Raw genomic sequence first — 72,089 nt, 5'->3', positions numbered from 1 at the left:
CCCACTATGTCTGCACCTGTCTCTCTCTGTCTCCCACACACACAGCCTGGCTTATTCTGATCACTTTGGTGAAAGGGCCACAATGTCACAGGAAGCCCCTGTGCTGACACTGCCCAAGCACAGTTTTTCTATTTTCTCATTTATGCCTCCTCATTCATCCCTTTCTCTGTAAATGCTTGCTTACAATGTCATCTGTGACTTTCTGGGCCCCTCACATAGCTTCATTTGTTTCCATCAGCAAACATCCAGACATCTTCCTGGTGCCCCCCACCCCCATGCTTTGGCCTGGACCCAGCCTGGCAGAGAAGCCTCAGCTCCTTGGGGGCCAGGTGGGGTCAGGAGCCTGCTGGGCATAGGCAGCAGAGAGGTCTGGCTCCTCCTCACCTCGTAAGGGAGGAGGAGATTACAGCCTCCCCTCAGCTCTTAATGCCCCAGGGCTGCTCCCTTCTGAAGCCAGGAGCCCTTCTAGAAAGGAGAAGAGCGCCCAGGTAAGGCTGCGGAGCTCCCATTAGCATACAGTGTGGAGACCGGATACTGGAGGGGCAATCTGGGTCCTGACTGTAATCCTGGTGACTTCTAGCAAGTCCTGTAATCCCTTGGAGCCTCAGTATTTTTAATCTGTAAAATGGGTATTTTATTTGCTCTACCTATTGCACAAAGGATTTTATGGTCTGAGCTATCACCAAGATGACAGCAGAAAGGATAAAGATGATGCTGATAACAACAACTATCACAGACTGTGCCTTAATGTATAAACCTAATCCTACAACAGCCTCATGAGTAGATACAATTATTGGCTCTGTTTTCAGGTGAGGAAATGAAGGTGCAGAGAGGTTAAGCTACATGTCCAAGGTTGCACAGCTGGTAAACAGCACAGCTGGGATTCAAACCCAGCAGTCTGGCCCAAGACCTCACACCCTTATGATTGTTTTCCCAATGGCCTGGGAAATACCCTCCCCTTTCTATACTTCAATGGCCTGGGAGCACAAAGTTTGTGCCCTGGTACCATATTTACAGGCCTGGCTCTGTGGACAAGTGGCCAGAGGAGGTGATCCAGGCTGCAGAAGCGATTATGAAGGTCCTGAGAGCATGTGGCCATCTCCATGTTGGCCTTCTGAGGGCTATGGGGTCACTGGGAGGAAGGGAAGGGCTGTTTGAGGGATTTAGTAACCATCTCTGTTTTTCAATGAAGTCTCCTCAGGCTTTGTTACCACAGGAGGTTTATTTTGGGAGAATTATTATTCCCAGTTCAGCACACCAGACCTCTTATTTGGCAGCCACATTCTTTCTGGTTTTTGTTTAAATATGTTTTGTGTCAATTTTGTTGCTGTTATTTTTGCCTCCCTTCTAAAAACAGTATTCAAGTGGGAAGCACTGTGTATTCACTCACTGCTTCAACAAACATGACTTCTGTGTACAGGAGACTGTGCCAATTGCCCTGGGGGACATCAAAGGTGAAATTGGTGTGGGCTTTGCCCTCAGGCATCTCACAGCCCACAAGCAACAATAGTAACATGCATAGAGGTTGCTGTAATGGCATGTAGATGCTTGTATGAGCACTGCTACCAGAGTCATGATGGGACTTCAGACAGAGTTCTCAGGAAAGCTTTCCTAGAGGAAACTATAGATAAGTTAAGGTGCAGAGATCCCAAAACACAGTAATCTACATAAGGTCAACCTTAAGATATAATTTTACTTTGCTCACCTATAACTGCACATGTCGGTGGCAGTCTTGGCTGGTGGGACCAGCCTAGCCTGGGTCATCAGCTCCACAGGGTCATTCAGGGACCCAGTTCTGTTCTATCCCTTGTTTTATTCCACTGTCCTGTGGGGGCGTTGCTTTCATCTGTATGGTGAAAGCTTGGTCATTGCTGCATTGACGTTCTAGCTTGTGGGAAGGGAGAAGGGAGGTTGGAGGAACAGGCAACACATGCTTTAAGGTCCAGACTCAGAAAGTGGTGCACATATCCTGTTGGCCAGAACTTGGTCATTTGGCCACATCTAATTACAAAGGATGCTGAGAAATGCAGTCTGAAACCAGTGGCCAAATGTCCAACGAAAAGTTTAATGTGGGAGTACAGCAGGGGGATTATTTTCTCTATCACAGTGACTTGGGCCTTGCTATCTGAATAGGGTATTGTGAGGCAGGAATTTGAGGAGGAGGGCACTCCACCTGGAGAATATGGCGGAGGCGTGGGAAGGTGCATGATGGATAGAGGAGGTGAATATCCAGCATAACTGGAGTGTGAGGTTTATGCAGAGGAGGTTGTGACCCACCTTTGGGTGGAGATGGGGCAGGCTTCATCTCTTGTCACCTGCTATCCAAAAGTAATCTTTAATCAACCACACAGGAAGTGTGCACTGTCAGCTCTACTCAGGAAATCTAATCTTGAACCAATAGCGATCCAGATCCTATCAAGATCTTGTCTCCTCAAGGGTGTGCCACTTTCAATAATGATTTGGTATTAAATGTTGATCACCATGTAATACAAGTTCTATAAAGGACTACATTAGCCTAGTCACCTAGCAAAAGACCTTCACTGTCTTGGATTTTATGTTAAGCCCTTTGGAGAAATGGTTACATGAAGAACACTTTGGTATGTTTCAATAAAACATTAAAGATGTTGCCCACTATTTTGTTCATTATATAATATGGTATTTCTCTTTGTATAAGAATCAACCAGTTATATATAAATTAAGTCTCAATAAAACTGGAAAAAAACTAAAAATAAATTTAAATGTATTCATAGAGATCTTAGGTGCATGTCACAGACCATATTTCGATTCTTTATTAATCTCTTAGCTTGGTTTTTGACTTTGGAATGTATGTATGTTGACTATAATGTTATTGTTCAGCCCACACCTTGTCTTTTTGTCTTGCTTTTCCGAAGGGGCCTTGTCGTCCTCTCTTAAGATGCTGCCTTGTCCTTGGCATTCAACACCTCAACAAGTGTTTATTAAGGCACTGATGATTGCCAGATACTGTGCTGGGTGCTGGGAATCCAGAGAGAAAAGACGGTCCCAAACTTCAAGGAGCTCACAGTCTGGCAGAGGGTGTAGGGTGTGTCGCATGTGGAGTGGACAGATAAGTAATAGGCACTTGTGATATAATTTATAAATGTTGCAAGAGACAGGACGAGATGCTGTGGGATCCTGAGAGGGAAGGTTGAAGAAGTCTTCTGAAGGAACTGAGTCTTGAAGTTTGAATAAGTGTTACTAATATGAGGAATGGATGAAAGAATATTCCCAGTGAAGGGAACAGCTTATGCAAAGGCATGTAGAAAGGAGACAGGTGGGGCAGAGGTGGTTAGGGACTGGTGGGTGGAGCTGCAGGGCTCTGGCTTCGGAGGTGAGGGAGGATGGTGGCAGAGGAAGAACGGGCCTTGCAGCCGCACTGAGGAGTTGGGTCTGTGGCCCACGGGCTCTGTGCAGTCCTGGCACATGGCTACATCTGTGTCTTAGAAATGTCAGCTTTGGCTACATAAACTGGGCAAGGAATAAACTAAGAAGGGAGCTGTTGTATTTCAGGTGAGAAATGGCATGGGTTTAGGTGTGTGAAGACAAGGTAGACATGAAGACAGGGAGGGAGATGTGAGGACTCTGAAGGAAGAAGAACCAGTAGCACCTGGAGACCATGTGGAGTAGAGAGGCACCTGTTAGATGTTTGGGTCGGGTGGTGACTCGCACAGATGAAGATCACAGGAGGACCTGTGGGTGAGGGGCAGGCTATGCTGAGGGTGACCATGGACACAGGGAGATGGGGGAGGCAGTCAGACATGCAGGAGGAGGATGGAGATTGAGCAGTTTCCAAAGAGCAGGGCTGATTAAAGACAGGACAGGAGTGTGTTCAGCCGTGGGGAACATTGAACAGTGCACCTGCTGTGTGGTCAGGCAACTTTATTCAATAAAAAGGAGGCTTACAGCATGCCTCCTGTGGGCCTGGAACCTGCCCACTCAGCCAGCCTCCTGGGGAAGCCTGTGAGGAAGGATTTGTTTATTGATTCCCCACCTGTCTGTAAGTATTATCAGTCTGAGTTTATAGTGCGGTTCAGAGGAGTAAAATGAGCAGCTCGAGGTCAGACCACACAGAAGGTGGCCAAGGGGAACTTGAGCAGGTCTTTTGTGGCTCGTTTTTGTTTTTTTCCGTAAAAACAAACTTTTATTGCTTATGGAATAAAGTCAAAACTCCTTAGCCTATGTGCATTTTGTTAGGCACTTAATAATTATAATGATCATGATTATTAGCTATTTACTACACTCCAGGCAGTAAGGTGAGTTGGGCACACGATTTAATAGAATCTTCATCACAACCCAGTGAGTAAAAACTACTATTATCCCCATTTTATAGATTAGGAATCTGAGATCCCATGAGGTTATCCCACCTGCCTAACTTTACATGTTAAGATGCAGAACTGGGCTTCAACCTCAGGTTGTCTGATGTGTGGCCTGGATTTTACCACAGCATCTTTTCATGATGTGGTGACCTTTGAGCAGGAGACACTTAGGCTGGGATGCAGCTCACAGGGGCTGCATGAGTCAGCAGGGTGAGGGCAACTTGACTATGGTCTGACCTATGTTTACTCACTGGGTTTGGCGTTTGGTACACCCTGGGGGAGGAGACTCAGCCCAGTAATCTGGCAGTATTCAGACAGGGCTGGGCACTCATGTTATTATCCTGGTTGGAGTGAGAGGCTTTCTGCTTTGCTTAGTCCTCCCCATCCCCTGCTGTCCTACCTCTGCTGGATGGGGAGCCTGCAATGAGCCCAAACTCATTGTCTCTGGAAAGAGGAGAGGTCTACCAGCATTAGGTTTGGAAAGGTTTGTGCAAGAGATGGGAGTTAGGGAACAAAGGAGGAAGGGGAAAAGGGGCACTTAATCACTGACCTTTGTTTTGTATAAGGCTACTATGTGTGTTGAATTGTGTCTTCCTCAAAATATGTCTAAGTCCTAAGCCCTGGTACCTGTGAATGTGACCTGATTTGGAAAAGGGGTCTTTGCAGATGTAATTAATAAGCTTGAGAAGAGATCATCCTAGATTTAGGGCTGTACTAAATCCAAGGACTGGTGTTCACAGAAGGGAGAGGGAGATCTGACCCCCAGGGAAAAGGCCAGGTGCAGCTGGATGCAAAGACTGGCACAGTGCTGCCCCCAAAACAAGGAATGCTTGGGGCCCCTGGAAGCTAGAAGAGGCAAGGTAGGATCCTCTGAGAGCATTTGGAGGGGGCCCAGTCCTGCCAACACTTGATTTCGACCCAGTGAGACTAATTTCAGATCTTTGGCCTCCAGAACTCTGAGAAAATAAACTTTTGTTACTGTAGGACATCAAATTTGTGCTCATCCATGGTGGCAGCCCCAGGAAATGATTGTAGCTGGCAAACAAGCAGCAGGTGAGTGGCTCCAGTGCTCAAGGCAGGTATCAGCAACCACCGCCAGCTTTCTTTACTGCAGAACCCACCCGGCCTCCAACTGGCCTGCGGGGCCTGCCAGGCGGCTGGTATCCCATGACTGGACTTGACAAGCTACAGGCATCCTTGATTTAGAGCCTACTGCTGGCATGGCACTGTGAGTCAGGAAGGGGTCTGGCAGGACCACTGTTCTCAACAGGCTCAGGGTCTTGGCCTGTGTGTGGGTATAACTCCGAGGGGGCTGTGGGGTAAGTTCCCAGCCTGTGGCAAATTACCTTTGAAGCCAAAATCAGTCAAAGGGAGAAATAAAATGGGAGAGACCTGTTTATTGCTACAAGCAGTCATCCACTTCTGTTTGCCCATGTCTCTCACAACCCAGCTATAAAAAGGAACTCTGCCAAACCTCTGGTCCAGACATACCCTTGATCCCCCCACCCTCAGCCAGCCAGCTGGGAAAGCCTGTGAGGAAGGATTTGTAATCACCTCCTTCTCTCCACCTGCCTATATGGAGCTGCACTAAGACCAGGTGAGAGATTCTGGAAATGCAATTTTACCCACAGTGGGTGTGGGTGTGTCACCTGTAGCATTTCCAGCTCTTGTTCTCTTTGACATCTGCTCAGGCCCTCCTGGGCTCTGCCCCACAGCTGGGCCTCTGCCAACTCCCTGGCTGTCCAGCTTCAGCTGAAGACAGCAGCCTGGGACTGTGGCTTCATACCCACAAGTGATTAAGTTCCTACAAAGCATTAAACAGTTGAAAACCATCCCTTGAGACAATGTGCTAAAGAAAATGCATAAGTGCCTGGATTAAAGGGCTCTGTGATTCCTGGGGGGGCTGCCTTAACTCTTTCTGGAGCCATGGAGAAAGACAGCACAGAGGAGGTGTGACATGTGAGCTGGGTCTTAGAAGAGGAGTAGACATTATCCAGCTATGGAGGAAGGGACAGAAATCATTAAGGATACAGCCCCACTTCCCTCCATGGGGGGATTTCTCATCCTTCAGCCGAGGGCTGATTGCTCACTCAGGGTGCTTTTTACTCTCCTCTCCTCTTCTCTTCTCTCCTTCCCTCCCCTCAGCTCCCCTCCTGTCCTCTCCTTCCTCCCTTATTTCTTTTTTTCAGCACAGCCCTCCAATTCCATCAGAACCACGGGCTATAGTTATAAAAATGCAGATTCCTGGGCTGCATCACAGACATAATGAGTTAGGACCTAGATATATGCATTGTTAATACCCTCCCCAGATGATTCTGATGCACCACCAACTGGGAATTACTGACCCAAAGGTACTTCTGACACGGCCCACCACTGCCAGACTGGCACACAGTAGGTGTGTGTGCTTTTGGGCAGAGCCCCATTCTCTCCTTGGGAAACTGGTCATGGGATATGGAGGCTCCTTAGATCAGAGCACCCCTGAGCTCTGGGCCAGTTTGGGCAGTGTGAGCTCAGGGATGTAGCCCTCGGTGGCTAGCCTGGGATTCGGAGGGAATGGCTTTGCTACTTATTAGCTGGAGGGTCTTAAGTAAGCTGTTTCAGGCGTCTCAGTTTGCTCATGTGTGAAGAGGGGCTGCTAACAGAGCCAAACTCAAAGGGGTGCTGAGAGGACTGAATGCGGCTGTGTATGCAAAGTGCCCCACCTGCATAGCATAGCTCACTAGGGCAGAGTTTTGTTTGTGTAGTTTGGGTTTTTTGTTTCTAAATAAAGATGATGAAGAAAACTAAGTTCTATCTTATCCAGAAGAGAGAAAACATCATTAAATGAAATCACCATTACAAAGTCCAGTTGAAGCTTAGCTGTCTAGAAGAAATGGTCAAATTGGTGAAAATAGGGTCAAGTATGCCTGAAGGTCAGCAATGGTTCTCAAGAGACTGCACATCAGACCTACTACTGTGCTCAAAAACATGTCTAACTGGATTCTCCACCCCCTACTCTGCCCCATTAAACTGGAATCTCTAGTGAGGAGACATTTGTGTTTAAAAAAGTAAAGACAAAAGAAAGCTTTCTATGGTAAGAATTACCTGGGGACACTTGTAGACACTATCTCTTTCCTGACTCTGGAGATTCTTCTTTAGGGGACTTAGGGAGGGGTTCTGAAATTTGCATTTTTAAACAGGTGCTTTTTTGAGAAGTCAGGAATGCACTGGTTTAAATCAAGTTTGACCTGTGGTAGAGTTTTTGGTGCCATCTGACTAGTCAGAAGCTGCCTCCTTTACTAGCCACAATTCTTTGTGCAATGGCTCTGCCTCAAGCTAAGACTCTGGAAATATTGTTCACAGATGGAGATCTGAGAGTTGTGTTTGAAGATTACAGTGCTTCATTCAGTGTCTGGATGTATTTATACAAACACACACGCACACACACACACACGCATTTCTGAAAACTACCTAAAATAATGGTAGAAAGAAAGAATTGGCTAAAATCATAGAAATGGGGCCAAGACATGCTCAGAGGAATATTATCTCTAAAACTAAACCAAAAGAAAAAAATGAGGGGGTATCCTCATGGACTGATGGGGAAAATTTGGGACTCAGTCCTACTTAACAGTCCCCACTTCTGTCAGCTTCCAAGATGGTGCAGCTTCACGGGCTGCTTCCACCTGGGAATCCCGGGAGCACTAACCTTTGCCCAAGTCCTTTCAAGCCTAGAAAGTGTTAGAACCTGTCCAACTACTTGTGGGATAAAGAGAGGCCTGCTTAGCCAACTTTTGTGAGAGGTGAGTCAGGGGAGGCTGAGGCCCTCTCTCCTCCCACACCCCTCTCTTTCCAAGGACCATTCTCCTCACTGTACACTGTCCTCTGCTCCTCCCTAGGGCTGCGGCCAAGGGGATGGCTTTGCTGCTGAATCCCATGCTGCCACTGCCTTAGCTTTTCTGCATGACATCTGTAACAGGAACCTGCAAATATTTTGAATGGTACCATGTTCAGATGGTCACATACTGAGTCACCATCCATACGAGGCATGTTGAAGTTTGGAATGAACCAGTGCTGGATTAACAGCATTCTTCCAAGACTGGACCAGGAACACCAGATATTGGATGAGCCCTTGGAAAATGATTTCTGGAAACTGAACAACAGTGAGAACAAGCAACTCTGTGAATGCACTAAAACCCATTACGTTGCACACTTCAGCTGGGTGCTCTGTATGGCATGTGAATTTTACCTCAATAAAAATTTTTTCCCTCCCTCCCTCCCCCTCTCCCCAAAAAAGAATTAAATGATGAGAAGTAGATGATTGCCTGGAAACATAGTGTCCCGTTTCAAGACATAAAGACCAACCCCTGTGGGGCTTGGTTTTCTCTCCTGCCCTACCCTGTTCAGAAAGCCAGCATGTGGTCAGCCAGCGGCACCCACCCATCCCCGGCCCACAGACCAGGCCACTATTTAAGAGGGTGAGATTGGACAAATCCCCAGAGCCAAAGAGGCAACCCATCACTTTTCAGGTTTGGATTTGCACGCTGAATCCTGCCCACCATTAATGCTGCTAACTAGCCCATAAGAAAGAGTTACTGCGTGTCAGTCACTGCCGAACCACATTCACCCTGACAAGAACCTTACAAGGTAGTGCTAGTGGTATTTGCAGTTCACACAGGAGAGAACTGAAGCAGTTTGAGGAAATTGCCCGAGGTCACAGAGCTGGTACATGGCTGAGTGTGTTCAAGCTCAGGTTCTAACCTCAGCTGCGCACTGAAAACATTTGGAGAGCTTTACAATCCACTGGGGCCTTGGCCCGCCCCTGGAAATTCTGATTTTATTGATTTGGGGTGTAGCTTGAGCATCGGGCTTTATGTTTTTGTTTTTGTTTTTGTTTTATAGCTTTCTAGGTGATTCTAATAAAACCACTCTCCTGAGTCCAAGGTCCACATGAAAGAGGCTGTTCACTCCCTGCAGGTACCGCTCCTGTGACGTACCTATTGCTGGCAGCCTGGCTAAGTGCGTCCATTTGGGGTTAACAGAGGGAAGAGGACTATGAGTGTCAGGACAGCAGCCATGCCTGCAGGCTTCTGCACAATGTGTCAGGCCGTGTGCGTGTTTTGACCTCTGCTAGCCTCCCCTCCCCTCAGCTGAGAACCATGATCTCACCTCCAAGCCCAGATGCACCCCAGCCCCACCCCTCTGCCCAAGTCTCACCCTGGGTGAGGGTTCCCCGGGCAGCTTCAGCTCGCGTGTGTGTCACCAGCAAGAATTCCTGACTGCTAATCCGCTCCACCCTGTGTTGAACTCCTCTAACCAGCATTTGGACTTCGTCCTGCATGTGCACTGCGAACTGGTTTAGGTAGTGCACGTCTGCCCAGTTCCTCGCTGAAGTCATCAGGAACGCTGTTCCTTTTCTCATGTGTTTCCCCGCAGTTCACTTAGCAAGGGATGAATCTGTTTTCAGCCTTTGATCCCTGTAGCGGCTCCTTTATAATTACAGCCCTAAATTCCAATCCCGCCACCATCCCTGAGTAGGTCTCCCTCCTCCCAGAGCTGCACTGCCTGCCCCTCCGCAGAGACCACACACCGCCCCAGGTTCCCGGTATCCAATGGCCGCTGCCTCCGCACGCTGCTATCAGAGCCTCTCAACGCCAACTTCATCAGCTCCTTCTCTCAATTCCTTTTGCAGCGATTTCACACCCTGATGCTTTCCTCAAGCTCTCCCTACCCCCGAGTAATAACCCTGCTTCCTATTTTTTACAAGAGGGGCCCTCAGATGTGGCTTCCTCCACGTCCTGCCCCACCACTGGAGAGCTTCCTCAGCCCAGCCTTCCCTCCCACCCCCACCTCCAAGCAGGAAGGTCTGCTCACACAGCCAGAGCTGAGCCGGCTACGCACCATCACACTTCTGATATTCTAAGCTTCCCCTCGATCCCTTCAACCTCATCCTCCTCACTGGCTTCTTCCTCCCTGGATGTAGACACGAGGGTCTCTTCCACATTGGGAAAGCCCTCATGCATCTTGCTCCAGCGATTGCCCTAGACGTTCTTGGGCCGCCCAGTTTGTGGGAAAGTTGCCTCCCCTCCCCTTCTCCCCTTCCCCCTCCCTCTGGGCCTCCACCCTTTCCTGCTGTTACCTTTTCCTGGAAACTAGGCTGGAGAGCCCAGCCTGCTGACATGGTCTTTCCAGGCCTCTCTTCGGTGACTCCCCCTGGGCGCTCTCTGCCCCCCTCAGCCTCCCTGGCACCACTCTTTCTCTAGTCACCCCTTCTCTGTCCCCTGTGACAGCTCCTTTTCCTCTGGGTGTTCAGAGAGGAAATTCATATATCCTGCATCGTGGAGGCTGCCCTGGAGGCCCAGCCCACACCACAAATCTAAGCCAGCCTGCCCTGGGGACTGCCTCCTGTCAAGGTGACCTAACCTACAGCACCCACATCCTCCCACCCCGCTTATGCTTAGTATACCCTGGAAGCCAGGACCTGTTGGCCTTAGGAGGAAATCTCCCACCTTCTAGCCCATCTTGCCCTTCTAGAGTTACTGCTTCTAACTCTCCATAAAACCCGGTTTTGCCTAAGCCTCCTTGGGGAGATTGTGCCACAGCTTGGGCGGCACTGTACTCCCCCACCCATGGGTAGTTTTCCCTGGAATAAGGACATCAGACTCCCTACTAAATTGTTCTATTTTCATCATCTGACAGTGTTGGGAATGTTGGGGTCTCCCAGCAGTCCTCCTGGGCCCCCTGCTCATCTCAGGGCCTGTGTCCTCAGTGATCTCTCACATATCAGGGTCTGCACTGCCCCCCACCTCCCAGCAGGGCTCTCTGGTGTGAACTGAAGCTAAATTTGCCCAGTTCTCAGGCATGTCTGGGTATGGCTGGGAGCCCAGAGGCTGGGATTGGCCAAGTCTATTTGTAAGGACTAGATGTCTCCTCCTGGGGAAGAACTGGGCTATTATTTCATTCCCTCAACTAAAATTGATCAACAGATTCACTTCAGCACATATAATGAGTACTCTTCTAGGCACTGGGGCTGGTGGGGGGTGGTCAGCAGGGAATGAAACAAGATCCTGATTGTCTTGGAGGCAGACCATAAACAAGGTAAATAAGTAAGACACATTGTGAGAGGTGCTGAGGAGAAAAATTAAGCAGGGTAAAGGGATAGGAAGGGTGTGTGTGTGTGTGTGTGTAAGGGTGTTCACATTTGACTGGGGTAATCACTGAGATGGTGAACAAGACTCAGGGGTGGCTGTGTGCAGGAGAGTCCAGGGTGGGGGGACAGCAAGTGCCAAGTCCTGAGAGGACAGCAAAAGTCCTTTGTTTGAGGACTAAAGGGAGCAGCGTGAAATCAGGAGAACGGCCGGCCGTGGAGAGAGGCCAGAGCATCATGGGGTGTGTGTGTGTGGGGGGGTGCTAAGCTGATAGCACAGGGCTTGGTGAGGACTTGGGTTTTACTCTGAGGTGGGTGGACAGGGAAGGGTTTGGGGCAGAGGAGTGACATGGTCTGATTAAGGTGTTCACTCAGGCTGCTGTGGTAAGGATAGGTTGAAGGGCAGAGATAGGAAGACCAGCTAGGAGGCTGTTGCAATATTCCAGGCAAGAGATAATGGTGGCTGGCTCTGGGCTGGGAACAGGCAGGTGGTGAGAGCAGGGCCAACAGAATTTGCTCATGGTGGACCCACAGATGATGCTATTTAAGACTGAATGACCAGACTGGGTCCTGACTGCTTCAGCTGTGCCTTCAGGTTGCACCTTGTGGATGGGGTTAGGGATTTTATTCCCTGAAGCAAACTGATGTTCACATCATCAGTCATTGTGGAAAGATGCTAATCCTGGAAGGGAGGCAGGTAGGCTCAGACTGGGCTAGGGTGTCGGTGAGGCCTGAACTGCCAGGTGTCCAGATGGTGGGGACATTGCTGGTGCTGGTGGTCTTCATGTTGGTGGGGGTGGGGAGAGGGAGTTAGCCCTGACCTAGACGGGGTCTGGCCTACTGAGGGACTAGGGTATCATTGGGTTTTGCTGGTTTTCAGGAAACCCACTTCTAATAGTGGTTATACTTGCTTTTTGCCCATTTGTTCCTTTTCAATGCAGACGTGAACACCCCTGATGGTGGGACTGGCCCCAGAGGGTCAGACGGAGCCAGTGTTGCAGCGCTGGGAGTGGACGTCGGGACGCAGGCGTGGTCTGAGCGCACAGCGGTCCGGGTGGTCCGCAGTGAGCAGAGCAGGCGGGGGAAGCCACGGGCGGCGTGGGGCCTGGGGCGCTGTGGTCCAGTTCACGAGGTACGTTCGTGTGGACAGCCAGCTTTCCCTGGGATGTGTTTGAGGGGGCTGGAGTTCCCTGGGAGTGGGAGGAGACCAAGTCAGAGAAAGACCGTCCTGGGTGACTCACTGTTGGGCTATTTTCCACTCCAGGCTCCTGTCGCCTGGGAAATGCGCCCTCTTCTCGCCGGCTGACTCCCAGTCTCCCTCCAGGCTAGCTTTCACTCCTGATATCCACACTTCCTGGCATCTTGCCTTCTGATATCCAAGACCTCAAACCCCACGTCTCGGAGTAGCTCTTCTTCCCCTGCCAACCTCTCTCCTGTTCTGTCTCTAGAGCAACACCAGCACCCAGCCAGCTGCCCAGCCAGAGGCCTGCAGGGAAACTTGACTCCCTCTTTCCTTTTGCCCGTTATACCCAATTAATCATCTGGCCTATGTGCCACCTCCTAAACACCTCTTGATTCCCTCTCCTTTCTTCCCATCCTTGCTGCCCCAGCCAGGATTCTGGGGTTGACCTCTCACAGATCGCCCTCCCAACCACGTCCCCCTCTGCAGCCTCCTCACCCCACAGCTCCCACAGTGATCTTCCCAGCGCCATCACCGTCCCGCCCACCGTTCTCCAGGGGGTCCCCATCACCTTCAGTAGAGGGCTCCCCCACCACACTGCATACAAGGCCCTGTCCGTGTGGCCCAGGTGACCCGCCCAGCACCCTCCCCCAACCCAGCACTTTGGTGGCAGCACTCTGAACACTGCAGGGATGGGGGTGGGGGGCAATTAGTCCCACGGTTTTCTGTTTCTGTAGTCTGGAAGGAATTTCTATAGACTGGAATCCCCAGAGGTAATGCTATGGAATAACAGTGCTCCCCACCCATCCTCCTGGGGGAGGGCTATTTGGTGACTTGGGAGAAGAAACGGCTCTTTCATCTTCCCCTCCTGTCTTGCAGAAAGATGCACTCAGGTCTGTTTTCCAGGGTCCACTGACTGGCATGGGCTTTGCTTCAGGAAGGGGAAGGCCTGAAATTTTGGGTAAGAGGAATTCAGTTTATGGAGGACCCCTTAGGAAGTCTACTTCCTCCGGAGCGCTATTTATTGTTTCTCTAAAGCCCTAGCCAAACTGGCTCACTCAAGCCCTTGTGCTTACTGGAATGTCCTATCCTTCTTCTGGCAAATCTCTTGTGCCTAGTCTCACGCAGGCTCCGCATCAGCCGGAGTGCCAGTGCACCCCCCTCCCCCACCTTGCTCCTGCCACCCTGCGTGTGCTTCCATTCTTCCAAGTACCTGATTCTACTGCAAGGTCTGTGTGGCTAATGCAGCTCGTTGCTTCCCATGCCATCTTTGCAGCCCTGGCTCCGAGCACAAGGCCTAGCACACAGTATTTTGCTTGGAAAAAGTTTCTTGAATAATTTCATTCAACATAATGTATTTAGTGTATGTTCTAGACACTGTGCTAGTAAGCATGGGGTAAGAGTGAATAAGATGGGGGACCCCTGTAGGTGTACAGTCTAGGGCAAAAGGCACACATACTTGCAATTAAATAATTATCGAATAATATGCTAAGTCCTATACTTAATCTATTTAGGAAACAGCTCCTGTGTGGTGAAGAAGTACTGGACCTGGAGTTAGTACCTGGGTTTCAGTCCTAGCTCCATAGCCCAGTAGCCTCTGTTTTCATAGCTGTGAAATGGGAAGAACAGTCACTCAGTAAGTCAAGGATAAAAATGAGATAAAGTATGGAAAGACATCCAGCATGGTCACTGGACACATAATATATGCAGTTAGTATGATACAGGCCCAGTTTAATGCTTGTAGAATTGTCTGTGCTGCATCATATTGGAACCTGAAGCCTTGATTTTGCCTGGGGCCACTGGACAGATTTCAGAGCAGTGACACTGGCATTAGATTTGGAGAGAACTGCGTTTCTGGAGAGAGGTTGCCCAGTGGGGGCTGTAATTGTGTGAAGCTTCAGCCAAAGCAGCTCCCAGAGGAACAGTAGTGAATGCATGGAAACAGCGATGAGATCTGTGTCCCCTGTCTGCCCCAGGAACTGCTGAGGCAGGCCACAGCCCAAAGGGCTCTCTTCTGTGCAGAGGGAGTTTGCGGCTAAAGGACAAGCCTGGTCAGGGCCTGGGTGCTGGGACTCTGTGCCCAGTTGTTTCACAGGAGCAGCTCCGAGACCTGCCCACCCCTCCCAGTCCTCCCATTCCTGTAGGGAGGCCCCAGGGAGCCTCAGCTCAGATTCCTAACATGAATTCCAGCTTGGATACAGAGAAGGGATGTTTTTTTCTGCTTGGGGCTTTGTTTTAGGTTCAGCCCCCAAGCAAGGAATTCCTGCTTCACCAAGCAGGTTTAGGAGTCAGGCAGCCCAGGGTAAAACCCCTCTCTTGTGCTTGTAACCTGGGCAGGTCATCCAACCTCTTTAAGCCTAGTTCCTTCACCTGTTAAATGTGGATAACAAGTCCAATCTCCCAGGGTCATTACCAGAATTAAGGAAAGGTGTGTTTTCTTACCTTCCACAATGAAACCTTCTGTGCCTGGCATTTATTATTCATGGAGACAGAGGCTCACCTCTGACCTAATCAATCAGGGAGTCCTATGGGACCCTGTGCTTCTCAAACTTGCACATCACCCGGTGATCCACAAAAATGCAGATTTGGATGAAGCAGGCCAGGTAGGAGCTGTGAGCAAGCATTTTAACAAGCTCCCAGGTGATGTGGGCGCCTTGTCACGACCACACGAGCTGCACAGCTGCAGGCGTTCACCTCCTCACCTCCACCAGGGTCCCTGGCCCTGTTCTTCTAACTAGTCTGAGGGCGTCCAGCCTTCTCGTTCGTGCAGCACTTGCTGTGGTCAAACAAACTGAAGTGGAGGAGAAAATTCTGAGGTACAGCCACGAACGATGGCAGGAGCTGCTGCTCTCGTGAGACGGGGAGGAAGGGCATGGTTGTCTCAGGAGCGGATGGCCTTTTATTTAGCAAGCCACCTCAGATGTGGCTTGGGGTGCAGGAGGTGAGGCACCCAGGGCTTGTCTTTTAAGAGACCTAAAGTGGCATGAGGCTTAGCAAGAAAGGTGACTGTTGTGGGGGACAGACGCCATAAGGCTGTTTGCTGGCATTCAGTTTCTCTGTTGGGAAGGGGCATGGGAGTGCCTGGCATCCCCCGCCAATCGGCAGTAAGGAGCACCTGCTCCAGGAAGGAGGCTAGATGGAGGAGAGCCTTCCTTTCTGCCCCACCTCCACTCAGCTGCGTCTGGGGGAGCAGGAGAGAGGGTTGGTTCAACCACCCAACCTTTTAGGAACCATGGTCACACAGACATTCAGACAGATCCAGTCCTGCTTTGGGAAGCGGGCAGCTCTCTCCACAGTGCAATGGGATTTACTCTGGAGAAGAGGAAGACGGGCAGACAGGTGCTGAGGCCTGGGGCTGCTGTCCCAGCTGAGGGGCTCCCGGCACTGCTGGCACCTGGATCCTGCCCAGGCCTGCTCCTCAGCTGGGAGGACTTCCCCAGTGTTCTGATAGCCCTAGTGTCAGCAAACAAGAAGCTCTGTGCTGGCTTCACATAGGTCTAATGTCAAGAAACATAAAATTAGGATTTACTAAATTGTGCAGAAAGGAAGGAGGAGCTGTACACTGGGGGCATCTGGAATTGTAGCTGGAGATTCTGCTGCCAGGGATTAAAATGGTTGATCACTTTGGTCAGGTTCTAAAAGTAGATCCAGAGGAGCATAGTTTTCAAGGTGAGGAATGAGAAAATGCATGTGGTAATTACTGCACATAAACCACTTTTGAAAGGACAATGCCCCCCCCCCCCCCCCCCCCCGCCACCATGAGACTATCCACTTTTTGGTCTTCTTGCATAAAAGAGATGATTGGTGTGAGACTGGCTGGTCTGTTAGTCAGACACAGATGTGTGCTTGCGGCTGCAGTCACGCTTGTCAGGCTGTCAGGAGGAAACTGTGTTGTGCATTAATGGGCAACTGATTAAATAGAGGAAGCTGGCTGTCCACCACTGGTGGCTCTGATTCCGCTGTGACAGCATAGACATAAGAAAGGGCTTTAAACATGGGAGGGTCTGGAGTTGATCTACAGCAAATCATCTTAAACCTATGGTGGCTCTGTGGAATTAAAAAAAAACACCTTCATAATATTCTTTCATGAATTATTAGCCTATTTCCAGAATGTAATGGGAGCAACTCATAATTAAAAACACATACATAAACTGGAAACCTTAAATACAAGCCAGAAAGATCAGAAAACGTAGAGGAAGGGGGAAGAAAATACTGCCCAGAACCTAAGATAAGACGTTCTAGGCATTAAATGTAGTTTTGACCCTCTGTCATCTTGATTTTTTCACCTTGCTGTATTTATGACCCTGAAGAGGTTACATTTTTTCATACATCCCACCCCCTCATCCCCACCCCCAAAAAGAGGTTATAAAAAATATCCCCAGGAGTTTAAAGCTGGCATCTGGGTCATTTTCAGCAGCTTTTGGAACCCAGAGATAGTGCTCAGAACCATTATTTTTGGTCCTGTGGCCCCCTGCTCTGCTGCCCTGTCCTTGCCTTGGGAGGTCAGTGCTCACCCACCATGACCCCGTGAAACTCCCCGTTCTGGCCTTTGTTCACACAGTGGGCATCTAGTGGAGAGTCAGCCATGGTGAGGGCAGGAGGCCAGGTGCTGTGCCTGAGAGCAGTTTCTGAGGACAGGCCCTCAGCTGGTGCCTGCTCCTGGCCCAGTCCCCTTCTGAATGCCCCTCTGAAATGGGGGACAGCAGTGCAGGGAAAAGTTAAGGGTGGGAGAAGTTAACAGGAGGCTGGAGAAGGGACAGGGCCTTGAAGGTAATGTTGAACATGGGACTCTGTGTTTTAAGCAGGAAGTCACCTGGTCAGATCTGACCCTCATCTCACTGTAGTACTGGGTCCCCAGCTACCATGCCAGGTGACATGCCTGACTCTGCCCAGCAAGGAATCCATTACACGTGGAGCTAAGCAGTGGACTCTGGCTTGGGTTAAATGTGGCAGGCCCATCTTTTGGGCTCCTTTTCTGCCTGAGCTGCTCACCTGTCATTCCCCCTGGCCTCCATTGCTCCCCACACCTGCTTTCTGAGCTCCAGGCATAACATGGACCTTAAAGTTCCTTGCAAGAGCTTCATCTTTCCTGCTTCTGGGACTTCCTGTGACAGTTTCCCTTCCCATGAATAAGAATCTACAAGCCTCACTTGGCTGATGCCTGCTCCTTTCTTGGTGAACAGGTCTGTGGTGTTCCTTCCTGGGCCAGGCCCCACAGGGCACCCTGCAGTTCCCCTTTGAAATAGGCACCTCATTTGTAATGACATGAATGGTGTGAATATTCCCTATTTTTGTGGCCAGCGGCTGTTTTGTGTAGAATGGCTACAGTATCCTTGTTTTATTTTGGGGGTACCACCTCTCCTTCACTCTCAACCTATGTGCTCTGGGCAAGGTTGAGTCCCACTCCTGGGTGCTGAGAGCAGAGCATGTGACCTAGGCTGGACCAGTCAGTACAGTCCATCCCCTTGCTTCAGTGATTCGTTTAGGAATGGGCTGGATATTTGAGTTCTTGAGATTACTGACTGACTTTCACCGGCCTAAGGTGATGCTATGAACCTGAGGTTGTCTAGGCAACCACAAGTAACTGCAGAATTGAACCACCCCAGAAGGAGCAGTTCTGAGATGGAGCCTGTTGACATCATTCAAGCTTTGAATCAAGCTGTACCTAAAACCAGTGCTATCTTTGCATGTTTCAGTTATGCAAGACAATCAATTCCCTTTTTAACATGGACTTATTTGGGTTTGATTTGCTGTCAGTGGCAATTGAAATAATTTAAATGATATGGTAGCCTTGGTCTATGTTGTCTCCCTTTTGCCACGAGTGCAGGGACTATGTGTGTCCCATGACCTGGTCTGGCTCAGTGCCTGGCCCATGGGAATGTTCAGCAAATGAATGAACACATTAACGAATGAAGAGAAGGGTCTCAGAGCTTCTCCAATCCCACTACTTCTTTTCAGACCTGTTAATGAGGCAGTGGATAATGGTTTTTTTCTGGGTGGTGATCTTGTTACAGAGTCCCATTGGAACCAGTTTTCTTTAGAGCAGGGAACTTCAAGAAGTCATGACAGAAGGGGCCCTGACAATAAGACCTGTTGCTCAATGAGATTTTCAGAGCAACTTAAGTCCTACTGTTAGCAGAATTCCTTTAGCTTACAGTTCTGAGAATTCTTCACAATTATCTGTAAATAGACATCTGGATCTGCTCATGAGTATAAAAAATCTCTGAAAAGATGCACAAGAAACCAATAAAACTTGCAGAGTTGGGATGGGAATTGGCTGAATGGGAAGGCAGGCAGGTGTAGGAATGAGAATTTTCATATTGTTGGAATTTTAAGCCATAAGAATGTATTGCCTTTTCAAAAATTAAGTGAAAAAAGACTATCCATGAGAGTGCAGAACCATGAGGAGCCATTATCAGCTCTTAGTGGCTGGGGCAGGGGACATTTATTTATCAGCTTTTTTTTCAACTGGGGGAGCTGGTTTCAGTGGGGCGGCCCTGATAGACCGGACAGTAATGGTTTGTCTTGGTCGAGGGAGGGGAGATAGGGCCCTCCTAATGCAGGGCTCCCTCACCGGCCGGTGGACTTCGGCAGAGCTGAAATCCTGTGCCAGTAGCTGTGACCCTAGAAAGGCGGCTGCTCTCACCTGAGACACCTGGGAGTGGGGCAGGCCTTCACCCTAGGAGCTCAGTGGTGGCAGTTGCTGTGGTTGTTATCAGTGGTCAGGGAGCAGCAAAACAGGGCCGGCAGCATTTGGGGATGACTAGAAGAACATAGCCCTGGTGTTAGGTGATGGTGGAGCACCTGGCTCATCTGGGGCTGGAAGACAGGTGTGGACTGTTGGACACAGTGTCTGTTGAGTAGCAGGAAAATGGAAGGCCCACTGGGAACATTCGCCAAGGGCTCAGGTTTAGATTTTGGTATCGCAAGTGAAGACAATAAATACAGGCACAGAGATACAGTGGCAGGATTGAAAGGGGTTCATCACATCACTTAAAACTGTCATCTCCTGGCATCCAGCTCCTATGGTAGGGCAGGGTTGCTCACAGCTGGGAGAACAGACAGGGGTAAAGATACCATTCAAGTCCTGTAGAACATACCACCTGTAACACACAGAAAAGGTAAAAGAAAAAATATATAACATTTATTTGTTACACATGATCCATGTTGTATGTAATTTAGATTCTGTGATTATCTTACTATATGGCTTGTGCTTTTGTGTTACTATATGCAGTCAATGTTATAATTTTAGATTTTTTGTGACCTTGTTTTGAGTTTTCATTTCTGACTGCAGGTCACAGTGCAAGGAGGCAGACCAGGCTCTTCCCCAGGAAGCTCTGTGCGGCTACAGCTGGCCCCAGAGAGCTCTCTGAGTGGTGAGCTTGTGCTTGCCTAGGCAGCCAAGAGGGAGTTGGAAAAGGCACTTGAACAGCCGACTCAGCTGTCTCTGATATTCTGAGCGCAGGACTTTGGTACCCATCCCTTTACCTCTATCACCTGTCGTAGGTGAGTAAAGTACCACTGGATGTACCTTTCCATGCTGGAGGCTTCTGTACTGGTAACTCCATGTCCCTAGGGCCAGCTGGCTGGGACTGGACTTGCTGAACTCTGCCTAGAAGGATGTCATTTACACAGCTATCTCTTTTTGGAATATGTCTTTGACTGGCTCCTCCTACTTTGCATTTCTCAGATCCTTAATTTCCCTATTTCTCCCTGACCTACTCCCATTCTCAATCCTTTCCAACGGAAACCTCGTAACTCACGTTCTCACTCCCCCACTGCGCCATGTCCCATCTACCTTCTTTCATGAAGCCCTGGGCAGAAGTGTTTCCTGAGGGTGGGGTTCCATCTTGACTGCAGCCTCCCATGGTGCCAGAGCAAAGGGACGGATGCTGAAACACTTAGGGTGTGACAGGGAGAGTGGAGGAGAGGGCAGAGGACCAGCCAGAGGTTTCCTTTCCCATTCCTTTTGTGTTCTTTTGTCTTCAGAAGCTACTTAGGCAATATGACCCAAAGTCTTAGACTTTACTATTTGTCTAACAATCTGAATTACATTATATGAAAAGGGAAGATGGTAAACGAATTGAATTTGGGCTTTCAAGTTAAATTTGGGTTGAAATCTCAGTTTAACAATTTAGCTGAAATGATCAATTTTCTGGCAAAAAATAATTATTAAATTTGATTCAAGAAGCAATAAAAATGTGCATGAACCAGTACTTTATTCTGTTCTCTGCAGTTGCCTGTATGTTTGAAATATTTCACAATAAGATATATTTTAGAAAGTCAAAAGTGCTTAACAGTTATAGACTTCTTTTCATCCCTTTAGGGAAAAAACTAGTAACTCATCCATAGTTGGTACTAATCTAAATGTATATGACATTGATACTAATCTAAATGTATACAACCTTTGTCAAAGGGTAATTTAGCAATATTATGTAAATTTAAAATGTGCATGTTCTATATTAACAATCTAATTTTGGGAGGCTTAAATCACCACCATTTTATTGCATCTCAGTTTTGTGGATTATAAATTCAGACAAGGCTTGCCTAGGTAGTTCTTTTACTTCCTATCAACTGAGGTTACTTGTTGGCATTTAGACAGTAGACAGGATGATCTTGAGGTTCCGAGATGGCCTCACTAAGTTAGAAAAGCTGTCACCATCAACCTGAGGGCTTACACATGGCCTCTTTGGCATATAGATCAGTCTCAGAGTAGTTAGATAGATTACACGACAAATTATTTACATGGCCTGCTTGCTAAAAATACGGCCCATAGACCAGCAGTATAGGCACCTGGAAACCTCTTAGAAATGCTGAATCTGTAGCCAGCAATCCCATTTTTAATAATCTGTCTGTAGAAAATACTATCAAGTCTGGTACAGATATATGTACAAAGATATTCCTTGAAGCACTGTTTATAGCAGATAAATATTGAAATAGAAATCTCTGTAAGTAAAAGGAATTAATTATGGATCATTCATACCAGGGAATACCATGGAGCCACTATAAATAATGAGATAAATCTATGCTGGCCTGGAAAGATTTTTATGATAAACTATTTAGTTAAAAAAAAAGAAAAAGCAAATGGCAGGATTTATATATATATATAATTGTATATGTGTAAAACTTCATTTGGTTAAGAAAAAAAATTTCAGTGACTATCTCTGTCATCTGTCCATCCATCCATGCATCCTGAAGTCCAGAAGGATGGGTGCCAAATGAATAGCATTTGCCTCCTGGGATAGAGGAGGGATTTCTGCATTTTTATATATTGTATTTCAGTGTACGAAAAACTGAGAACATAAAGCAGCTTTCATTTTCTTTTTTGTTTTTCTGTACATTTAAATAAAGAAAACCTTAAAAATAAAACCAAATCTCTATTCTGGGAATATTTGTGTTGAATAATCATGCTCTAAGGTCATGAAGATAAGGTTTCCCAGTCTCAGAAAGCCGGTCAGCACAAACTATTCTGTGCAATTTCCTCAGCAGCCTCTGCCAAGCATGTTACCTTGATTTCCCTTCTTTTTATGGTAGGTGAGGAATCATTTCATTGCTCTTTATCTTTGGATCCACTTAGATTCTTTTCAGTGCCTAAGGAGTTGATTTTTGAAGTGAATCACATTAAAATGCTCCAATTTTCTTCTAAGGTAGGGCCACAAGCCCAAGATGACAAGTGAGTCTGTGTAGAAGGGATTGTTAAACTTCCTTGTGAAGATTGACCTAGTGTTTGCTGCTTATCCTTTTTGTCCTCAAAACCAACACAGGTGGTTTAGACCAGGGAGGATTTCTATTTTCAGCCAGAGGAAAACACTGAGTTCCACCATGGCAGGACACCAATAACAGCAGCAGGCAGGTCTTGATGAACACAACAGATGTTTTAGCTGAGTGTTCTGGGTGCTTTTCTGAGAGACCAAAGCCCAGTGAGGAAATGAGATCCCCGTTGCCAGTGCAGGTCTGCCCCCTAAGGGCTAGATTCCCAACTTATTAGTTTCACCAAGTCTGTAGGACTCAAAATGATAGTGTCTTCTTTAAATTCCCAAGTTCCTGGAACAAACTCTTTCTCCTCCTTCTTTACTGTAACTAGATGCAACCCTTTAAAGGCTTCCTCAGAACCTCCTCACTTGGCTGGGCCCCTCAGCTCTCAGGGATAGCCGCAATTGAGCTCTGAATGTGATGCAGTGACTCAACAGCTGACTCGAAATTACACTAAGAAATTTAGACAGTAAAAGAGGAAGTTTAAGCAAAGTGCTTTCCTTCTTCCCTGTCTGGGAGCAGTATATGTTTTTAGCACGAGTACTGACATATAGACTAGCAGTTTCCATTCTGGTCATGTTAAAATCAGTGATGAGCAAATAGGGGATGTCCAGTGTTGTTTTTCACTAGGCTGTGAAATAGCTCTGCTTGAAGATGTTTGGTGCATTTTAATGTTTGGTATTGACCAGTGTCAAAGACACATCATAAAAGACCAGTTATTACAATTCCTTAGGAAATGGCCCATGTTTTACTAACTCTCCTCCTGTCTGGTGACCAGCAGTTCTATGCCCTGTTGCCACAAACCCAGCACAGTACAGGGGGGGCTCTTTAAGTAAAATGTACCTGTGCTCTGAAGCCCCCTTTAAATGGGTCAATTTGGGTCTCCTGCTATAAAATGAACCTTGGTGGTAATAAAACATTTTAAGACAAACCAGGAAGAACGCCTATGGAGAAAACCTATCTAGAATTGCGGCAGAGGGTTGTCTTCTAGGTATGAATTTCTATATGGACAGAGATTTTGGCACAGAATTCACACTTACTAAGCACTTACTATGTGCCAGGAGCCACTCTAAATGCTTGACATGGATTATTTCATCCCTTCCTTCTGCTAATTCTTTGAGGTGAACATACTGATAATCTCTGCTCCACTTGTGGGGAGGAGAGGCTCAGGGAGGGTAAGTGGCCTGCAGGACATCACATCCCCTCTAAGTTGTTGAGTCAGGATTCAAACAGAGGCAGCCTGACTCTGGGCCTAGGCTCTAAACCTCCACCTATGACAGCAGCTTATTTAGGGTGTGACTCTCCTGATTAACAGGGCCCAGGCAAGAAGGGGCATGGGGCTCCTTCTCTGAGGACACAATGCTGAGCATCATGAGCTCACATCAGCCATGCCTTTACCGGTAGGGTCAGACCAATCCTTTCCTTCTCACTCCAGGTTTATCACAGGACCTGGGTTATTTCAGAATAAAGTTGTGCTAGTAATTAAATTAAATGCCTTCCATAGAAGCTGAGGGCAAAGAAGCCCAAGACTGTGCTTCAGAGCACAGTCAGCTGTGGTGGGCAACCAAGGCCAGTGGGAAAGGCCCTCAAAGGCACTCCAGGTGCCTGATGCCGAGGGTGAAGATGGTTATAACAGGATATACCTTGAAACACTGGGGAAAATCTTGTTTACCCATCCCTCAAGAAAAATGTAGAAGTAAAGCATTATATTCTTTGAGAGTAAATCTTAAATTCCCTACACCTCTTACGTCAATTAAAAAATCATTAAAATGAGAACTTACATTGGTTTCTAAGTTATATAGTTTCTCTATTGACTTAAAATTTGTTTTCCATCTACTTTCTAGAGTTCTGCTTTCTACCTAATATTACTAGTAAGTGCTGCTTTTCACGACAGAAGTTGGTGCCAGTGACTCCCTTTCTGGACGGCCACATACTCTGAGATGCTTCTATTGGGGAAGGACTTGAATTATGTACATTTGGAGATTGCTATTCTTTTCTGTGAAAGATGAATGGGTCCTCATGGGACTCCAACTTCAAACTTGGTATTGACACCATGCTGTTTCTAGGGACTAAGAGAAATACTGATGACAATACATTCTGAACCCTAAGTGAAGTAATTATTTTAGAATGATTATATCATGAAAAGATTCATGGAAGTTTAATCCTGGATGAGGCATTAAAAATCACTCAGTATAGCCTCATATTTTTATACTGGCAGTAAGAGTTCTTAGTAGATAACTTTTTCTTTTTACAGGTGATAGAAATATGTGACATGTCCAAGGTCTTATTGCTACTCGTGGATAACAACCCTGGTTGTGCACTGAAATAATTGGAAGAGTTTCTAAAAAATAATGATGCTTGGGCCTCACAAATTAACCAGAATTTCTGGGCCTAGCACCTAGGTACTGGCACTTTTTATAGCTCCCGAGATAAAAATCCCTGAAGTCAGAGTTGAGAACCGCTGAACTAGACAAGAACCCAGGCCCTACCTGTCTGGGGGTGATCAAATCCATGGTAGTTTCTCATTCCTCATCCCTGAGCCCATGGCAGAATGCTTTCCTGATGTGCTAGCCTGGCCGCCACCTCATACTGTTCCTGGAAGCTGCCACCTGTCCATCAGCATTGAGGGACAACCTGAAACCTAGCCACAACTGGACGCTGCATTGTGCTTCCTCTAAAGAAGATCACAGAGAATATCTGAAAGTATTATTTGGGTAAAACTGGGATTGTATATATATTCTCAAAGTTCAGGGTATTCACCTATTGTTCCCTCAGGGCTCTGTGGGGAAAACCAGAGAGAAAGTCCTGGGTTACTCAGTTTCTGCTCTAGCTCATCTTGCAGAAAGCAACTTCTCCTTTCGCTTTACAGACAGATGCAGAGTTCAGTTGATCTAGGTTGGAATCCTACTCTGCTATTTACAACTCACAGATGTCAGGCAAGTTCTTTGTGCCTCAGTTTCCTCACCTGTAAATAAGAACAATGAAATGATCTCATGGGTTCATCCTTCTTGCCTCTTTCCTGGTACTGACTTCTAGCAAAACTGAAGCCTGGGCCGTCAGTCTTTCCCAGCCTTCTTTAGCTGCCTGAATCCCACTCCTCTCAGCACCCTAATAATAACTTGTTCTGATGAACAAATTCATGATAAGAGTCCATCATTTGGCCTCACTTGCTAGTATTCAGAGTGCCTGTAAATGGCCTTCTGAAGACAATCACAACATTTCAACACTTTTTCTTGGGTCCCTAGTACTCCTCCAGCCAGAGATGAGCTTTGCAGTTTCCTAACAATTTAGGTTAAAATCAATTCTATTCAGAACTGAGAACAAAGGACGTGACTGCTGACCTGGATGCAAAAGATGGCCTCCTCACAGCCTGGGTCACCACCAGGAGCCATGTTGTGCACAGAAACCACTCTGTTTCTAGTAGGAACCAGAGTTGCAGTTAGATCCCTGAGGCCAGTCAGTCTCCCCCAGAGCTCTGCTTTCTATTGTGTTTGGGTTGACATGTAAGCTCCTTCCAGGCTCTCATCTCAGGCTCTCCTAGAACTCTGTTTCCCCCATCTTCCCCCACTGTTGCCTCTTGGCCAACTCCATTCACTCTGCCTTCTGGACCACCCATTGTGTGGTACACTCTGCACACCCTCACTCCGCCTTAATTGAACAGGGCTTTCTTGGGAATTCTCCCAATGGGGATGTCATTAGCCACCTGAGTTCACCAGGTGAGGATGTGCAGTCCTCCTGGAGAGATAGAAAGAGTAACTGTGAACAACAGAACCACACACACAGCACTTGTCTCTTGGAAAATGAGTTTTTCATCTTTTTCAACTGCTGCTTCTAACTTAGCCCAATTTCTATTCCACAGGACTATATGGGACAGATCTCTCCAATCCTACTTACCTGGGCAGTTTCCTGATCTTACCACTCCATTCCCCCACATTCACTGTAAAAATCAAGCCAAATCAACTTACTTACTTGTAGCTCTTCAAACACACCAAGACAAGCTGAGAATCATCTCTCACAAGGAGGAAGAACCTCCTTCCCTCCCATTCTGATTCAAATGCCTGTCCTCTGTAGGGACCCTGTTTCTTCTCTCTGATGGCACCCATGGTCTCAGCAGTGGTTCACTTTCTGCCACTGACTGAAAGCTCCAGGAAGACTCAGATCATGTCTTCTTGAAACCCACGTCTCTCTCACTTCAGAATCTGGGCTCTTCCTTACTACATGTACCTTATCTCCCAGTGTATGGATAACACAACATTGGGTCCACATGGTATTTTAAGAGGAACAGTATTCATACCATTTTTAAGCTAGAAGGAAACTGACATGCTACTAAATCCAACTCTCATTTTACAGATGAGCCCAAAGACACAGGGCTTACCCACAGTGGCCTAGGAAGTTACTGGCACAACTGTCCCTCTGCCACTGGGAGATCATTCAAGACTTTAAAGAGCTTGGCATCTAATCTCCAAGATGAATACAATTAGCACACAAGTAATTATAATACAAAGTATTGTACGATAAATAGAAAGCTTGAAAGCAGAGGAAAGGGAGAGAAATCACATCTTTAACTGGGGTGGAGTAGGGTAGGGAGGGTAAGGCAACCAGGATAGTACATAACGGTTTCCACCTTTTTGGCCTCAAGACAGTTTTACACTCTTAAAAATGATTGTGAACCTCCAAGAGCTTGGTTTTTGTGGTTCATATTAGGCTATTCATATTAGAAATTAAACCTGAGACTAAAAACTATCGAACTTAAAAATAACCCATTACATGTTGTCAAATCTTGATCAAAATAACTTGGTTTTCCACAACAAATAGAGTGAGAAAGGTGGCATTTGTTTTATGTTTCTGCCAATCTCTTTAATCTCTGACTTAACAGAAGGCAGCTGGATTCTGATATCTACTGCTGCATTCACTCTCTTGAGACGTTTTGGCTGAAGCCTTAGAAGAAAGTTTGGCCTTGTGCAGGCAGGCAATGTACTTGGAAAAGAGAAGAGTATTTTAACAGTCTTTTTAGATAATTGTGGCTATTCTACAGTACATCAAAAGTCGACAAGTGCATTTCTTTAGTTTCAATGTGGAAACTGAAATTGTATCAATGAACTTGGAATACTATGTTGAATTAAAATCCCTTGGTCTATCTTGGACTTTAAATGTATAGTTTTGTAATATCATGCATTGGTCATTGGGCAATATTGGTTTGCTGAATTATACAGATCTCTAAATATTGTCACATTTCATTATACAGTATTGGAAAAAAATCACTTGTTCCTATCAACACTGGTCTGATGAGGAAGGCTTCATGTACTGAAGAAGATGTCATGCTCATAGTAGTGGACACAGATTTTCTAAAATTCTGATTTCTGCTTGAAGACTTGAATTTTGTCATTGGCAACAAATACTGTCAGTTATTTTCCTGGAGGTCACTCACTTGGTGAATTTTTTAGAAAAAGTGGGGCCAAATATCCATCTGACTAGCCATTGTTAGTTGGTCTTCCAAGCAAAAATGGATTCCACGAAAAAGTGGTTTGTACAGCTCACAACTCAACTGCACAAGGGCTTCCTGTGTACTTCCAGTTAGTCACAAAGAATATTAAAAAGATATTCTTGAAGGCTGAGATTAATAAAATTTGTCATTTTACTGCCTTTATCGAGGCCATTCTTAAGTTAAACTGGCTTTTCCTGCTGTAAGTGCATGGTACCACTTGCTTTGAATCATGTTAGGTAAGGTACTAGCAGGTTTACCTGGGGAAATTAATGTCTTATTGTTAGGAAAATAGGTTTGACCAGGTGGACCACCTGGAAGACTCTGGGCGACTCCCCTGAGAGTGGACAACACTCTGAGAGCACTGGTATACAAGATACAGGCTTGGAAAAATGAGCCAGACTTTGATAGGATTAGATGAGGGAGAGCAGGAACATCAGGAAGGCAGTAAAATACTAGGTGTATCGAAGGAACAGTGAGTAGGATGTATGTATGGTTGGAAGAGGAGGGAGGCAGAGGCAGATGAAGCTGAAAAGATACTGTGAAAGGCCTGGAATGCCTCAGCGATGATCAGTTTAGAGCACACAGGAAGATAAGGGTAGGGTGAGAGCTTTTGTTCTGTTTTTGAAAGCTGTAGTTTTACGTTATATAAAAATAAAGCAGGCCATGTTTACATTTACTAGCTATAAAAAAAAAATTGATAGCTTCTTTTCTCATAAGGAATGTTTAGGGAAGGAAAAAATAAATGTGGTCAAATGCTTTGCTATATGAAACATGCTGCATTATTACTTTAACTTAGTAATGCTTTCAGAAGAAAAAAAGTGAGAAGACTTATAAGTACTTATTCTGAACTAAACACTATGCTACTCACTTTTCCTGTGTTATATAATTTAATCTTTCTAACAAGCTTACAAAGGAGATACCACCATGCAGCTAGATGAGGCAAATTAAGCCCAGAAAGTTAAGTAACTTTTCAAGGTACATGACTCTCAACTTGAATTTTGTAACACTTCATATTGTTACCCATTATCTCAAAGCATTTGGGGAAACCCTGGAGACAGTTATCAACCACATGCACATCTATATATCCTATGCAATCTTCTAAAAGAACACAAAGTTCTTTGTGTATTTAAAATTTTTTCTTCCCTTCAAGAACTATTTTAAACAATATCTAAAGTTGATAACTAGGAGTAGTATGTTGGCTGATAGGAATTTTGAAAACATAACAACTGAGAAAAATCAGGATTTAAAAGTTACTGCTCAACTTCATCACAGTACTTACTGGATAGCAACACAGTTTCATTCCACATTTAAAAAAAACATCTGATCTGTAAGAAAAAGGTTTAGGGAAAGCAATTCAAAATCATAGTCTGATGCCATTTCTTTGGCCCAAGAAAAGAAGGGTGCTAAGTTTATTAACATCAACATACAGGGTCTGGACATCTATCACCTATATCATCATACCGACAGCTTGTTTTTCCCTTCACTTGGACCTGTTCCTTTTAATATCTGCCCTCTTTTACACACATGTACACACATGCATGGACACACACGTGAACACACACATTTAAACCTGTGGCACATTTCTCCCCAAAGTAAATAAATAAATACTTTGTTTAGCAGGATGGTTAGAAACATTTTTGTTGACATTTAAAAACAAATTATCAAAACTGTTTCAAATTAATCCCCATATGAGTATTTTACTATAAAGTAAAAAAATTAAATACAGAGTAAAGCTGTTTATTATTTGTTCATTTCTAGGTAGGATAAGGGCCTAAGAGTATAACAGAGTTCAAAGAAAGTAGCTACTTAGCTTGACAAAAAGTAGATACTTGCTAAAGTAGAAACTTACCAATGGTGAAAATAGGCAGAACATCTTGAAAGTTTTATTGACTTTGTATTTAAAAAGTATAGTGCATTAGAAACTATGCTTTTCTTTCACTACTAAAATAATTGCATTTTGGTTTAAATTACAACTGGTAACAATTTATCTATTTATATTTGAACATAATGTTCTTTCTATATTTTAGATTAAAAGTTGTACAGTATTAAAAAGCTTATAAAGTAAATTGCCAAAAAATGTGAACTCATGTATATATACATTTCTGACTTTGGGGAATTATTATAATTATTATATTATGGAATGCCAAACATGGGCAATATATCCAAGCTAAGACAGTTACGATAAATTAATAAAAGAGAAAACATTACCATTATGACTAATGTGCCAAATTCCATGGGGTTCTGAATGTGCTTATTGCTCTATTTTTTGGAACAGGGGATTTCAAATCCCCGTATGTTTCTGATACAATTATACTGCAATAAAACTTTAGGGAGTAAAATAATTTGTATTGAAAGATCATAAACATATTCTTAATACAAAAAGGAGCATCTGACACTGTGAGATTTGTTCTGTTGCAGTGGGAGACTTACTAGAGGTAAGTATTACACATATGCAGAGGTGTCATGGTTGGGAAAGGGATTGTAATGACTAGTTCTTTCTTCTTTGCCTAAGCAGGGTGGCTGGTATGGATTCAGGTAAGTTTAAGAAGATCATAACTTTGCTCCAGTTACTCCCTTCCAGCATGCCTTGTGCCACACGTTTGAACTATATATTAGACACATGTGCTAAAGAGCTTTTGGCGGATTGGAAAACCCCAGACTCTCAGTGGGGCTGAGAGCTGGCAGTTTGGAGGTAACTGATTTCCTGAATGTGCTGCTGTTGCAGGGCTCAAGTCTCAGTGATGTCAAGGAGCCCAACAGACTACCTGCTGGTTCAGCTATGCTTTATTTCATTAAAATGCACTAATCTAATAAACAATATGTCAACCTGATCCTGCCAGAAAAATTAACAGGTTGCCTGAGAAAATACCTTACTTGTGCACTTTACCTGATGGAGTTTTAGTCATTAAAGGTTAGAAAGTACCTGGAAAATCCAACAATGACATGTTTGTATTAGGATTTTTCCTTGGGATTTTGGTGCATCTAAACTTTTTATATATAAATGGGTATTTACCAAATACTTTTGATATCTAACTGGACAAGAGGAGGAGAAATGAGCTAAAACTGGTAATACATATTCTATTATGCATAATATCACTTTGAGTGGGCGAGGAAAGATCAAATATAGGCAGTGTTTTCATTTACCATATTACTTGTACTCCTGAAAGCCCTTCAGTTAGCCACTGATTGCATGGTTTCTGCCATGTCTAAATTATGATCTTTGGCAACAAGAGCTCTGAATTAAGGAGTTGTATATACTCCTCAACGACCCCTCTGCACTGGCTGCTTTATCCCCTTTAAATGCTATCAAGGGGAATGTTTATGTGAAGTGTATTAGTCAGTAATACTGCAGTTGCTAATGAATGGCTGTATGTCTGTGTGAAATTCCATAACTGAACTTCCATTTAACAGAAGATAGGCTAGCAAAGAAGAATTTGGACACCTTACTAAGGTATTTGTATAATTTGTTACCTTACTAAGTGAAATGTCCATACATCAAAAAGAAGTAGTTTCAAAATGTTAAGCACATTATTTTCCCAAGTCCATTTGGACTTTGAAAATTTGTATAGTCATTAAATGAAGTTTCCTGTCTTTTTTCCAAAGGGCATGATACTGCTGTGTACCTTTACCTAAATATTATGATGAGTAATGGAGACTGCTCTCACGGATGCCTTTGTCTGAATGTGAAAAGTCTGCATTCTTAATGTTTACCGCAAACCCAACGAAGCTGATGATCAGTCTGAAGGTTGGTGAGCTCTTCAACAGTTCTCCAGCTACACTGGCAGGCATATGCCCGTGTTCCTTTCTTCTTTACCAACTTTGTTTTTAATTTGTGGAATTCTGGCATGTTGTTCCTATTAGTAAAACATGAAGGTTTTAGCATAGTCATTTTGTTTGGTGCTTAACAAGCTTAAAAAGCAGTTATAATTGCTTTATTTTCCTCTCTTTATAATACCTGAACATTAAACTACCTTGGTCTCCTCATGCTTCTGTGTTCTTGCACACGGTACTTCCTCAGTATCTAGTATTTTTTAATGGCAATCCTCTAGGTCTGTTTATTAAGGCTGTCATAGAACACAGTGACCTAAAAGGCTGAAGAATTACTGATTTGTCCTATTGGGGATGACATGATAGGAGAATAGGGTGAGAGGGATGGTGGTTCATCTCCTACCTCAGATACTCACTTATACTGTATTCTAAACACCTGCAACATGGCAAATGGAGAGTGTAGAAGAGACATAAAGATCAATAGGCTTCTGGTGGGGAATGATAGCAATTTTTCATTAATAGAGCAAAAGTGTTATTTTTACGCGTTTAACTGATAGTGTATCTTTCATTTGTTTTAATGGTAGGCTTGTTTACCTATACTATCAGTAACAAAATAAATGCCTCTCCTGCATTAAATATCAATAACGTTAAAACAGTTAAATAAATGAGCAGGATCATCATAAAAAATGATAACCACCTGACTTGACTGCTACTATAAAAAAAGACTAGAGAAATTAATTAGTTTAATTAATTAAAAATCAATTACAATTTTCATGATAATCCATGTACTGAATTTATGTAACTATTCTGTGGCAGAAGAGAAATGGAAAAATTCAAAATGAAAGGATGAAAAAACAAAGTAAAAAGATAAAATACAATTATTAATACTAAAACAACATGCAGTGCTGTTACTTTTGATGTCACTACACTAGAAGGCAGGCTACCAAGTGCCCTCTGGTGGCCAATAGGCACCAGCACACGCAATACTGTATTGTACACAATCCAGGCACAATTTAGAAGGTCAGAACCTAACAAAACCTGAGAGATTTTCCCAGCCAACTGTCTGGGTTCAGGAAACTGAGACTGATCATCTAAGTGAATTACTTAGCTAAGGTTACAGTGAACCAGGGTGAAATGAGTAATCTGAGTTTTATCAGGAAGAAAAAACTCCACAAAACTAAAATGTGTTTAATGAAAACTAAATGGTTAAATGAATACCAATATATTTTGATAAACTTAACATTTGATACTTGATTGAATGCTTAATTAGTGGTTTTAAGAGTAAGAATCATGAATAACCAGGAACTCATTTAATGCATTTTGAAAGAAGCATGTACTGTAAAAGCTTAGAAAGAAAAATAATTTCATTATTTCCCATGAAGAAAACAATGCTTTACTAGGAAAATAGAAGCATTTTATTTAGCTATTATGGCACAATGGTCAAGTATAGCTTATACTTCTTTAGAAAATTCTAGAATTTGTCAAAGCTAGGATCTACTTATTTCTCTCATCTGTAAAGGACAATAAAACAACCACACAGAGTTTCACTAACCAATGTGCAGAATGAGACTATTGAAAATAACTGGCTCCCCATGTTCTGCTGGGCATTCAGTTGCATTCTGCAAACCTTTTAACTTGCCTCCAGTCATCACCTACTTCTGGTTTCCCTCAGTGATAATTCCCCACCCTCCTCAAGTGCTTCATCTACCATTCTGCTCCTTTACTTACAGCAGATCACATCCTCAGTCACAAAGCCAGGCCATCACATGTGAAAAGTCTTCCATTTTCCAGCTTTCCCTCTGAACATGCCAGTATTTCACCTCCTTCAACCCAGACACAGAGGGTGAGCTTCCTCTTCCTATCTAAGGCTCACCTTCCATCATTACTCCAGACCCCAAAGCCTCTAAGGACATTGTTAGTCACATACCCTGCCCCTCCCATGTCTTCAGGAACCCTCACAATACAAACATCAAAGTGTGTCTTATCTTAACTAAATGACCCCTTAACTCTGCATTCACTGGCAGGCTTCTAAGTTGCCTTCCTGGATAATACCATCTGATCTCATGGTTTCAACTACCACTTTCAGATTACACTGCTTCAGAGCTACAATTTCAACAGCTCCCATAAATGAAGAGTCTCTTCTTCAAATCTTGAAGGAAGGTAATTGATAAATTGCCTCCATCAATGGAGAGTATATTCATCTAGACAGAAGCCTAGGACTCATCCTAGATATTTGTCTCACCTTCCACAGGCATGACAAATCTCTCTCAAATACATCTATTCCTCTCTATTCTCCTCACTGCCATGATTCAGATTGTCATTTCTTGCCCACTGGATTATCACACAGCCTCCATTAATCCTGATGATTCTAAACTGGCCTGGTTCCCTACAGTAGTTATCTTTTAAAAATTCAACTCTATTCAGATCTCTCCCCTCCACAGCCCAAGAATTAAGCCCAAATTCCTCTATTGCTTTCCTGGCTCTGCTCTTTTTATTCTCTCTCTTCTCCACTCACCTCTTGCTATCTCTTGCCCTTGTATCCAACACTTTACACAATCCAAACTACTTGTAAGTCCCCAAACATGTCACATGGTTTCACCTGTGTCTTTAAAAATACCTCCTAAAAGAAAACCAGTGTTCATCTTGATAGGGCAAACTCTTGTTCTTTAAGACTCTGATGGAGTGTAATCACCTTGCCCCATGATTCCCCTCTTTCTTTTAACTTATCTCCACTGTCACATTTGTCACTTGATACTATCACATTATGTCTCTCCCTCCCCAAACTGTTAATTAGTTGAGAGCAGAAATTGGGTCCTATTCCTCTCATGAGCCCAATATCTAAGAATGCCATAGATCAGGCACTGAATATTGTTTGTTTGAAAAAGAAACGCTAGTAAGTTCTACAAAATAAAAATGTATCATGATTTATATCCTGATGATGGTGATATATTTTATTGTTCCATTTTTTCACCTCCCAAATATTCCTAAGCATCTAGAGGGCTGAGATGATTTGTTTTATTGATATAAATAACAACTCATTATTATTATTTGCTTGTTATATTGTATTTAGTGTACTGTAGAAAGACAACAAGTATTGTTATTTTTAATAGTATAATAAATATAGGTCTCATTGTTTTATTTAAATGTATACATTTTTTAAAAACCAGGCTGCCTAGAGTAAACCAACTGGTGCTGATAACCTGAGACACGGCAAGTTCCGGCAGCATTACCACTCAGCTTACTCAGGGCCTGTGCTTGCTGGTTTTGATGTTACATGCATCCTATCATCTTACACTAGTTTTATAAAAATTGTGGTTCATCTTGGTGACATATGGGAATTATTACTCACTCATTAGATTAACCAGAAGATCATATAGAGCAGAGGATTTAGAGAAGTAAAAAAGGCAAAACAGACTTAGAGTTAAAAGCCACCTTTTCCAACTATGGGATAACAAGTGTGATAACCTGGCCTGGGGTTTGGGGACTGTAGGAGACTTTACTTGCATTGGATACTGGGAAACCTCTCATTTTAACTTTTCTCTTTATTTGTATATTTGAATTTTTTTTGTGTGTATGGAGAGGATTCAAAGTTTTCAGAAGATTTTCAAAGCAGTTCATGATGGAAAAAGTTTAAAACTATTCAAGTAGAGGATATTTCTAAGGATTTACATGAGAAAGGATGACTGAAGAGGTACAGAAGACTGATTCTTTCCTTTATGTCACTGGAGAGTGCTGCAAGATATTCTGAATACTTGTACTGGAAAACAGTCTTTATTTAGGCACAGGTTTGGAGGGCCAAAAAAGCATGATAGGTGCACTTTAATTTTCAGCTCTTTTTTAATTTGCAAATGTGAATGCATAATTCAAACATATTTTTATAACTTCTATAATATCTTAAAAATATTAGGTATTCATTAAGTGTGTAAGAATGTATACATTGCAAAAATATGAGTAAGACACTATCCCTACTATAAGGAGAGAGGCAGACATATATAAATATAAGATTTTATTTATTTTATTGGAATAAAGTTGATATACAATATTATTATATTGGTTTCAGACATACAACATAGTGACTTGATATTAATATGTATTAGTAGATCCTTGCCAGGGTAAGTGGGGTTACCCCTGTTACCATACCAAGATGTTACATTATTATTGGTTATATTCTGTATGTTGTGCTAATATTTTAAGTTTTATTTTAAATTTACAGTAAGTACTAATAATAGGTATGGAGTGCTGTGGATACACAGCACAGGATGAATTTACTTCCAGGTGGGGAGAGTGGTGAGGGAATCATGGAAGATGTACAATGAATGGTACTCTGAGGGACAGGTATCGTTGGGCAGACAAATTGGTGAGGTTTCCCAGGAAGTGGAGAACTTACACAAAGTCATAGGGAATGGGAGGATTGGGTACTCTGATGTAGCTCAAATCTGGTGAAGTTGCAAAGACAAAGATGGATGATAGATGCGGGCTGGATTGTGGAGTGTCTCAAGTGCCACACTAAGGAATTTGGAGATGATTCTGTAGGAAGAGTTCTGGGCAGGAGAATGGCACATGCATAAGAGTTATGTGTTAATTCTCAGCAACAGAAGGAAGATCTGAAAGACGAGACTGTAGGCAGAAAAATCAGTGAGGAGGTTATTGCTATACTCTTGCCCAGAAGTGACATGTCCTTACCTAGGCTGACAGCAGGCAGATAGGTGGAAAGGAGGAGATGGATGAGAAAAATAGTGAAGTGGTGGAGGCCACACAATTTGGCAAGTCCACTAAAAGACCCTAAAGCAAAATAAGAAAAAGTTGTACTTGGTACATTTTTCACACAGTGAAGTTCTTGAGAAACATACCTGAAAAACAGATAATCGCATGATTTGTCCCACACTGAGTCATCGTAGCTTACTACCCAGAAGTCACATGCTACACAACGCAGATGGTCACATGCTCTGTTCAGAGAAAAAGAACTGTAATTAAGGATTACTGGTTATTTAAATATGAAAATATGGTGATTTATTCATAGGATCTATAACAGATTCTGAGTAAATAACAGAAAAGTAAAGACTAATCTGATTAGAAATGTTTATACTAAGGGACTGATTATATACCAGAACTTTCAGGTTAAATTTCTGCACAGCCTACCTATTTTACTAAGATCTTACACACTGATACATGTATGATGCAGGTATATTGCACAGATATAAAAGAAACAAAATGGATGTGCAGATCTTTTAGGGCAATGGTTTTCAGTGTGTCTGAGGAAAAGTTTTACTTGAGCTGATATCTTTAAGTCACTTCCCTTCTTACTGAAATTTTCAGGGACTTCTCTATCACAAGCTTTGCCTCAGATTGAAATGACTTTGTCTCCCTCAATAAGCTATTTAAGTGCTGTCCTCATGGAGCTTATATTCTAATGAGAGAAGAAATAGTATTCATAAGAACAAAATTAATTAGAAGTTGAACAGTGCTTTGAATGAAATAGTAAATAGAGTAGAATAGGGTAAATAAAATGGGGAGTACTGGGAGGGAGTAGACTGCAATTTTAAACAGAGTGGCCTGTATAGGTCTCACTGAGGTGTATCTGAGTTTCTTTTTGGTGGAGTGGTAGGTGGCAAAGGAAGTGGGTTAAGAGAAGGTTAAATTTAGGAGGGAGGAAAAGGAGCATGTTTGTATGTTGGTGGCAAAGATGCAGTGAAGAGCAAAATGCTGCTGATGCAGGATAGAGAGGGTAGAAGTGCTAGAATAACAGTTAGCCTATAATGAATGGTTGCTTAATGAATATCTGAGGAACTGAAATGCCAAGTAATTCTCAAAACTCAAACACTACATAGTAACTTTAGGAGTAAATGATAACATGGCAATAATTATGAATTGCAGCAAACAATTTGATTTGTACAGTAACTGTGATTTACTTTAAAGAAAGAAACTGCCCTCATTGTTTCAAGTATTTAAAAACTAGAATCAGTTTAGAGGCAGTTTCTCATCTAAAAATTCAAAGGAAATAAGAAGAGGTTTAACAATACTGAAAACAAAGTGAAAGATAGCAACAGAGTGTGAGAAAATGTTTTCAAGACATGGTTAACAATATATAATATCCAAACAGCATTTACAAATGACAACAAAGAAAACAAAATCTAAAGTATATTCAATCTCACTGATACACATATCATAGAATAGTAGTTGAGAACGTATCCACCGGACACAGGCTGCCTAGGGTTCAAATGCTGATTCCACTATTTACTAGCTGTGTCCCTATAGTCAAGTAACTTAACTTCTCTGTGTCACAGTTTCCCTATCTTAAAAATAGGGATAAAAAATAACATATACCTCATAGAATTATTGAGGACCTAATCAGTTAATATTGGTAAAGTGCTTGTAATAGTGCCTGACACCTAGTGTGTGTTAAAAAGTTAAAATATAGCATAAATAAATAAAATTTAAAGCAACCAGGAAATAAATTTTTAAAGTAATTAAGTTAGCAAAAATTAGCACTCTTAATATTTCTAGTGGGTGTGTGAATTGCTATAATCTTTTGGGAAACATCTTGGCATTATTCTAAAATTAAAATTATCCCTAGCTGTTACATTAGCAATGCCATTTTGGAGAATGTATTATACATAAGTAAAAGCACCAGTATATAAGCATATTTGTCAAGAATTTTTACTGCAGTATTGTCCAAGTGGCAAAAAACAGGATACCATTTTGATACTGTCAAAAAGGGAAATTTATATGTACATTATGGCATATTAGGTTGCTGATAAAGGGGATTAATTAGATTTATCTACTGACTTCGAGGGATGTCCAAAGCAAGGTGCACAGTAATACATATAGCATGATCCTATTTTTGTAAAAACAACCCTCCCCAAATTCCTGTATGGGTGTTTGTAAGTTTGTAAGAACATGAAAGAACAATGTAGAAGGTAATATACTAAGTAGTTAACACTGGTTGCCTCAGGAGGGATGGGAATGGAGGACAGGTAAGGAGATTATTATTTTTCTCTTTATGTTTTTCAATTTTGTTTTTATTTTTTCAATTTTTCTGCAATTAAAAAATAATAAAATTCATCATTAGATTGTTTTTTTTTTCATTTATTTCCCCATAAAATTCAGATATGGTAACTTCAAAATTGCGAGTACATTTTGGCCTGAAAGTTTCTTTGAGAATAAATGCTTTCTATTTCTAAAGTGATTAATCCTAACAATAACTAAATATTCAAAATCTATACAAGTTTCATAAGCAATTCTGTATTTTCTTTCAAACTGTTAACAAATTATGAACTAGTGTTTGTACAAAAGGAAATTCAACACAATTACTTTTGTACACATTTGAACTTGGATTTTCAATGTACAAGTCAGGAAATGCAAACTGATGGTTCCCCAAGCTGCCATAACTTGCTTTCTTATGCACATATAGTTTATTACATGATTGCACAGAGTGTTAACTTTAATGCCTTAATACATATGTGCAATTTGGCTGAATTATTGCTGTTGTGGGAACAATAATTTAGAATTTCCTGACATTTGTATGTGTAAAATCTCAACCATAATGTTAAATACAGCTTTTTATTTTAATTTAAAATTTAGTAGTTTATTCACATCTATTCACACTACCACATTTTCCTACAAACACTGTCCTTTGAGAAAAATAAAGTTAACTTGCAGCTAAGAAATCATTCTGCTGCTACAATTCACTCTATTAGATCATAATTAGTACAAGTCTATGGAATAATCCAGGCTTGCAAGTAGTTTAAAAAATAATTAGGAGAGTAATATTCATTTTGGCTTGAAAATAATGTCTTGGTTTTATCAATACCTTATTAGTGCTACTTCCTGCTATGACTCTTTTTTTTAACTCTCCACAAACTGGGTGAAAGATTCAAATCTTTACACTTTAAAATCATTCAGCATTACTCCCACACTAGGGCTTTACTCAGAAATCAAACAAAAACATGGAAGATAGGGAGAATAGACTCAATTTCCTTTATGCCCTGGGAGTGTACATCAGTGCTTATTTTCAGGGCTTAAATACATTTCTCTTTCATAACTATGTACAATAAAGAGCCTATCTAAAATAAAGTCATGATTCCAATGAAAGATAAATTGTCAGGTTCTTCCTCTAAAATGTGGAGGCATCACAAATATAAAGGTGTCAGAACAGCATTGTTCTTTTGTCCAGCTAATAAGTAGAATCTATACTATTTTAAAGATGTTTAATGATAGAATGCCCCCAGTGCACCCCAATATAGTCTTCTGCCCACACTCTGTTAACTCCTTTCAGATCTACACAGTGGACTAGGGAGTCTTGCTGTTCGGACAGCTGGAAAATAAGAACAGTTGCAACAGCAAAAACAGCTACCTAAGATTCTTTCCTTTTACATACATTGCATGTAAAATTGCTTTCTGCAAATTGGTATCTTAGAAGGCATAATGGACCAGGAATCAAGTTACACATTTGAGCCTTGCTTTCTAACAATTTAAGTGACCTTAGGCAAGGCCCATTACTTGGGAGTCACTCTTGACGACATTCTCTGCTCCCTCCTTTAGCCATTTCATCAGTGAACCCTGTCAACTCTAAGTCGCTCAGTTGGGACACCTTTTTCCTACAGCCACTGCTACAACTCAGGTCGCAGCTACCATCGTCTTCCCCTTCTGGGACCACTGTAACCACTGCCTGCCGACTGGTCTCTCTGTATCCTCTCCTGCCTTGCCCCTCTAATTTCCAATCCACTTTCCATTCAGCAGCCAAAATGACTTTCTTTAGCAACACAAATATGATTATGTCACCCCATCTGCTAAAAAAAAACCCCACAGAAAACAAAACAAAACCCAACAAATGGCTTCTACTGCATATATGAAATACTTCTCCTAAAATCCTCCAGAGGACTATGGGACCCCAAACCAAATGTCCCTAGACTACCTCCCCAGCCCCATGGGGAGCCATCCTTTCCCCAGCAAACTATGCTCCAGCTTCCCGGCTGCTCTTGCTTTTCCAACAGTCCTTCCCAGATCAGGGATCACCTACATGGTATGCCCTCTGGCTCAATGGTCCCCTTTTGCTTAGCTCTGACTAATTTTCATATCATAGTCTGGTTAAATATTTGCTTAGGGAAGCTTTCTCTAAACCTTCATATTAGTTGAGGTGCTGATTACTTATGCTTATAGTACTCTGTATTTTTGCTTCACATTACAAATCACATGAAAATTAAATACTTATTTGTGGTATTCAGCGTCTCTTTTCTCACTAGACTGAAAGGCATTGAAGGCAGGGAAGTGTCCATTTATTTGTTCACTACAATGTATTCATTCAAAACTGAAGACCTAGCAATTAGGTGTTTAATTAATGCTTAATGTTAATTAATGTCAGTGCTTCAATTTTTTCATTTTATAAATCGGGCTAAGAAATTTTTGCTCTATTTCCATCTTGCTTTTTTCCTGTGGTGAACCAACATGTATACATAAAAACATGCTGTAGGTAGTATAAAGTACTTCACACATAAAATGCACATGAACATGTATATGCTTATGCTTGGATGGGTGCAGATTTGTGTCAGGAAAAGGGTGGTCGGTGACTGGTATCTTTGTAACGAGTGAGGAAGAGAAGATCTGTGAATGTAAGTATTTACCTGTGCGTATATGTGTGAACGATATGTGTGTTCTCCTTGTAGCTGCGCAGAAGGGAGGCATGGGATCTGATGGGCTCTGGCACTCTCGTGGATCAGTATGATGTGATAGGGCCCACAAGCCATAAACATGGGCTATTCTTTTGTCTACCGAAATTCCACCAGGCACAGACTCTCCTATCCTAGAACTAAACCAAAGTACATGTAAAAATACTACATAATCTATAGCATCTTACTATGCTGATGGACAGTGACTGTAATGGGGTATGTGGTGGGGACTTGATAATAGGGGGAAGTCTAGTAACCATAATGTTGCTCATATAATTGTACATTAATGATACCAAAATATAGAAAAAAATACTACATAAAAGGAAATCTTAATGAAATATTTACTCTTTGGAAGTAAACCTGAATGTATTGTCTTAAAGACCATTTTTAAAATCAGAAGACACCTGTAAGTAAATACTTATACACTGTACACAGATACATATTTCCTGAGATAAAATGGGAAAGGAGTAGCAGAATATAGGATTCCTGCTGCTGAAATATAACACAAAAAGAAGGCAGTATTAACACACAAAAAATACACAGAAATAATTACGAACTAGTACACCTAATTAGCCAGGTGGCTTTTCACCATATTTAATTTAATGTATTATTTAATTTAATTTAACTTCACAGTATCTCAAGGAAGTACATTTAGCTTTTATGGGTGAAGAAACCGAGGTTTTAGAAGATAACATCCCTTCTCTCAAGGCTTTGCAGCCTATAAGTGGTTGAGTGAAAGATGTGAACGCAGGCATTCTGTCATCAGAGTTCCTTCTCTTGGTGCCTGGGGTGTATTTATTTGCTTCTTTATCAGTTCCTTTACTGGCCAGTTTCATCTCCCCGCCCCTCCACCCTGGTATCTATTATCTAACACAGGCCCAACACATGGTGGGCATTCAGTGAATATTATAAAACAAACACATTCAAATAGAATGAGAAAATGTATCAGTACTATGTGAATTAAGCAGATACGACAGTGGGGACATGAAGTAGAAAGGAGAGTTATTCCAGACAGGGAATAAATGTAAAACTCCTTAGAAGCAGAAAAATGTAAGTGGAAGGTAGAGGAAAACAAGTGTTGCAGTGGAAGTGGAGTATCTGACCCAGGCTTTAACTAGAGGTGAAAGGACTAAGAAGAGAAAGAATACAATTTGTAAGCAAATAATGAGTTTAGCGTTAATGTGAGACAAATGGCCACTCTCATCTTCCTTCTGAACAGGGGAGATGCACTTGAATGATTATGTTAAGGGTACAGTCCTTTAATGCTTTATGTGGGTGAAGCTAGAGAAGAGTGAAGTGGATGATAATGGGAAACTGATGCTGTAGTTCAAGAGTGGCATGAGAGAAGGCCGGATTTGAGGTGCAGAATTCTGGAAATAACTGAGACAAGTTCCACTGACTTGACACAGGTAAGTCAGGATTGATAGTAACCAGACTGTATTCTTCTCTAAGGGCATTTATGTCTCTAATTCTTTGTATAGACACGAAGGTTCCAGTGCTGTCAGTTCTTAACTGTAGCCCTTAAAGCAGGCAGCACCCCACTGGACCTTTATTAACCTGTCTGCTGCCTGGTGTCCCGGTACACGCTTCTTCAAACTTCCAATTTCCCTTTGGTACTACAGCCCTTCTTTCTAGGCTGCCTAGGATCGAGGCCAGCACTACTGCAACTCTCCAACAATGTCTTTTTAGATCCCTCTTCTATTACTCAACATAACAGTTATCCCTCCTGAAATGTGGTCTATAAACAATCATATATTGTACTCTTTCATTTCTTAAAAGATTAATGGAAAATGAAAATGTGTTTTAACTAGACAAAAATGTAATAATCTAGGTAAGTTGGCCTCTGCAAAAACAGAACTGAAAGTATGAGGACAACAGAAAGGTTTGCTTCAAACCAGTCTGCTTCCCCAAGTGATGATGATGATACTGGAAAATGCTAGGAGTCTGAGGCTGCTATAGGTTTGGCGTAGGTGGTCCCCTGACCATAACACTGCCCCGACAGAGTACTGAGTGAGATAGTCGGTGTAAGAAGGGGTGGGAAGAGACAAAGAAAGGAGGATTTCTGCTTTTAAATATGTATAGTCAAGCAACTGTGCTTGAGGACTTTTTGGGTACCAAAGACCTGCAGCTTCTCATGCTATTCGGCCAAGTCACTGTGGGTAGCACATCATGCATCTGCATGGCCACATTGCTTCCCTTGTCTAATCCACTGGATGCCACTGCCTGTAAGGGCAAAGTGGCAAGGCAGAAGCAGCTCACTTTCCCTGGTGTCCTGCAGAAAACAAGCTGGGTCTGGAGATCCAGGCACTTCAAGAAGGGCTTAGAAAAGGGCACCAACACAATGAAAAATATGTACCCACCCTCCTAGCTTCTAATAGCTCTTGTCTGAGAATAACAAGTATTTCGGTATAGTGTTCTTAGATCAGCTAATAAAATACACCTCTCATTATGGAACAGATGGACGCCAAGTTGATAAGAACAACATTTTAACAACAGGGTATCAATTTGGAAAAATGTAGTAAGAACGTATGTTTCTGACATCCTACCTCTGTGAAGTATTTGTTCCAATCCCACATGGAGCAGCACTTCCACCAAGGTACACCGGGCTGCAGCTACAGATGGAGGAAAACAAAATTACATCCAAAAAGAAATATGAGAAGTAATTTGGTCTCATTGACTCTATTTCTTGTAATCAATTTGTGTATTTGCCTGAGCAAGACAACTATTACAAAGAAGAGATACTTATTCCAGGATCACTATTTTATTGGATATAACTTGTACATTCTGGAACACTAGAGTTAAAATAAGTCAAAGAAAAATGTGTTTGCCAAATGTAAGGGACAAAGTAAATACCAAAGAATATAACAGAATGTAAATTTTGAGAAACTGTTCACACTAATTTTTTTTTTCACATGGCAGAAAATTATTTACAATAGCAATTATCTCCCATTCAAGTTCCTTTATACTAAGGGGTCCAGCCTGTAACACTATTGAAGACATTGCTATTGGTCTTTCTCCTAAAAGCCATTCAGGGCTTTGTTGTTAAACGTCACTGTTACTTAAAAGGTAACAAAATCTACTCAACTATATTCACAGTGTTTGCTAGTAGTGTGTATCATTCACCAAAGCATCTCAACTTACCTTTTACCAAGGCCTTGAATGGAAGCTCTGACAGATGTGTTACCTGGAGATTTAGGTTTTAATTTCTGTTAAAAAAAATAAGAAAAGGCCCAAGGTAACTTATGAAATTCTAACATGAAAAATAATATTCTTTATTTTATAATAATAGTATTTTTTTATAAAAAGAATATTAAATAAAAAACTTTGTATCATTTTTTTAAAGCTTCTGAAATGAAAACAATGATCAAAATCTTTTAAAGGCAAAAGGGAAGTAGACCACCCTGAGGAATTTGTAAATTATTGCTTTTAGTCTAGTAAACTGATATACTGCCAGTATTACCATGCTAAGATTTGGAGTCACTTTATAACTCTTCAGTTAATACTAGAGACCAGTGATTTAATATGAAGGACCTGCTATTTAAAACTTCATCCCGGAAAAATTCAACTGAGGAGGAAAAAAACCTCAGACTCATTTTTAAAGGCTGTGAATGGTACATACCTGAATTAAAAATAAGCTAACCTAACTCCTGGATAACTTCAAGAATATTAATTTTGATCGAATGGAATGGTATCAACCAATAGACATTCAAGGAAAATGTATACAACCATACAGTAGTTACAATATGGTTACCTAACACCATCATCATTAGCAAGCATTTATTAAGTGTTAACTGGTACATGACACCAAACAACATAAACCAACCACACACTAGGACCACCGCCAAGAAGAGGAAGTGAGATGGAGAAAAGGCAATTTAAACTATGCAGAGACATGCCCTCATTTTACCTAGTATGTGAGGAAATTTAATGGAGGCAGAAATATTTCCTTGTACTATTTCTCTGAGCTTTCTTATTTGATGTTAAACTGGAAAAAATTTTTGGTGCATGTCTGAAAAATCGTAGTGTGCATGAGTCTGTTTTTGGGAGCGTTTCATGTTCCAGCCCAGCTCATGCTTATGACTTGAAGCTGGCACACTGTGACATTTGTTGTTGTCGTGGGCTTTCCTCTGTGGGTCTAGAGCAGTTCAGAAACACAACAGACTGGGTGAGCCACGGGGGAGGAGACAGTACTCTCTGAAGCATGATGTGGCTTCTAAGGGCAAGGTGGGCACAGACTGGCCATTCACAGACACCTCTTTTTCTCACCAATGTGTTACATTGCCCTGCTCTACTCCAGAAGTGTATCTGGGTTGCTTTCTCCCTTGCAGGCTGGAAAACTAGATATAAGAACTAAAAAAACAACATACAGAGTGAGTGCATACAAGTTGATTATTCATGATGGTATAAGAATTACTTTTATTTCAAATTTGTGTTATCTTAAAGCAAAACCAGAGAAGTATTTCCTTCTGGAATGTCTTGAAATGAAGAGACCATGCCTCATCCACAGATATGCACCCTGTAGTACTTAATAATGACTTACTCTGATGATCACTGATAACAAAAACATATAGCTTTATTTTCTCTTCTATTAATTAAATTAGCATAGCTATTTAGCACTTATGATGCATTCTTGTTATGTGTATTTAACACCACCTCTATTATGTTGACATGTTAAACAACTAGGCCATCAGCTTATTAATTTACCTCAGATGAATTAAGAATGTTAGAGAAAAAAATCTATTACCATTGATTTTTAGTTTGGCTGACAAAAACATTAACGGCCCATATCCACGTCCTTTCCACCACCACTGTCTAGTGATTTTCAGTCCATTGTCTTGCTTTAATATTCCCTACCCTAAAAAAAACCCTCTTTGGTATTACATTTATTTCTTAGATTTTTTTGGTGGTCCTTGTGATTCTGACGTCCATTTGGTCTCTTTCTTCTAAATTCAAAAAATATATTTTGTACTCACTAAACTGGTAAAAATTAAAGTATATAAATTCTCATACAATGCTGGCGAGAAGAATATAAATGGTAAGTCACTCTGGAAGACACTGTGGCAATGGGTAGAAAAGTTGAAGATGAGCACATCTTACGATGTACCAGTTCCTCTCCTAGGTTTATAAATCCTCTCATAGGTATAAATCCTAGGTTATAAATCCTCTCATAGGTAAAAGAAGACATATGAAGATATCTGATGAAGCACTGTTGCTAAGAGAAATAGCTCAGCATAATCTAAATGCCCATCAGCAGGGCAGCAGATAAATAAGCTGTGGAATAGTTATGTAAGGAGCAATTACACATTAGTTAAAACTGGTCATGGTCATATACATATGTAGTAAAAAGTAGAAGTGAAGTGTGGCTGGAAATGATCGTGGTTACCTCTAGGGAAGGAGGGCAGCAGAGTAGGTCTTGGAGAGTTCTTAAACTAATTTTTATTTCTTTAAAAAAAAACGCCCAGAGAACTAAATATGGCAAAACATTAAGATATGTTCAGTATGTGTGGTTAAATATATGTAGGTGGCTGTTCTGTTATTTTATGAGCTTTTTACAAGTTGATAGATCCATAGCACTTAAAAAATTAAAATATTATCAATTTATTGATTGGTTAATGGGATAACAGCAATGGCATTGCATCTGAGATATGAAGCACATTTCTATAATGATAGCTATTTTTCATTCTTTTAGAAGTGTTCTTATTTTACAAATAAATACAAGTAACCAACTTCATCTGAGCTGACTTCTGCTCTAACAGCTTTCCTAATTTCTCTTTCTTGCTGAGAAATGAATAGCAAAACACAGTTTCTAATATTTTATTTCTACTACAACTTTAAGTGGAATAATTTATTTAATTGAAATACAGTTGATATACATTATATTGATTTTAGGTGTATAACATAGTGATTTGACAAGTACATACATTACTAAATGCTCACCACTATAAGTGTATTTGCCATCTGTCAACATATAAAGATATTACAATATTATTGAATGTATTTCCTACACTGTGCTTTCATCCCCATTACTAACTTATAACTGAATGTCTATGTCTCTTTACCCCTTCACCTTTTTTTTTCACCCCTCCCCTTATCTCCCCCAACAAAATGGAAACCACCAGGCTGTTCTATTTATTTGTCTATTTGCTTTTAAGATTCTACATATAAGTGAAAGCATATGTATTTGTCTTACTTTGACTTATTTCACTGAGCATAATACCCTCTAGGTCTATCTATGTTGTTGCAAATGGCAAGATTTCTTTATTCATGGCTGAGTAATACTCCACTGTGTATAGGTACCACACCTTCTTTATCCATTCATCTGGATGGACACTTAGGCTGCTTCCATATTTTGGCTATTGTACATAATGCTGTGATAAATATAGGAGTGCATACACATTTTTGAAAGGAATAATTTCTTTAACTGTTTTTCTGAGGATTCAATGGACTATAGATACCTGTGCATTTATATGTTTTCAGGCTATTTTGAACATATTTTGAGATGAAAGAATAACTCCACATTTATGTCTGACTTACAAAGGGTTTTTTGTCAAAGTTGGGCTCTTCAAATATTTCATTAATAAGACCATCAAGATCATCTTCTTTTTCATATGTTTCTGTTGATCTGAAAACAAAACAAAACAAAACAGCTGAAGCTTAAGTGCAGATGAAGTCAGCCAGTATCAGAAGAATTTTGTTTAAAAAAAAGCCTATTAGACTTGATTACAGAAGGATAAATATGATATTAATTTTTTTTCTTCCATGGACATAGCCTGTTTGTTGACACAAAGATACAGTTTATCAGGTACAAATTCATGTATGTACTTAAATACTTAAAATAAGACATTAAAAGCTATTCATTATATTCAAGAGAAAGCTTATACTTTTGGACATGTACTTTTCTAAATTACACCAATCAGTAAACGAGTACAAAACATGTACAATATAAAGTAGAACTTGAGATTTATAAATAAAGATAATTTTCATGAGTCTAATTTTTCCTTGAGGGTTCCACTGTAAGTCAGTCAACTTATCTCTTTACTAGAGAGGCCAAAGATAATCAAATGATCAGTACCAAAACAAAGCAATATTTGCTGGATAGAGTATCTCAACTACTGCTCTATCTGCTGCAGGTAAAGCCATCACAGGATTATTGATACAAACTGATACTGCATCAGAGCTAACATCTACTGAATACTCACTAGATAGATGAAAAAACAGGATTCAGATGAATACTCACTAGACAGATGAAAAATTGGGAATTCAGAAACTCACGGTCGCAAAAATAGTGGGAGGGAGGGCCAGGAATTGAATCTAGGGCAATCTGTACACCTGATGCTAAACTTTTTAGTGTTTATGTGTTATATATTTTGTAACTTCATTGGACCATCATTTGTTTCAGAAGTCAGATTTTTTGTCAAACTCTCTAATTTGAGAAACCTATTTACTCTGAAAATTCTTAACATCAGGACTATAGCCGTTCTTTGTGTTCTTTATTACTGCTTGGAATAAGATAATTTACTTGATGTGAGACTATCCAGAGACTGCTGCCTAATACTGAGTGTCAATTCCATCTACCTCCAGGCTTTGCCACTTCAGTTTTTCACTCTCCTTTTTCCTTACTGTCTTCCACTCTATGCCATCTTCCTCCCTTGACTAAAAGTATGCTCAAGACTTTGCTTTTCAAAGAAACACTCCAAAAAGCCCTCCTGAAGCTGCCACCTTCTCTTACTCACTACTGACATTTACATCCATTATTTCTACTTTCTTACAAGTATATTGGAATTAGCATCAGCCGGCGACCTGCATGAAGGTTTCTCAAACTTGGACTACTGATATTTGGGGCCACATCATTCTCTGGTGGGGGGTGCAAGAGCGGGCTGCTATGCACTGTTGGGTGTTTCACAGCATCCCTGACTTTGACCCTCTAGATGCCAGTAGCACACCCTTCCCCATTTGTGAGTCAGAAGTGTCAAGACATTGCCAAATGCCCCTTGGGTGGTAAAATTTTCATTTGTTGAAAACTACTAACCTAGTTTAAATTACTTAACCCACTCTAAGCCTCAGACATTTTCTCTTTAAAGGGAGATCTAGACAAGTATTTAAAACTTCTTCCAGGTGTAATATTCTATTTCTGGCCTCTACATTCCTCAATTATAGTGAAACTTTTCTCTCAAAAGTCATTATGGCCCAAATTACTACATTTAATGGCTTTTTTCAGTTACAATCCTCTTTAATCTTTTAGAAGCATCTGACACTGTTGGGTACCAACTACTTTAATTTCTTCTATGAATCTTAGCAGGTTGCTAAGAAGTTCTCTTGAAAATATCTCCTACTTTGGTATTCATGACATGTTCTTTGGATTCTCCTCTCTCATGCAATTTTACAATTTCAAGAATCTGATGCATTCAAACTTTACCAACCTAATCAGTACTTTTAGGGACTCAAACTATCAGTTTATATAAGATTCTGGTCTGTTATTAGATCACACAATTTAAAGATGCCTACACTTGCCTTTGCTTTGCTATGGAAAAAAAAAAGAATGCAATAGTTTTGTTGAGAACGCATAAAAATTTTAAAGGTCAGCCTAACCATCTTTTTTTTTTGTCTTTGGATGCTATAAGACAATAATCTTAATCAAAGGTTAATAAACATTTATAGGTTCCTTCCCCAATTATTGATGCTTCTTTTATCCTAATCTTAAGATGAAATTTCTATCAAAAATAAAAGGTATATTCTAAATAAAAGAAATATAAACACTTGAAGTCCACAATTAAATGTGGAAGGTTAAGTATAAAAGCTTAAATCTAGATATACAATGTCCTGTAAACTTGAAAATATGAGCTTGGACAAGTAACTCTTTTTCTAAGTCTTGGTTTGGTCAGTGAAATGGGGATAATAGTATTCACCTCACAGGGTTATGGAGATTAAATAACACATACAGCTCTTAGCATAGCGAATGGACTCAATAATAAATGTTGGCTATTATTACAGCTATTTTCTAGGAGGTTATATTATCTGTAAATATTCCCATCTGTATTATCATGAACCACTTTATTCCCACTGCAGTTCAACCCACATCAGTTTTTTAAACTAATCACACATTTCTCTATCATTTTGAACACTTCAATGAACTGCATATGTTTTGACCACTTTCATTAGCATTTGTTCCTGGTATCCAGATGTAGCACAGTCATTTATTTTATTATTTGTAGAGCTATCATTTTAAAAGACAATTTTGGTATTTCAAATCTCAGAAGGAAAAGAGATACAGGCTATATTGCTATACAATCAGCAGGTAGTCTTCTGTTAATAATTCATAATATATATCGGTTCCTAACTTTTAAATATCAATTTTGGCTCATGACAAAATTTTAATGTTTGACATTATATACCAAGTAGGTGTTTGGTTTAGATTTAGGGTCTTTATTTTGCATAATTTACATTTAAAACTGTATTGACAAATGAAAACTTTAACACATGAATGACAACAGTACTGGTTTGCTACAGCTTTTATAAATGTTTTACTGAAAAATCAGATGTAGTAAGGTGGGATGAAGTAGAAACATTATGGAACGATTTTAGTAGTACAATAACAAGCTACAGAGAGCGAGGCATAAAAGCACCGGTGCTTGAAGAGGATCCAGATTGGCAGCCTTCTGCATTTTGAGCAGCCTGCTCCAAGACATCCCACCCCTCTGCGTGCTAGTTCTAAAATGACAGGCTCTGGAAAGGCTCATCGATAAATTCTCCCCCTAAAGGAATGAATAAAAAGAACAAAAGAAATTGCAAGGTAGCGCTGCTGTGGGGTAGGGACTGTAGATATGCTGGAAATGAGTATATAAAGACATCCAGCATGCAGGATAATAATACAAATTAATGAGCGATATTTGAATAAACAGTCAAATGGGCGTTAGCCCCTTTAAAGTCATTTTAGTTGGATCTACATTTATTTTCTAGGATGCTGCCCAGTACTCAACTAATTTTTAGAACTTGTTTTCTAAACTTGAGAACCTTTTCAATGTTTTATCATCTGTATAACTTGTATACAGAAACATATCTTTGGAGGTTAAGTCTGGTAAATTGGGTAGCAATGGCGCTGGATAATACTTCTGGGAAATCACATACATGCACACCAAAACAAAACAAAAATGCTAGATGCAGCGATAAAAATTACAAGAATGACTTTCTTGGGTAGTTCCAAGCCTGCCTCTGTAATTCCACAAACATTTCCAACAGGTTCTAGCGAGAGTCACTTCAGAGGCTCCCAAATCATCACTTTGAAGGTCAATACTCATTCTGAGGAAATAACTTTGAGTTTTTGGGAGTGAGAGAGAAATGAGACGGAAGAAGGAAGCCCCATTATTTTATGATTACAGGGAAGAAAAAAGACTGACAAATATGAGAGGTAGTTTTTCGGCTTAAAAACCAAGAGGCTTAATGATTTACCCAAATTTCAATTTGGATGGCCTGAGATGCCCTGGGGGCAACGGGGAGAAGGAAAGTGGTTAGACTACTACAGACAGTGCTCACAATTAACCCTTTTGTCATAAATTTAATCTCATCTAATTCTTTGAGCTTAAAAAATATCAGCTAATGATGATGCAGAATAGGACGTAATCGTTTTCTCCAACAATTGGCCTAAGGATCACTCTGCCTGGGGAATGGGGCATGAGGCAATAAGCTGAGATTCTTTTTGCGGGCACCCCCCAGGATGATAACCGCTCTTGGGGTTCAGGAGAGGACGCTTAAGTTACACCCCTCTCTCCGCACCTCCATTAGGCGTTGTGTCGGAGACCAGCGGAGGCCGAAGGCTCTCAGAGGCGGGGCCAGCTCCCCGGGGCTTGCCCGGGGGCGGAGCTGGGCCTCGGTAAGAGATGCTAGAATCCTCCCGGACAGGGAGTTGAGGTGTGCCCCAGGGGTTGGGGAGCTGCGCATCTGGGTCCTGACAGGGAGGGGATAGGGAGGTCGCGGGTGGAGAGGCAGCTTTAGGGTCTGGAGCAGGCATTACCGAAACAGCCCACCCTTCTCTCCCGTTAACCTGAGATTTTTTTTCGCCTTGTCTCGGTTCCGGGCGTTACTGAGGATGTCGCCGCCGCTGCAGCCTCTGGGCTGCTCGATCGTGCCCAGTGTCAGTGGGTCTGGTTTGCAAAACTTGGACTCGACCTCATCCAAGAGCTCGTCCAGCTCTTTCGCCATCTTGAATGGTTACGTCTTTCTTTCCCACTCCAGCCGAGACAGCGCGGCACGGTTTCCAGGGGCAACGCAAGGACCTGCCGCGCTCACGCTCCCTGCGCTCTCCCCCGCGCATGCGCGCGCCGGTCTATGGCGGCGAAGGGGCGCGTGAAGTTTGGCTGCTGACGTGCTCGCGTAGAACTCTGTGGGTACGCGAGACAAGGCAGCTCGGGGCTTTGTGCGGGACCGCAGTTTGCTCCGTTCTTTCCAGAGATACGTCGCTACGCTTTGCTTTCCTCATTCCAGATTGGAATGTTTTGTTCTTGCTCCCCGTCCTGGGCCCAGGTTGCTACCACAATCGCACCGCTCCTTTGCTCCCTCATCTACTCATCTTTCGGTCCCATTGGGGTACATGTTGTATTCCAACCGTTCATGAACTCCTTATATAAGCTGAGGAAAAGCCGAGAACATCCAAAACGAAAGCAAGTATTGGCTGCAAAATGCTTTATTTTCCGTAGTCGGCAGGGTTCGAACCTGCGCGGGGAGACCCCAATGGATTTCTAGTCCATCGCCTTAACCACTCGGCCACGACTACTGCGGTTGTGGGCCTTGGCAGGGAGGTCTATGTAGACTCTATACACAAGTGTATACTACACAAGTAACAGGTATGTATGGATGGGGAGAAAAGCATTACAAAGCTGTCCTGTCAGGTACGGGCAGATTAGAATGTTATGACTCTAATTTAGTTTTCTCAAAGATTCCTAGATCATATCCCGTCCAACCCGTTTTTTTCCCCACCAGAGAAACCGGTTTTAGTCAAATCTCTAAAGTTAGAGTTAGAAAGCAGGAGAGAGAGAGGAAATCCTGGCAACACTGTATACCTGCTTGCGCTGTTATGGAGCCATTTCCAAGAGGAAACCTGGAACACCGGGGCGGCTGACCACCTCCGGGCTTGCTTGGCTCCCAGCTCCATTCCTCTGTCTCTTGGGTTCTCTTTCCATCCACTAGGCACTAAAATACTATTACCCATCTATTTAAATTCACTATGCGGTCAGACTGTCCCACCGTATCATAAGACACTACAGTACTTTGAAAGGTGTAATGCGTCATGCAAATGTAGGTATTATCATTTAATGGTATTCCTATAAATACTACGGGTACAACCTGAACTTTGAGTATTTCTAAAGTGGGTAGCAAAGAGGTCGGCTTCCTTGGAACCCTGGAGATAGTTTCATCCAGATGATTAAGTAGCTTCATTTATTTGGTTTATTGTTTGTTCAAAATATCTTTAATGTCCCTGAAGAGCAACAGTGCAATGGTGTGTTGAAACGAATGGTACCTGCTCACTGGAGCCCACCTTTAAATTTTCATGAATTTTGGGAGCCAGTTGTTAAATGCAACCATTATTAAAAATGAAATGATTAAACTCGCAATTAAATTATCTATATTAAAAACAGAAGTAATACTTAGCATTTGCCACAGTCTAGTTATTTCACTGTATTTTACTATAATTTGTATGTTGAGGTTATTTACATCTATTGTATCTGAAATACTATACAATAGGTTACTATTTGGAATCACTTCTTAATTTTCCATCCAGTGGTGTCACTTGGGTAGTTTGAAATCAGCCTTTGTTGGGTGTATTTATAACCAGGGAAATTGCAAATGCTTTAAACTTGGCGTTTTCTACCTAAAAGCTTGTCAAACATTGACCAGCACACCACAAACGTTACCATCAGACTGACCAACCTGTAATATTCCCAGAAAGGCAAAACTCCCTTTACCTGTAGTGCTGCTCTGGTTATTCCCCCTGCAGCTTTGTTTTAGCCATCAGAATCCTGGCATATTGTATGATTTTCCCCAAGTTGCCTTGCTGAGTGCTTGGACTCCCGCTGGCCTCCAGCAGAAAAACAGGAATAAGCTACTTGATATTGAAGTTGCCTTTGCAGCACGGTTCCAGGGGGAGTAACGCTTAGTTGCCCTAGTTGCTATCCAGTTTAACAGGCTTAACTCAGTGGTTTGATTTTTCCCTAGAAAAGATGAAATCCGAGGTGGCATGTGCCAGTAGTTGAAAAAATCTATTAGCTTCTAGAAGATTTGCATGAAGGACTGAATACAAGAGAAAATGTTCCTAGTTGTGTGTTCTGTTTGTATGAATATTAGAAAAAATTGGAGCTTGTTTCCTTCTTCTTCCAGTCCCACCCCAATTTTAATAAAATACCAGAGGTTGGTGTTTTGAGAATTTCATTTACAGTTCATTTGATTCTCCACTGGGTTTCCTCACTTAAGCTGTGTTGTCTCGCTGATTTGCCTTAGAGAGAGAAAGGTCAAGTTCAGTGTCTACAAGGAGAAATTCCACATATCACATATGAGTATGGCTGTGTGATAGACTGCAAAATGATAGTGTACAATTAAAAATCTCCAGAAGTCAAAAGTGATACCAGGTGTGCTTCAGTGGACTCTAAACAATGGAGGTGGATGTACATGATGAATGTATACATGGCTTTAGAAGATTCTGCATGCATGCAAATCATATTAGAAGATAATTAAAAAAAGACACATTATATAGTCCTTTGGTACTTTCTTTTTGTTTTCCAAAGTGAGATATCTTGCTTATTATCTCTATAATGATTAATATGTGTAGACAATGATGTGAATCTTTGTCCCCTAAGTCTGTCCCAGCTTTGGAAAGCATGCTGTCAGATGTTTCATAAAAGAGTATAGCCAAGTGTCTTCAGACAATACAATTATTAAACATGGTAAGAGGAGCAGAACATGTATTATTACATTTATTTGGTATTCCAAGGAAGTATTTCAGGGAAAAGGTGTCCAAAATAAGAAAACAAAGCCCTGTTGGCTTTTCCAAGTAACTGAAGAATGTCCTGAGCCTGTCTTTTTGCTAGCACAATTCTAGATGAGTTAGAGGTGGTGATACAGCTGGTTCTGTTGTCCCCCAAAACTCCAGGCCAACCCCTTCAGTTACAAGGTGTTTTATGTCTCCTGACTATTTGCATAATGAATTACATGGCCTCTTTGAATTCCCATGTACTTGGGTTTAATTTTCCCGACCCTGCTTTTCTCCCTACACACTGCAAACTTTCTAAAAAAACATTCACTGCTGGGCAGTGACAGCAGTGTGAGGGGAGGCATCCTCCCAGAACAGTTGCAGCCTCCCAACAGCTGATGCTGTGGAAGAAATGGAATAGCAATGAGGCAGCTCCAGTTCTTTTAAGTGGTCCCTGAGTTAGGCCTTGAAGTCATGTAGGTAAATTCAGTCCAGAACACACAGAATCTTTATTGGAATCTGTACATTCATCTCTCACAGCTGTAGTGAGTTTAGACTAATCACAGCTCTCACTGGGATGCTATCATCTTTGTAAGTTGAACAGGGATCAGGAGCCTGCAGGCTTGGAACATCTTGAGAAAACTCTGGCCCTGAAATACATCATCACATGTGGGGGACACCACTTGTGGCATCATTGTAGAGAGCCTAGGAATCCTGAAATCGAGTATTTCTTTGGTGTGATGTCAAATAGCCTGAGAAATCTGAGAACTGCTGTGTGTGTGTGTTTTAAACTGCAAAACAGATTCTTTCCTCTTCCATCAACTCAGTTGCTGTCAATGTGTCCAATGTTAGGTGCCAGAAATGAACATCACCTTTTAGTGATAACAATACCAAGGTTAACATGGCCAGCAGGGGCTCTCTCAAGAACCTTTTAGGGTGTATTTTGATCCACAGACACATTCCGAAGGAGTGCATGTCCTTAGTCTTTGTGGTCTCAGTACATTTCTCTTCAGCAGGCTGGATAAAACCTGTCACTTTTTGCCAGAACTTCTTGTGCTTTGGGGCCCCTCATACACTATTTTTCATTGACCCCGTGTGTCCATACAGTACAGCTAGGTTCAAAGTTGGTATTTGGGAAGCAGCCTCTGACAGCACAGAGGCCTAGTGAACTATGGTCATTTCTTCAAAAGGCCAGCATTCACAGATGTGCTGTGAGAGTATAATATAATTTTTGACCCCACCCAGATGGATGTTTTATCACCATCCCCATAGCAACCAAACAGATCAGCCCAAAGAGGCAAGCACTAATGTATGTGGCTCAAACCAGGTGGCCCTGTGAGGCTTCAGACTGAGAATGAGTAGTCCAGTTTTTTTGAGGCTGTAACCTTAAAATGATCCTTTCAGTTCTGTCATTCTGTGAGTCCAGTTCCCTTTTCCCTTCTCTTTTTCTCATATTATTTTTTGCCTATAATTTTCAACCTTCAGAAAGTTAAACCTGATTCAAGAAAAAGAAAAAAAGATCAGTTGGGGACCTATGGGGCAGAGTAGGGATTTCACCCAGGCATTTCAATTAAACAAAGTGAGAGCCACACTGAGGGTAGCAATCCGAGTTGTCTCACAGGCCTGGGTTCCGGATTAGTGCTAATGGGTCTTCCATTTCCCCTGATGAGCCATACTGTCTCTTAGGGAGGAACCCAGGATTTTAAGCAGACCAATTTTCTCTATTTTATTAGTCACATTTCCACATGACCAATCGCATGACCTTTTAAAAGAAGATCCCTATAGTTTCTGATACTCCAAAAGCTTTCTACCTACACAAAAAGCTCATGGCAGTCCTGAAGGATGCAACCAACAGAGCTATCTCCATTGCAGTGAACTGCCCAAGGAATATTTGGAAAGACTTGAGTGGTATGTATAAAACTCTTTCATTTCACAGATGAAACAGTCAAGGCCAGAGAAGTGAAACACTTTAGAAATTCTTTGATTATTAAGACATGTTTATTGCAACCATTATCTTGTCTTATTTCATTATTATGTTGGTTATTCTGTATAAGCCTATTTCTAGTGGCCATAAGGTTGATGATACAAATTTAATATCAGATTGCCACATTTTGGAATCCTTTTATGCATTGACATATCAGGAAAAAAGATCCCCTCAGGTTCTGTATCTCTGGTTGCCTGTGTCACTCTAGTGTACCCACTGCTCTACAGTTCAGTGATTATGTCTAGACCTCATATTACAGATTTAGACACGAATACTCAAGGACAGAGACTGTAATTGATGCGTGTTTTTTCTCTGACAGTGCCAAGGAACAGAAGGAGAGGTGTGGCTTTTGAGAACATCTAAACTGGAATCCAATTATTATACTACTTTTGGGGGCCAGGGAATCCCCACTGTGTTCTAACAATGAGTCTGATTCTCCGATCTGTGAGTTTGGTAAATCCTTTCTTACCTGGTTTTCCTTTCTTACTAACGGGTGCAAAATGGTCTGTTCAAGCCATATAAGCTCTTTGCAGAAGGAGAATGAGTTTCTTTGAGCATAAAGGGACATCTCAGCTCTAGGAGAGGTTGTAGGAGCTACAGAGGGGTCTGGAGAAGATTGTGAATTCTAGGAGGGCAAGGCCTGGGATCACCTCTATAGCCCCAGGGCTGGTATGTGCCTGGTCTGTAAATGAAGGGACAGAGTCCTTTCATAGAAGGAGCAGCATATTTGCATATTTTCTGGCCTTTTTCTTCTTTCTTTTTATTTTCGTGAAACAGACATCATCTCAGACTACTTGCAGCCAAGTCTACAATGTACTTGTCATTTATTGGCAGAATGTCACTGATTTCTCTGTCAGTTCCTGTTTGCCCTGCTTGGCTGCAGGTATTGAAATATACCACCTGCAGGATGAATGCCTCCAGCCTCTGAGCCAACCCAGGACTTGCTTGCTCATCTTTGTCATGGTTAGATCTGGAATTGGTCTGGATGGCCAAAGTCTGGAATACAGCAAGCAAAATGCCACACTGCTATCTGTCCTGTGAACCCCTGTGGGATGGATTTTATTTTACCTTTAGATTGAAGTCCACTTCTGTTCTTGGGCTGAAACTTTGTCCAAACCCCAAAACCTTGTCAGGGCTGTGGTAGTTTCCTAGGGCTGCCAATAACAAATTGCTGCAAACTTGGTGGATTGAAACAACAGAAGTTTATTCTCTCAGTTCTGGAGGCCGGAAGTTTGAAATGAAGATGTGGGCAGGACCAGCAGGACCACACTCCCTCTGATGGTTCCCAGGGGTGATCTGTTCCTTGTCTTTTCCAGCTCTGGCGGCTCTTAGCATTCCTTGGCTGGTAGCCTCACCACTCCAGTCTCTGCCTCCATCTTAACCATTGCCTTCTCTCCTGTGTATCTGTTTTATATGGATCCATGTGGTTGCTTTGGGTCCACCCAGATTACCTAGGATAACCTCTTTCTTTCAAGATCTTAATCACATTTGCAAAGACCTTTTCCAAATAAGGTAACATATGTAGATTACAGGGATTCGACATGGATATTTTTTGGAGGGTCATCTCTTAGCTTACCACAAACTCCTGGCCCATGCTGGCCCCATTTCCTGGGAGATTGGCCCCTTGTCTCTCTTGGTTCTGGCTAAGGTTATATTTCAATGTGAATGAATCTATCTGAAATTAAATTCTGTCACCTATTTGACTGTGAGCATCTCTGTAGCTCACACATTCTTACTGCCTTTGCAGGCTTCCACTTCTAGCTCCTTGAGTATCTAGCTCCTTGAGTATCAGGCTGGATCAGATCCAAGCTTTCCTTTAAATCCTATGATGGACTCCTTTCTCACGCATAAGCTGAAGGTCAGGTCAGTTCTCTTAGCCTGAGCCATACTGGAATGGTTTTGATCCCATTGTCAGCCTGGTATTGAGGTTTCAGCATGCCTCATGGCAATGATTGAGTTGGGCATAGGATTCTCATGTCTATAATTTATTGCACACCTATCATATTCTAAAATCTTTATATAACTTATTTAATTGTCACAGCTGAAGAAATAGGGGCAGAGAGGTAAAGTTATTTGCTCAAGGTCATATAACCTGGGTTTTGAAAATGGGTCTAAGTGCAAAACTCATGTTCATTTTGCTACGTCATACTAATCCTAATCCTAATCCTAATCCTAACCCTAACCCTAATCCTAACCCTAACCCTACAGCTCCATTTCCCATTACTCCTGGCAAGAGGCACCAGACTTGTAGGGGGTGCTTTGGAGTCAGAAGGGCTAGAACCAGGTCTATGGTCCTTACTAGTGCTGTGGCCTTGGACAACTGAACATAATTTTTATATCCCTGCACCCTCACCTTTTACATGTTTTCATTATTTATCTTAGGGTTATTTTCTCTCCATCTCTTCATTAAAAGAAACTGTGATAAGGTAGGAATTTGCTTTAATTTGATTTTCTAATTACTTATAAGGACTGACAGGCAGCTTTACTCAACCAACAACTTAATTCTTAAATTCTTGTCTGGGATGGGGGGGTGGGCATGTAGGGGTTGGTCTGTCCAGTTCCAGGTCTTTGAGTATATATAAGTTTATACTACTGTTTGTCAGTTCTCATTATTCTACAGTTACTATAATTCCCCACTGTGTGTAGAATCTGTCTGTGCTTTCTGAACATTCTCCAGCAACCATCCTACATACAGAGAAGATGAGATGTGAGTGTAAAGGAAAACACCGAGTTCAATCAGCTAGGAAAAGTTTAAAAGCCCACATTCCAAGGAAGAAGTTGTGCAAATGAATTTGCATGCTGGTCTCTGACTGAAATCCAGACCCATCTCCACACTCTAATTTATAGTTAGACTAAAATTCTTAGGACCTACAGCTACTTGCCACTTGGCCAAGCACAAAACTTGGCCTTGCTAGCCTTGGTTTTAGTTCTAGCTCTGTTACTGTATTATGATCTTGGATGAGATGTTGAATCTTGTTTTTCAGTCTCCTTATCTGTAAATTGTGGCTAGTTAAATATTTGATATGCTTACAATGCCTGACATTTCTATGATATTAAAAAATGAGAAAATTTAAAAGATAGCTTTCTTAATATAAAGGAATTCACATAGGCCTGGTTTCAATCTCACTTCCCCCATTTACTAGCTGACTGTAAGAGGTGCCTGATTTAAAAAAAAAATTGTGTTAGCAATGCAGTGCTTACCTGGCAAGGATGTTGTGAGGGCCAAATGGGAGCCCACAGTGGAGTTCACAGAACTGCAGAGCTACTGAGAGAGCCAGATTGGTCTCTAACAAGGAGCCCAGGGAGATGGTAGAAATGGCTGTTCTCATTGCCTAGGGCCTCTCTGGGCTTGCCTTATGCTTTCTGTTCAAAGCTAAGATGCTGCTTTGTAGCAGGCAGATTACTGGTTGAAGTAAAGACTTAGTTTCATTAGTTTAAAACAAAGCCACACATCCAAGACTACTTTGCTTGAACCCTGGGGAGGGGCACAACAAGGGAGTGAGGCATCCTGATAGTGTGAGAGCAGGTGGGAAGGCCAGAGGGGGCCTTGGAAGGATCCTTGCTGAGACAGAAAGAAAAGATGAATGATGTTCCGGTGTAGATTAAGTCAGGGAAAACATGTATCTTTTGCACAAAACCCTTTCTGTTTTGAATCTTGCTGCACTACTTCAGTTCAAATTCCCATCTGTTTGAGATATCCACAATCTTCTCTTGCTGGTTTCCCTGCCCTCCAAATCAGACCTGTATACTTGTACTTCTGGCAGTCTTCTTAGAGCTGAGGCCTTCATACTTTTTGACAATGACTCACAGTAAGGAATACACTTTAGACAACAGCACATATACATCTTTCTGCTCTCTATCTATCCATCCATCCATTACCTACTTACCTGTATGCTATCTATTTAAAGTGAGACCAAAGTTTTTATGAAATTGTATTTTAATCTATGTGAGATGCATTCTGATACATTCTATTCTATTCTGTTTTTATTCTCTTATGAAAAATAACACTGCTAGTCAAAACCCACTTAAATAGATCCCATGACCCACTAGTAAGTAATAACCCACAGTTTGAAGTATTCTGTTCTCAGAGCATTGCTCTGATCATGTGCTTAGTTTATTACTAAATCTCTGGTGGCCTTCCATTGCCTTCCACATGAAGTCCAAATTCCTTAGCCTGAAAGGCTCCTAGGTCCCCCTCAGATCCATTTCCCATTACTCCTGGCAAGAGGCACCAGACTGTAGGGGTGCTTCGAAGTCAGAAGGGCTAGAACTGGGTCTATGGTACTTACTAGTGCTGTGGCCTTGGACAACTGAACATAATTTTTATATCCCTGCACCCTCACCTGTAAATGGGAATAATGGTGCCCACCTCATCGGGCTTCTGAGGGTCATATGAGAGTGTACACAGTAAGTAGTCAGTATTTAGAAGTAAGTAGAAGCATTTGGTGCCCTCCAGCACTGTGCATTTCCTCATTCAATTACTCCTTCCCTGACCCTACTGTCTTTTTGGGGAAATCTTACCAATTTTTTATGCCACTACAACTGGAGTCTCTCCTGACCAATGAATGAGAAGTGTTTCATTCCTCCCTTGAGTATCCATAGCTTTATAACCACATTGTGGCATTTACTGTTATTGTCTGTTCTAGTTAATTCTAATGCCCCTTACAAGAATGTGAGCTCCCTGAGGATGGGGACTGTGTTCACCCCATATGTACTCTCCTGATGTCATCCCCTCAAAACCTAGCACAAATAATATGTTGAATGATTAAGTATGTAAAATTACCACTTGCTTTAGGAAGCTGGGATGAGTATGACCAAGTTTTCCAGTTAAAATGGAATGTCTGATAGTATATACCTAACTGAGGATGTCTTGCCTATCTTATATTTTAATTTCACCAGAAATAAAAATAATCCTTGGTTGAGCTGAACTTCTCATATATACACAAATTGCCCATATAAGTGACCAGCCTGTGGCTGGTTTTATATCAATGATATCAGTGGTGTTAATGATTGTCATTCCCAGAACTACCTTGTGTTTCATGGGAAAATAACAAAATGATATAGTTCTAAAATGAATCTTGACTCAAGAGATCAGGGTAATGGTTATGGGTACAGGCTTTGGGTCTAAACCTATTTAAACCTTATTTAAATAGAATGAACCCATTTACTGGTTGTGCTATTTGATCTCCCCATGCCTCTATTTCCTCATTTATAAAAATGGGGACTAATGATTATTAGGACTATTATCAAGATTAAATGAGTTAATACATGTGAAGCACTTACATAGTATCTGGTCAGCATCTACCAATTCCACTTTCGGTATCTACCCAGTAGATATGACCGTATATATTCACCAAAAGCATTACTAAAATATTCATGGTAGCAAGATTTTTAATAGCCTCAAACTGGAAGCTACCCAAATACCCAGTAACAGTAGAATGTATCAATAAATAGCAGTGTAGTTACATAATAGAATGTTATACAGCAATGAAAATGAATGAATTGTATGTACTTGTAACAACATGGATGCATCTCATAAACATAATATAGAAAGAAGCTGGATACAAAAGAGTAAATACTGTATGATCCCATTTATATAAATATAAAAAAATAAAATTAGAAAATAGGATAATGATTGCTTTAGTTGGGGAGAATGACTAGAAAGTAGTAGTAGGAGGGTTTCTGGGAAGCCTGGAAATGTTTCTTGTGGGTGTCTTGCCAATGCGTTTCAGCCCCGGACAAGTTCACTATGGATTCAATGAAACCAAAATATGACAATGAAACATTCTTGGGGTGAAAGGGTGTGGATAAAATGAGAGTTTCTGTGGCTAGGATTCTCACCTGGCCCTGGTTGACTAGCTCACTGCACACTTGTGGGCAATACATGGCTGTTGACTGTATATAAAGAGCTCCGCCCAGTGCTATGGGTGCGACACGGTGGCAGGGCTGCAAGGCTGCAGGAGAGCAGGGCAGAGGCTGGAGTGGTGGCAGCGCCAAGGACAGAGGCTCAGAGGACAGCTGTGCAGGATGACTGTGCAGAGAGGCCAGAGGATGGCTGTGCAGAGAGACCCAGAGGCAGAGACTGGCTTGCTGCATGCAGACTTGCTCTGAGTGAATGGGATTGTAGAGACTGACCTGCCACCTGGAAATAAAGTTGGGTATAACCCTTTCACGTCAAGAACTTTTTGCTGTCAATTTCTTTGGTCACACTGAATCCATAGCAAACTTGCCCGGGGCTGAAACCCATTGGCAAGACAAAGGGTTTATACTCAACTTTATTCCCACTGTGGCAAGTCAGTCACTAGAATCCTGCCCACTCAGAGCGAGTCTGCATGCAGCAAGCCTGTCTCTGCCTCTGGGCCTTTTCTCCCCTGCAGCCATCTCAGTCTCTGTCCTCGGTGCTGCCACCACTCCAGTCTCTGCTCCCCTTCAGCTATGTAGCAGCCCAGAGCCCAGGGCAGAGCTCTTTATGTAGAATTAATAACAATGTATTGCCCACACATGTGTAGTGAGCAAGCTGACCAGGGCCAGGTGATAATCCTGGTCATAGGAACCTTCACTTTCTCCATAATGGGTGTGTTCAGTTTGTGAAAATTTGCCAAGTTGTGGACTTGTGATTTGTGTACTTTTCTGTATGTAAATTATTTTTTAAAAGTTTAAAAAAAATAAGTGGTGAATAAAAAGTGCTTAATAAATGTTAGATTATATTATTATTATTATTAACCAGAAAGACCAAGTTTTGGATCCTGGCTCAGGGACACTGACACTAAAGAGTCTCTTAAACTCTCCATTTATAAAATAAAAGCAGAGATAATAATTCTTGCCTTGAAGAGATGTTATGTGCTATTGAGAACAGGTGAGGTGAGATTTTTAAAATTATGTCTTATTTAACATTCAGCAGCAACCTTGGAGCAGATTTTTATTATAATAGGAATAACTGAGTGCATCCTTTAGTTGTAAAAACGTAAAGCCAGTAGATAGATACCTCTTACCCATGGGATAATATATTAAGAGATTTTTGTTAGGGTCTCACAAAGGTAGCCATTTCACCGTAGTCCTTGGTATATAAAACTGGTCTTGACTAGAAGTTGGTAATTTTGCCAAGGGGCCAAGGAACCCCCTGGAAAGAAAGGGTTAAAGTTTTTGGCCCTTCTCTTTTGAGAGTTAATGTTTTTATATATTGATGTACTGAACTAAAATTTCTGTCAGTCCAACAGTGAAACACCAAGTATAGGAAGAATAACAAGGGCCCTAGGATGGAGTTCCCCATGAGCATGTCTGGCCTGCTGATCTGGATTCAGGATTTAGGTCAGGGTTTCAGTGGACCCTGGGACTGGGTCAGGATCTCATGGGAAAGGGTCATCACAGCAGATGACAGAGGCAGGAGCCTTCTACACCCAGCCAACCCGGCACAGTTTTATATTTAGGGATGCTGACTAGTAGACACATTTGGCCAGAAAGTGTGGGGAAAGTGGAAGTTCCTATGGCCAGGATCCTCACCTGACCCTAAACTACTTGATGATGTAATTGGCCTTCTGCTAGGCTACTGCTCCCACACCCGTTGGCAATGAGCTATTATTGACTGAGTCACTATATAAAGAGCTCTGCCCAGTGCTCTGGTTGGAGACAGAGGTGGAGGTGGATTATGGACCTGCTGACTGCTGCATGCAGATGTGATTCTAGTGCTTGACCTACTGCTGTGAGAATAAAGCCAGGTATAAACCCTTTTACCCCAAGAACGTTCTGTTGTCATTTCTCAGCCTCACCAAATCCACAGCTAACTTGCCTGGGGCTGAAACCCTTAGGCAAGACATAAGTATGGGTGGAGGTCTGACTATGGGCTGTGAGAGGCAAGGACTTCTCCGTGGCAGGGATAATCAGTCATTGATGGGGCCAGTGTTTGGTATGTCCACCAGGTAGCCACCAAAGCAATGGCATTGGTGAGCTAACAGAGCCTTCTAGTTATTTCTCTCATCTGGCATTTGGAAGTATGATCGACCCTTTAGAATTGAGAAAGGCTGTAGGTGGAAGAATGGGAAAGGAGCCAAGGAGGGAATTCCAGACTTCCTGCTGGTAAGGTCTTTGGGCCTCAAGCAATTTGCTAGAAGAATGCAAAAAATGAAATATTATTTGTATTCTAAACTAGGAAAGCATATGTCCTTGTTAATAATAATAATAGCTACCTTTACTGGGCACTTACCATGTGTCTGGCATGGAGACTGAACTTGATCAAAATTTATCCTATCTTCCTAGGCATATGACTGGTTGGCTTTCCCAGCACTCTTTGAGTTAGATGTGGTCCTGCCACTAAACTCAGAGTGGAAACATTGTGTAGCACTACTGGTCTTAGGCCTCAGGACGACAGAAGGTTCTCCTTCAGTGCTTTCTTACTTTGCTGCTAGTTGCAACTCTTAGTAATCCAGCTCTGACCAGGCAGGTGTTAGCAATGTCTTAGGGAATGACAGAACATCAACGGGGGGAACCTGGGTCCCCAAATGACTGTGTGAGTAGCACTTCCCTGCTACTCTGGACTGCTAGCCCTGGAATTGTTATGTGAGGAAAAATAAGCTGTTTGTCCCCTGAGTTCATGCTTCTCAAACTGTAATGTGCAAAAGAATCATCTGGGGATTTGTTAAAATGCAAATCCTGATTTATTAGGTCCTGAATAGGGGCTCGAATGAACTTGAGATTTTGCATTTTTAACAAGTTCCCAAGTGATGTTAATGATGTTGGTCCAGGGTCTGTACTTTAAGTCTCTTCCCCTGGAATTCTGATTTAATTGGTTGGGGTGGGATTCAGGGATGTGGTATAAACTCCCTCCTCCCCCCCAAAAAAACCCCCAACGACCTCCACAGGTGATTCCCATCTACAGACAGAGTCAAAACCCACTGGATTTGAGGAATATTCTCATCAGTTCCTTCTAGCTTTTCTAAACAGCCATGTCATCTTTTCTTCTTATTAACCACTTAGGGATAAAGCTCCTGGCTGCTTGTTTGCACTTCTGGGAGTGCTTGTCTTTCTAAACTTCATTTCAGCCAGAAATTTCCTTTTTGACGTCTTCTTGTTTGACATCTTGTTTTGGATGCTGAGCTTTGTCTTTGAACAAAATAATTCAAAATGGTGATGTATAGAGATGCTGATTGTTGGCTCTTCCCAAAATCTGCTTTTAGGGACCACATACTGAGCATTTAATCTTGAACATGCAGCAGCAGTGTGACTTGAGGTTTCATCCCTAAGACAGACACTTGCCATTACTGAGTTGGATGATGTAATAATTTAACTACTATTTTGTGCAGTGAGTTCACCTGAAGGTTGCAAAGTCTTTAGAACATCTGGTGGCAATGTGTAGTTAACACAACATTATTTTGCATTTATTAAGTGTTAATAATGCACTAGGTGTTGTACGGAATACAGTCCTCCTTCAGAAGTCAAGAGAGAGGGCAAATATGTCCCAGAAGAAAGAAGGTGAGGCTTATGATGGTTAGGATTTTTCCTAAAAACCCTTCCTACCTGGATCAGTTGAAACTTTATAATTTTGGAAAAAGTTGTCACTTGTATAAATTTTCTGCAGTTTATAAAATGTTTTTATATAGATTATCTAATTTAATTCTCATTTTAACCTTGCTGCATGGTGTTTTAGTCAGCAGCAAGCAATTGAAAACCTGACTCAAACCGTATTAAACATTAAGGAAAGTAATAATAATTTTCTCAACTCTAAATGCAGAAGTGTAGTGGGCGTGGGCTTGCTAATCCAGCAGGTTAGTGAGGGCTCAGGTGGCCTTCTCTCCATTCTGTTAGCCAGGGCATCTACTCAGCCAAGGCTGCTTTCCCTCATGCTAGTAAGAACTCTGGCAGTGGCAACTGGGGCTGCCCTCTCCTTATTCATGTCTAGCTCAAAGGAAGAAAAATCTCTCACTCAGCCATGGAAGAGGAGTCCTTCTCTTCTCCTGGTTAGTTGGTTTAGGCAGTGTGTCCATCATGTTGGTGTGGGGGTGGTGGTGTAAGTGGTGACCTAGAGTGATTGGCTTGGGTTCCTGAACCAATTACTGGCAAAGAAGGATGGGATTAGCGTGACTAGCATAGACCAGTCAGGATTCACTCCTGGAGCTGGGCATGGAATCAGTTTCCCTTGGGCCCCATGGGTAGATGAACAAAGTCAGAACTCTGTTAGGAAATAAGCAGAGGGGAATGGATGTTGTCCCACTCAACAGAGTTTACTCCAAGTACTTGCTGCTAATTTGCAGAGGAAAAACTTATGGAAGTTGAATGACTGCCCAAGATCTCACAGTAGGTGGGTGGCAGAATGGAATATTGTAATTACAAATTTGTGGTCCACCTTAGCAGTTGAACCAACCCAAGACAATACTCAAAACAGAAGTTTGTGTGCAGTTCGTCCCACTCTTCCTCCTCCCCCTCTCTCATCCACTTTCTTTTATAATTTAGAAAAAAATGCACTCACTGGCATGTGCTAGTCCCAGCCTGCAGACAATGAGTGGCACTCTCAGGTAGGGTGCCTGAGGCACTCTCCAGGCCCAAGACCAATGTGCTCCTGTAGACATTTCCCCAACCTGGGCCAGTGCTGTGGCTGGGCTGGCCCTTGTGGGTCTTAGAATCACAGGATGCACTTCAGCAAAACCATCAGGGAACTTAGAGGAAAGAGGTTTCTTACTCGTGAGTCCTGAAGGGTTCTGTGCATGCCTGAAGGCCACAGTGAAGTTGAGGTCGGGGCGGGGGTGGGGGGAGAAGCTGGGGCTCTGCCTTTTTCTTTGTTAGGGTCCGAGGGTGGAATATTTAGCATTTTGCAGGTCCAGTCTTTATGGGCTAATTTAAAGCAGAAGAGTGGGAATCAGGGCATGCGCAGGGAGAAGCAGAGTCAGTCAGTCAGTGGTCAGTGACTTAGGTTACCCAGGGCTTTCTGAAAGAGGGCTCTTCATGGAGGGTGTGTGTGGTAGAATTCTTATCTGGTTGTTTTGCTAGTAGCTGTGTCAAACATCTGGCAATATGTTTATTCAAGATGGGATATCTTTTGAAATTGATGCCTTGGCAATCAAAAGCTTAATGCTAGGTAGGCACACTACAGGCATGAAGATACCAGTTTCTACACTATCATGAGCTGTAGAACATTGAGCATCTTATTTTGTTTCTTTGGGCCTCTATTCTTAATTAATTAATGCTTAAGCAGAGCATTAGCCCTGTTGTAGCATTTGCTAAGGACTCTAGTTTTCATGAATTTTACATCTCTTTCCTCTTTTTTCCACCTGGAATCTCTGCTTATTAGTGGTTTCAAAATTTTCCGGTAACTATTTGGTAAGATGTGTATTTTCTAAAATGACCCAGTGCATGTGTGTGTGTGCATACACACACAAACACCCCTTAATTAAAAGTTTTATTGAGTACTATTTAGCCATAGTACAGAATGTAATGTACTCTTCTAGGATAGTCTACTATAGTCTATATCTTATCTTTTCTCATTCAGATATAGTCTATACCTATCCTATCTTATTTTATTTTTACAATTCTGGAGAGAAATGGACTATACTGATTTCTTGAACCTTCTGTGGTTCTCAACCCCTAGTAAAACTTTTCTGGATCAGCCTTCAACTGATTCTCTGGGCCTTAGACTTGGCAAGTCTGCATTCTCCCAATTGCCCCATCCACTACCTGACACCTATTAAAATTTCTCAGTCTGACATTTCATCTCCTTGGGATCCTGGCTCCTGCTGTCTCCTGTGACAGTTCGCCAGTTAGATCCACTGACGTCCGTCTCACAGTGTGCTGACAGTCTTTATTTGGCCCAACCCTCTCTGGCCCAAGCAAGCCAAGCCACTGGTTAGATCTGGCTGGGTCCTCGCAGGGTCTTTAGTCATAACTGGGTCTCTCTTGACTTCGGATAACTGCATGTCAGAAATGAGACAGAGAGAAACTATTCTTTTCTAGAACAGAGTTGAAAGACAAGACTAGAGCATTGAAGAAAGTGAGCTACTTCTTTCCCCAGATTTCTGTACAATCGGCTTCTCTCTTTCTTCTCTTCTACATTCCTCCATCTCTTTCTCACTCATTCCTCCCCTTCCTCCCCTGTATCTTTTCCTCTCTTCAAAGTGAGGTGCTCAAGTCAAAGACGTAGTAATGGTTTGTCCCACTTAAATACGGAACCTCATCGCTGTGGGTGTTTGCCGTGAGCTCTGCCTGCGGAACTGTAGCTCTGCCTAGAATCCCTGCAGAAATGCAGGATTCGTGCAGGTTCATCAGCAACTTTCACCTCCAGAAATCAAGTCCAGTCTAGCTCTTCATATGTACATAAATCATTATATGAAAGGTGAAAGTTCATCTGGCCCGATTTTGCTCCTCTGTTTTTGGTTTATCTTAATCCCGTTTTGCTATTTTTTCATCACCCCCTCAATCTTCTCTGTCTCTAAAAGAAGTGTACCTGCGCCTCCTCAACTTTTTTACAAACTCCGTTAGAGCCACTTTCTTCAATAACTGATTCCATATGTTGCATACATGAGCACCGTCAGGATCCTCCCCTGCCTGTGCCTCCTCATTTTTATACGGCATCCCACCGCATTTGAATCATTACAAAGGAGAAAATATTCTCCAGTCCCACACCAATGGGACCTTTCTCTGTGGCGTGGTCACCATATCCCATCATTTGAAAGGTTTTGAGGAAGTTTTTCTAGCCCAGTGAGAGACCGCTGTCTGCCTTCACTGTCCTTTCTACTTCCCTGGAAAGCTGGGGTGGCTTGGGTGGGGCCTCTCTTCCCTGCTCAGCATACTGTGCTTCTGGGAAAAAGGATAGGAAAGGCTTTGATCCTCCTTAGAGGGGACTGATAAGAACTCTGAGCAGACAGGGGACACCTCTCTGGTTTTCCAGTCAATTCCCCTTGCAAACATACTCTCAGATTTCAGTTGATTTTAAGTGCTGCTGGGCATAGGGCTGATGATTTTTAAGAACAGATATTTTTCTTCTGAATAACCCCATTCATCTCCGTTCAGGTTCTTTTTCTGTTGTGTGCCCAGATTTGATTGTTCCATGAGAGACATACTCTTGTAGTTCTCTGCTCCTAGTCTAAGTCTTTCATTTTTCTTCAGTAATTATTATTTTTACCTTTCCGATGAATATAGCTTTCCACGTGTTGAGATCTTTTCTTTTCTATGCACCAACAGGCTTTATCACCCTTTACCTCCTGCCATATCTCTCTGGAACAGGAGGGTGGCCTCACCCACCTTGCCCTGGGCACTGCTAGGAGCTCCACCAGGTCACAGGGCCTGGCAGGACTGGGGGCGGGGAGTTGTACTTCCTTATTGATGATTTCTAAGTCTGACTTTTCTTCTGTGCTGCCAGGAGGCTGCTTTAGGGTGTTTGCCATGCCTCACAGGCACTGAGCCCCATGGATGTGGTCAGCCTGTAGAGGCAGTGCCAAGGCTCCTGAAAGGGTGGGTGATGCATGGTGAGTATTTTTGCACAGTACCAACTTTTTCCTTTTTTTTTTTTTAAACTCCTTCCCAGTCTTTTAAAGATGCTACTGGGTTGGTTCAACAGGCCCAGATGACCACTTTTTGCAAACACTGACCTTATGTATGCTGACATATATTGTTAGACGCACTTCTAGGCCAAAGGGGGCTTGATAGATTCCACTCAATTGACTGCATAGTGTGTTATATAAGGGGCTTCTTTGGTTTGGCTCCATAATATGGTATTCAAGTGAACAAATTCTGATGCTGTACTGCCTGGGTATAATATCCCAGCTCTGCTGCATATTCACTGTGATTCTTTGGGAAGCTAACAATCTTTCTGTACCTCAGCTTCCTTGTCTGTAAAATGGAGCTGATGACACTACTTTCCTAAGAGTTAAATGAGTAATGCATGGAGGTGCCTAGAAGAGTGCCTGGCACATAGTAATCACCCAACATATATTGGTGGTATTATTTGCCACCTGCATGTTCTTAACCTTCCACCCTCACCCTTGACCCTAAATATTTCCATGAATGGACAGTTAGGAGAGATCTGTTAGGTCACATTGATTCTTGGAACTGTATTTTTTTTTCTCTCTCTGGTTTTATTTTGCTAACTTCTAGATCTGTGAATAGTGTGGACATGGGATTTTTGCATTTGGAGCTCCTTTAAGGGGCATGGTGATTCCCAGCAAGGAAAACAAATGAGTTTTTCAGCCATGTCTGTCTCTCTAGGTTAACTGCTGTATCACTTCCCCAGCTGACCTAAGGGATTCAATAGGAGCCAGCCCCATCCACTTGTCCCTGCCTAACTACCCCAATACCTGCTCTGATTTAGCTATTACTTTAGTATTTATTATGTGGTATCTGGCCTTTATGGTATGTCTTTTGTTTATGCAACTTAACCAAAATCACATTTTGGGGCAACACTAGTTATAATCATACCGACAGGCCTATAACTTGACTTTCTAAGCTTTTTGCATTCCTAATTTTAGTTCTCAAGTGGTACTTATTCTCAAAACTGCTTCCATGGCTATTTGCAGGTTAGTTTCATGGATTGTCTTTGCAACTCAGGTGTGAATCAGTTCAGCAGAATAACAGATTTGTGTGAACTACCAGGTGCTTTCTCTGCCTTGAATCGCTGGCCAAGTGGTTTTGATCTTGAAGGACAAAACTTAGCATTGGTTAGTGTCCTTTCTTTATCTCCAAGCAGACCTGACTACCAATTTTATGGGGACTTGGGGGCAAGAGAAGTTTCATAGGCTGACTTATTTCTCAGCTTGGTTCATGTGGCAGTGCTTGGGGGTAACTGGGTTCTCATAGCTGCAGGGCCCGCCTCTTAGCTTTATGGGTCTCAGCATTTACTTTATTACTTTCTAGGTAGTACA

General features: G+C 42.2%; 1 protein-coding gene and 1 non-coding gene across 2 annotated transcripts; both read right to left on the bottom strand.

The window, feature by feature from the left end:
* Positions 1 to 29,596: 29,596 nt before the first annotated feature.
* CFAP418 (cilia and flagella associated protein 418) lies at positions 29,597 to 52,600 on the bottom strand. The gene is made up of 6 exons (XM_036875476.2): positions 52,347 to 52,600; positions 47,843 to 47,930; positions 44,450 to 44,514; positions 43,855 to 43,920; positions 36,494 to 36,589; positions 29,597 to 31,729 (listed from the first exon to the last, which is right to left on the bottom strand). The coding sequence occupies exons 1-6, from the start codon at positions 52,502 to 52,504 to the stop codon at positions 31,576 to 31,578; spliced, it is 627 nt and encodes a 208-aa protein (XP_036731371.1). The 5' UTR covers positions 52,505 to 52,600; the 3' UTR covers positions 29,597 to 31,575.
* Positions 52,601 to 52,993: 393 nt separating this feature from the next.
* Positions 52,994 to 53,075, bottom strand: TRNAS-AGA (transfer RNA serine (anticodon AGA)). Its single transcript has one exon. It is a non-coding gene; the product is annotated as a tRNA-Ser (tRNA).
* Positions 53,076 to 72,089: the final 19,014 nt, after the last annotated feature.

This window comes from Manis pentadactyla, chromosome 3 (assembly GCF_030020395.1).
Source record: "Manis pentadactyla isolate mManPen7 chromosome 3, mManPen7.hap1, whole genome shotgun sequence".
NCBI lineage: Eukaryota > Metazoa > Chordata > Mammalia > Pholidota > Manidae > Manis > Manis pentadactyla.
The sequence above is the reverse complement of the archived record's forward strand: the minus strand, read 5'-3'. Positions and strand labels throughout refer to the sequence as shown.

Excerpts from the sequence above, each read along its gene's own strand:
- CFAP418 (XM_036875476.2), bottom strand. The coding sequence starts at position 52,504 with ATGGCGAAAGAGCTGGACGAGCTCTTGGATGAGGTCGAGTCCAAGTTT. Across the intron at positions 36,590-43,854 it reads GGAACAAATACTTCACAGAG|AGCATGTGACCATCTGCGTT; the intron begins GTAGGATGTCAG and ends TTCTCTGAACAG. Across the intron at positions 31,730-36,493 it reads TGCGATTATCTGTTTTTCAG|GAACAACATGCCAGAATTCC; the intron begins GTATGTTTCTCA and ends TTTTACTAATAG.